At 38.9% G+C, this 72089-nt stretch overlaps 2 protein-coding genes, 2 long non-coding RNA genes and 1 pseudogene across 4 annotated transcripts; 3 read left to right on the top strand and 2 right to left on the bottom strand.

The window, feature by feature from the left end:
• The first annotated feature begins 26630 nt into the window (after positions 1 to 26630).
• LOC137037486 (perforin-1-like) lies at positions 26631 to 40468 on the top strand (annotated as a pseudogene).
• On the bottom strand, positions 29096 to 32151 carry LOC137037487 (uncharacterized). Its single transcript, XR_010897282.1, has 3 exons — positions 32013 to 32151; positions 31772 to 31919; positions 29096 to 30134 (listed from the first exon to the last, which is right to left on the bottom strand). It is a non-coding gene; the product is annotated as an uncharacterized lncRNA (long non-coding RNA).
• LOC137037488 (uncharacterized) lies at positions 40392 to 42803 on the bottom strand. Its single transcript, XR_010897283.1, has 3 exons — positions 42601 to 42803; positions 40948 to 41066; positions 40392 to 40511 (listed from the first exon to the last, which is right to left on the bottom strand). It is a non-coding gene; the product is annotated as an uncharacterized lncRNA (long non-coding RNA).
• A 288-nt stretch (positions 42804 to 43091) lies between these two features.
• thap7 (THAP domain containing 7) lies at positions 43092 to 50876 on the top strand. The gene is made up of 5 exons (XM_067411882.1): positions 43092 to 43153; positions 43857 to 43936; positions 44464 to 44619; positions 46494 to 46622; positions 49153 to 50876. Exons 1-5 carry the CDS (start codon positions 43100 to 43102, stop codon positions 50699 to 50701), a joined length of 1968 nt encoding a protein of 655 aa, XP_067267983.1. The 5' UTR covers positions 43092 to 43099; the 3' UTR covers positions 50702 to 50876.
• A 3583-nt stretch (positions 50877 to 54459) lies between these two features.
• Positions 54460 to 56520, top strand: zgc:64022 (Ras-related and estrogen-regulated growth inhibitor-like protein). The gene is made up of 4 exons (XM_067412073.1): positions 54460 to 54614; positions 54698 to 54751; positions 54861 to 54937; positions 55267 to 56520. The coding sequence occupies exons 1-4, from the start codon at positions 54500 to 54502 to the stop codon at positions 55681 to 55683; spliced, it is 663 nt and encodes a 220-aa protein (XP_067268174.1). The 5' UTR covers positions 54460 to 54499; the 3' UTR covers positions 55684 to 56520.
• The last annotated feature ends 15569 nt before the right edge of the window (positions 56521 to 72089 follow it).

Raw genomic sequence — 72089 nt, forward strand, 5'->3', positions numbered from 1 at the left:
TTTTCTACTTTCTCGCTGGCGTTTGCTTCAAACGCCGTCTCTCTGAAGGCGTCATTTGCCGGGTCCTCCCCCGCAAACCGCGTTCGTTGGGGATGCGTGCTCTCACTCGGGAGCGCGAGAGCGAGCTCTCACTCTCAGCTGAATTTGACATGATGCTCTCCCCTGACTTAGGCGAGACTCATGATACATTTTCTATCTGGGTGAGTGTATTTCTTATCTCTTATCCCCGACTCGGGCGAGAAACATGTTTTTATACTCTATTAATGGAGCTGATTTTGCTGTTTGTGCTGAGTTTCTCTATGCGTTGCTTGCCGGTTCCGCCCCAAGCCGCATTCATTGAGAAATATAACATGTCGCTCTTCCCCGGTCTCGGGCGAGACATATGTTATATATTTCAGTTGATAGTGTATTTCTGCCGAGTTTGCTGAATTTCTCAGCGCGTTGCTTGCCGGTTCTGCCCTGCAAACCGCGTTCTTTGAGAAATATAACGACACTCTCACCCATCTCAGGTGAGACCTATGTTGTTTATATATTCAGTATATCAGTCTATGTAGCATATTTATTCCAGTCTCTCTGCGTGTCGTTTGCTGGCCCTGCCCCTGCAAGCCACGTTCATGAGGATGTATGCGCTCACTGAAAGCGAGCTCAATGCTCATTTATGCTTGGTGGAACTAACATGCTCATTATGCTGGACCTCTGTTCATGTGACTTGCTGGCTCTGCCCTGCAAGCCATGTTCATTGAGGAAGAGCGGTCTCACTTCCGACACCGCTCGGCTGAATATATCTTGATGCTCTCCCTTGACTGAGGTGGGACACATGATGTATATTTTTTTCCAAGAAGCATATATCTGTTTGGTGAGTTTCTCAGCGTGTTGTTTGCCGGGTTCACCCCGCAAACCACGTTCATGATGTATGCGCTCACTGAAAGCGAGATCAATGCTCATTTGTGCTTGGTGGACCTAACATGCTCATTATGCTGGACCTCTGTTCATGTGACTTGCTGGCTCTGCCCTGCAAGCCATTGTAAGAACTGTGGACGAACCAGACAAATGAATCATTTAGATGATTCTTTCAAAAAATAATTCTAATTCAGAATTGAGGTTCCGGCTCCGGACCGTCTGCAGATAAAGCCAGGCTGATTACTTTTACGACACATGCTTCCTGATAGCAGAAGCGACATACCAAAGGGTCACCCAAGAAGACAGAGAGACAATCCAGACCCTTTTGTTTCCTTACTTCACAGGAGAGCCAAAGAGACTGTTGAACAAATAAATCTGCTTCAAAATTGTTCCAACAATTTTAACGGACTTATCAAACATCTTTTAACTACATACATTTTGCATTATGTGTCCACAAGTACTACCTGTAAACAGTTAGGCTTTAGAAACACTCACAATTCATGTAAATGTGTTCACTCTTGACTGAATGACTGAAAGTATGCCTTATTTGGACTTAATTTGATTCTTTCCCCCTTTCCTATATCCTGACTTGAATGAAATCTGTTTAAAATGTATTGTATCCCATTTAACAGCAATTATGTTAAAATGGCAATCTGCTAAAGCAGAGACAGACCGGGATGTGACACTTATGTTTTATTGGGGGCAGAGGAAGGCCCTCTTGAAACAGGACAATGTCTGATTGGCCAAGACTCCTCAGAGGTGTGACAAACAACTAAGTTTAAATGATCATATTGCAAGATAGTGAATGGAGAGAAGTTGGTTAGTAAACGAACTGGAGTTGGTTAGTTCTGGTAAGAGAAACCATGACCAGAGTACCAAGAACAATGGAGTAACAAGAAGAACAGACCAGCCGCCCATTCAAGCCATCCAACCTTCACTCACTTTTCTTTTCTTTACTTAATTTTCCTTTACCGCTGAAAGTCTCGTGTCCTACGTTTCGCCGCAAAATTTCAACCAACGACTTTTGCCGCTTAAACTCCAGCGACAAAGAGACTTCCTTCATTGTTCCACACGGACCTGATCTGGACCAATCATCGACTTGGGAAACCCCTCTCTGCACGACGAGGGAAATTCACCTTTAAGTCAACGCAAGCAAGTACCTCCAGACCAAAACTGAACTGGTGCATAAATGAATGATTCATGGTTCGTTCTGGTCCTTATGCATTGATAGGAATTCGGTTAATCAGATCACTCTCTCTCTCTCTGTCTCTCTCTCTCTCTTTCAAAACTCTTTCTCTCTCATTTCCTTCTTACTGCAACGCGTATGAATGTGTGTGTGTGTGTATGTGCGTGCCTTTGTGTTAGATTAGTTTGTGTTAGAATAAATAAAATCTCTTGTAGATTTTAAAAGGAAAGTGTCTTGTATTATGTGCTTTATGATTTAATGTCTTAAACTGTGATCAAGTTACCGTGCTCTAATCAGTGTTTTCACGATTGTTGGATATTTATATCCGTTACAAGAGCTTATTACGGCTCGAGCAAATGAACGCTGGACGAATCAGTTGCTCGGTCGTAATCTAAACAACTCTTTATAATTCCCTAAATATTTCATTTGAGCTAATTTTACTTCCTAGGGTGTTTTCCCTACACCATGTTCATTGAGGAAGAGCATCTCACTTCCGACACCGCTTGGCTGAATATATCTTGATGCTCTCCCTTGACTCAGTTGGGACACATGATGCATATTTTTCCAAGGAGCATATATCTGTTTGCTGAGTTTCTCAGCGTGTCGTTTGCCGGTTTCACCCTGCAAACCACGTTCATGAGGATGTGTCAGCATTTCTAAAAACTAGCCGGTGTGCAGGCCCCATCCCAGCGGCCCGCCACCCGGCGCCATTCAACCCCTTGTCACGCGGAGTATCAAGTGGGTTCTGGGGATAATATCTCAGGCTACTCGCTCCAGTTTGCTCGCAGACCCCCGCGTTTTGGCGGGGTGCTTCCCACTTCAGTAAACACGGACGACGCTCATGTCCTCCAAGCCGAAGTGATGTCTCTGTTAGAGAAGGGGCCTATAGAAATGGTCTCTCCCTCAAAGAGCGATTACAGCAATAACTTCCTCATTCCCTAGAGTGATGGCGGTCTCAGACCCATCTTAGACCTCAGACTCCTGAACCTTTCCCTCATGCGACGGAAGTTCAAGATGTTAACGCTGAAGCAGATCCTCGTGCAGGTTTGCCCCGGGGACTGGTTCTGCTTGCTGGACCTGAAAGATGCATACTTTCACATCCAGATAGCCCTCCATCACAGGTGATTCTTGATATACGGTCCTTCCATTCGGGCTGTCCCTAGCTCCTCGCACTTTTATCAAGTGCATGAACGCGCCGCTTTCCCCACTGAGACAGTTGGGAATCCGGGTTCTCAATTATCTCGACGACTGGCTCATCCTAGCCCAGTCACGAGCCGAGCTGGAGCATCACAGATCCGTGCTACTCGGCCACATGGAGTGCCTGGGTCTCAGGGTCAACTTTGCCAAGAGCTCACTGCTCCCCAGCCAACATGTAATGTTCCTGGGTGCAGTCTTTGACTCAGCCCGTATGACGGCTGTAGTATCGTCAGAGCGCGCTCTGGCCATTCAGCAGCTCGTGGCATTGGTCAGGAACAGAGCCTATCTTCCTCTGAAGTACTTCCAGAGGATGCTAGGGCTGATGGCTTCCGCCTTCCCGGTTCTGCAGCTCGGCCTTCTTCGGATGCGGCCTCTGCAATACTGGTTGAAGTTCCGGGTCCCTCCTCATGCCTGGCGGCACGGCCGCCTGGGTCTCGGGGTCAATCAGACCTGTTTGACAGCTCTGAAACCCTGGATGAACCCTGTATGGTTCAGTCAAGGTGTACCCCTACAGGCGGTGTCCAGAAGGACAGTGCTCTCATCAGATGCATCCAACACAGGTTGGGGTGCTCTTTGAAAGGGCAGACCGGCCTTCGGCTCGTGGTCTCACGAAGAAAGCCATCTGCACATCAACTGCCTCGATGTTGGCAGTGATTCGAGCCCTTCACGCGTTTAGGCACACCTGACGGGATGCCACATCTTAAGTCCAGTCAGACAGCATGACAGTGGTGTCATACATAAATCACCGGGGCGGTCTTTCGTCCAGCCGCTTATGCGCTCTGGCGAAGCGTCTTCTGGAATGGGCATTACCGAGGTTTCAGTCACTCAGAGTGACTCGCATACCCGGGAGAACAAACTTGGGAGCGGATATGCTATCTCGGAGCAATGTCCCCTCAGACGAGTGGATGCTCCACCCCCAGACGGTTCTCACAATCTGGGAGTCCTTCGGGAAGGCAGAGGTAGACCTCTTCGCCTCAGAAGACAACTCTCACTGCCCAATTTATTTCTCAAAGGAGGACGATGCGCTGGCTCACGTCTGGCCCAGCACCCTCCTTTACGCTTTTCCCCCGATTGCTCTGATCTCGCAGATCATCAGACGAATCAGGGAAGACAAGCACAGAGTCCTCCTGGTGGTCTTGCTCTAGAGGAGCCAAGTTGGTCCTCAGAGCTGTTCAGGGTTTCCACGAAAGCTCCGTGGTCGATCCCCCTGAGACGGGACCTCCTCTCTCAGGCGAACAGGTCAATTTGACATCCCCAGCCAGAACTCTGGGCTCTGCACTTCTGGTCCCTCGATGGGAGCCTGCTAACCTCCCCGGGGACGTGCTAAATACCATCTCTCAGGCGAGAGCTCCGTCCATGAGACGCCTCTACGCCCAGAAATGGTTGGTCTTTGTTAGTTGGTGTTCTACATGCAACATAGACCCAGTGGAGTGTGATGTATCCGATACTGTTTTTCCTCCAGGAGCGTCTAGAACTGGGTCACACCCCTTCAATGCTCAAAGTGTACGTAGCAGCCATCGCAGCGTTTCACGCTCCTATCGCTGGCCAGTCAGTGGGACGAAACAACCTTGTGGTGCGTTTCTTGAGAGGTTCTAGGCGATTGAATCCACCTCATCCTCTCACCGTTCCCACCTGGGATCTCTCTTTGTTCCTCAGAGCTCTCAAAGGGCCTCCTTTTGAGCCACTGTGTTCAGCTGACCTCAGACCCCTGATGCTCAAAACCACTCTGCTACTTGCACTAGCATCGGTTAAGCATGTTGGTGACTTGCAGGCCCTCTCCGTGAGCCCTGCATGCCTTGAGTTCGGGCCCAATGACTCCAAGGTCGTTTTGAAACCTAGGCATGGCTACATCCCTAAGGTGGTCTCGACTCCATTCAGAGCACAGGTCATTTCCCTCTCAGTGCTTCCTCCCTCGTCGGACGAGCGAGAGCTGGAATTGCTCTGCCCGTCAGGACATTAAGGACCTACTGTTGAGCGATCACAGCCTTACCGGCAATCCGATCAGCTCTTTATCTGCTTTAGAGACCGCACCAAAGGGTCTTCGGTCTCAAAGCAACGTCTTGCGTGTCAGATAGTCAATGCTATTACTCTTGTTACTCCTTCGTGGGCCTCAACTGCCCCATAGGAGTTAGGTCTAGTGGAGTTTCGATTAAAGACATCTGTGAGGCGGCCGGCTGGTCCTCGCCGCCCACTTTTGTCAGATTTTATCATTTGGACATCCCGACCTTACAAGCTCGGGCCCTCTCGGTATGGTCTAGCGGCCTCTATCGAGCTCCGCTTCATGCCACTCTGGGAGTTACTCCCCTTTTGGTAGTGTAATGAGGGTTCGACGGCTCCAGCCTTCTCACTTGTCCTCTGGTTCCCTTGCGGTGTCCAAGACAAGTCCAGTCGTTCCCTGCCGTGGCACGGCGCAGTTGAATTCGTTCCCCATATGCAGTACGAGTGAAGTATCGAAAGGGAACGTACTCGGTTATTAACGTAACCTCGGTTCCCTGAGATACGGAACGAGTACTGCGTTACATGCCGTGCCACGAGGCTGCGGCTTCAGTGTCGTCGCTTCAGTCGAATGACCTGAAATCCTATGGCGAAGCGCCTGCTTACATAGCTACCCCGCCCATTTCGGCGGGAATATTCGCGGGCTTTGTCGCCATAGGTCGCGCAACTATGCCGCGCCGTCATTGGTTCAACAACTTGTCTATGAGTGAACCAATGATGATGCAGTTACACTGCGTTATTGAAAAAGGCTTCAGTAACAGGGAAAAAGGAGACCTTTCCCATACGCAGTACTCGTTCCGTATCTCAGGGAACCGAGGTTACGTTAGTAACCGAGTACGTTAACACTAAACTGCTGTAAGAGTTAAAAGTTTAGCACATTGTTAAAAGATGAAAGCTGATGTTATATTTAAAATATTTGAATGTTAATTCAGCAGTATCTATTGTGTGTTAAAGTGGATGTTTTTTTTTATTATGACTTTTATTATGACGGGTGATATAGAAAGAGGAGAGCAGAAGGAAAGGAGAGAAAAAAGTTGTTAGTACATAGAAAGACAAACTTGAATTCTAACACTGAAATTAATAATTTGATACAATGCACTTATTGTGCACATACAAGTTTTTACATTGTACTTATATTTTAAAAAAATCCTGCATGTAATTATAGGTGTAATTAATTTATGTTAATTATGTTAATTAAGTGGTTTGCAATACAATATGAAGACATTTTTGATGTTAGTACATAAAGACACCTAATATAAAGTGTGAATGTTGATAATAAATATAGGTAGCCTATAATAAGACTTGCTCACAGCTCACATTTAGTCATTTTAAAGCTTTATTTGTGAATTCCAAATTATATGTATATTACATATTACATTTAAACTAAATGCTTAATATAACTGTTAAAGTAAAATTGCTCAGGTGTAGTGGTTAAATGGATCGTTGTTGATCCGATCCGTGATCCATACGGACCAAGCCCTACGGTTCGGCACGCATGTGATTCGCGGATCAATTTCAAGTTTAACCGCAATAGAGTGAAAGGTTATCATTTGCACGTGTTTTGTCTTGCTAGTTTACACATTAAATAAATATAAATCCATTCCAGCGCTAGAAGAGGCAAAAGAGGATTTAATTCGGTATCGCACGCAGAGCTGTTATTGGTGCGCACAGACGCACATACATACAAGTCTTGCATGCACAGATAGAGGCGCGTTTCTACGGAGCCATTAAAGGGACATGGTGGTAGAAAAAAAATTGGGAAAGAAGGAAATTTGACGTACTGGTGGAAAAAAAAATTGGGATGGGAAGATTTTTTTTTTTTTTCCAAATCTTTTGCATTCCCTCGTAAAAAGACAAGTCTGAAGGGACCATCTGAAAAGTGCAAAACCCAAAACACTTGCTCATTTTATATTATGAAAAATACTCAACTTCACTGTAACACATTGTACTGACACCAAATTCAGTTCATACAATCAATGCTTGATTTTCCTGCTAGACAAAAACAGAGATCAAGCATCCTGCAATACAATAATAACTGGAAAAAAGATCTCAAAGAAGTAGCAAAGGACAACACCTTGCCCTAACCTCAAAATGACAACGCCTCCCTCACCACACACACACACACACACACACACACACACACACACACACACACACACACACACACACACACACACACAAACACACCTTCCCTTCCCCCTGACTCAAGTCACTGAAAACTCATTAAGACATATAATGTAACTTGTGTATCTATTGTTTTTCCCTTTTTATGTTTGGTATCATTTTAAATGTCTCAGTGCGATTGATAAAATGGTCTCAATTTCACAGCAGTCACTGGTATTATGAAGAAGATTGAAAACTAAGGAAAATTCTGTCCTCTTTTTGGGTGGTGCCTTTTGTGAAAACCCACTCCTCTCCCCCCAAAACAGTTGCTGTTGGTGTAGTAAATATTTATAACCCTTTCTGTTCTGGTCTGTATATAAGGTAAATTGCAAAGCAGTCATGGGTTATTTTCTGTAGCCAGAGACCCCCACACAGTGATGGACAAGTGTCTTCGAACACTAGTCCACCACTGTGTGTATGTGCATTTCAACTGATGTTATGCATTTATTATTTCTGAATTGGCTTCTAATTGTCTAACTGTAATGTAATTGGCATGATATTTTACTTGACAAATAAAATGTTATATTTGGTTCATTCTGCTTTTTTCTTAATTCATTATTTCTAGTAGATTAAAGCGAAGGTATTACCGCAAATCTGTGTTCAGGATTGATCATACAGAAGGTTTAATAGATTAAGTCCATTTCGATTTTTGACTATCGCTGCCTTAAATAAGTTGCAGTTTTCATAAATATATAAAATCTATGCTTTTTGTTACGAGTAAGCAGAGCACGACCGACTTAAAGTCCCTGTAAAGTCAATTCTGAGAATTCTTTATAAACGCTTTATAAATGTTACAAATGTATTGCTGAAACACATTACAAAGTCTGTGAACTGTGTAATGCTTAATTGTGAAGTTAGAGAGTTTTTCACCAAGTCTCAGCTCAGGATTTTTTGGGCGGAGCTAAAACGGGGGTCTAATGACGCACATCGTCCCCCGAGCTTAGCCCCTCCCCTAACACTATATATACATGTTGATGACGCACTGAGCGGAGTATCGCCTCTAACTCTACAGCGGTTCAGTCGCTCAATCTCGAGTGTAGTTACAGTCCACATTTAGCTAGTAATGCCTTCGTCACGCAAATGCATATTACATGGTTGTTATAATATATGCTTGGTCTCCTTATTTAAATTTCCTAAAACGATGATATGAAGGATTCTAATGTGATCGTTCTACACCGGATAATTTTACAAACTTTCATCAGACAGCTGGAATTCACAGATAATCCGCTGTTTTTGGTGAATGTGACTGAACAGACCTCGTCCCCCCCTCCCACCTCGGCCTTCTTACCGTCCCGACGATAACCGATGATATATGGGGCCGGACAGAGTCTCTCCCATCCCGGCCTTCATCCTCCCGTCTCGCGGCACCGTCATTTGTCGACTCGACAACAGTCCGGCAGTACGTGCCCAAGTTGTTGTGTGTGCTTATGTTATAATTAGTAGGTAGTCCGTAACTAAAATGTGCAACCCTCTAACGTGATTCTTTTGTTTATATGCATCATTATGTTTGACTCATTAGACTCAAGTCAGTTGAGACGGCAGCTCTCATGAGTTGGTGTGGTTTCAGCGCCGACAGCGGACATGCCTCCAGCGTTTGAGAGCAGAGAGCGCTGCCTATTTTTTCGAGATTTTAATAACTTATTTCATTTACTTTATTTTTTAATCATTCAAATTTGGCTTGGTGGTTAATAACACATTTTATGTGGTGTGACAAACTCCGAACACATACTTTAAAATGACTTTACAGGGACTTTAAAGGTAGATATTTACCCTGCATCCAATGTTTAAGGTCAGAATTGACGAGTTTGTGTCTGGGAAGAGCATTCAGTTGGCCAAAGGGACTCTTCTAAAGTGATACCAGGACTGCAGTGAACGAAATAATTGAAAATATAAGGTAATCAGAATAATCTAAATTAAGGCATAACTAATGATTAACTTCTAATTGGAAACACAACCTAAGAATAAGAATCATTTGAAATTGGAGTCAGATTAAACGAGTGAAATTAAGTGAACTTAACAGAGGCCCTAAAAAGACATACACGCGTTAACCTTCACCCAGGCCGTCGGATTCCGTTTTTGGGCCGATGGGGGGTTCCTTACAGTAATTATCATGCAAAAGCTGTTGTATGCAAGTTGTGTACCAACATCATTTGTGTAAAGAAGGCCTTTATGTGCTACTTGCCAAACTAAGTGTTGTAGTACCTATAACCAACAGTAGAGCAATGATGTATGAACTGAATTTGGTGACAGTGAAGTGGGTTACAGTGAAGTTACTGAGTATTTTACATAATATAAAAAGCAAAAGGGTTTTGGGTTTTGCACTTTTCAGACGGTCCCTTCCACCACCTGCTCATAGAGACCAATTTATATATTATAAAGCACATTTGAGGAAAATTGTGTCATTGTAGCTCGTTGTCTAGGTTACTATGATTGGAAGAAGCTGCATTTGTGTTTTAACAACTTTTAGCTTACGAGTTATTGATCCGGGAAGCTCGAATCTGTGAATATATATTGCCAACTTTACTGAACTTCTTGACATAAGCACTGACTGCATTTCTTTATATTTGTTTCCAACAAGTTCAAACTCTTAAGAGCTGCGCTTTATTTGTGTGCATTAACGTATGAAACTAACTGAAACACTACTGCCAGCCATAGGGACATTAAAGTGGAAGTGTTTGTCCGAACTCACAGTAAGGGAATGCAAATATCTTTGGAGGGAAGGCAAAGTTTCTCGGGGGAACGCAAAAGTTTTGCGAGGGAACACAAAAGAACCATCGCAAGGGCTGTGCCAAGTGTGCGAGCGCATAGGGGCTTGCGCCAAAGTAAAGTGACAGCTGACTTGAAGTAAAGCCAATAAAGTTCATGTTTTTGTCCTTCAAAATACTTTAATACTATAAAACGTAGCCAAAACAATATTGCTCTGAGCGTGTGTGTGTGTGACCGTGATTGTGCATATGTCAGTCAGTGTGGAATCGCACGCCAAGTTCATAAGTTCAATTATAAATTCTGATTTTGGCCACCTCTGGAATGGATCAAACCATAGATATTAGCCTACCTGATAAGTTCAAGTAAAACGCTGGAAATCCGTGCTCTTTCAAGGATGCGCATTCATTTCATGTAGCCACAACACAAACAACAAATTGCCTCGTCGTCATCACTGCAGCAACAGTAGACTCTCCGAGTTGGCGTGAGTGAGTGGAGGTGGGGCTAATTTGCATATAATTTGTATATTCATTGATCCATGTATTAAATAAGGTAAGGTTGTAGAGTTACATTCAAGCTATTTTAAGGCCTGAATATTTTTTTTCTCACTTTAATTTTTGTTAAAATATGTCATTTTGTCATCAAAGATGAGTTTTAAGGGAAAAAATTGACTACAGGGGGACTTTAACTGAACAAGGTGAGAATGTGTGCATGGGGTCTTACTCTTAAAGTGACAGCAACCTATAAATACCTGCTGTTGTCTGTCATGTAAATCAAACATTATAACACTACTTTAATAAAGATTCATCGGTAACACTTTATTTTTCAGTGTCATTGTTACGCATGATACATGTAGTTAATATAGTAATAACTACAAATTATGCATAATTACATGCAACTAACCCTAAACCAAATCTAACTCTAATCCTAAACCTATAGTAAGTACATGTAGTTACTTAATATTACTCAGTATTTAAATATATAATTAACAAAGACACCTAAAAAAGAAAGTGTAACCGATTAATCTATATTAAATTTATACAGTGAACAATCTCATTTTACATTTAATTATTACAGTTCTGTAAACAAAAATGAATACTACAGTTAGACCTTGTATAGACCAGTAGACCAGTTAGACCAGTATTCTTTTTACAGTCTGTTCACTTGTCTTTAATAATGTATTAGTTAGGCTAGTAGTTTCTGCTGGTATCGGAGTAGTTAAAGTGGGCTAAGTAATATTTTTTTTGTGTGCTGAGCTGAAAAATTATCCAATCCGTGACTTAATAACTGTCACAGACACGTCAGGTTCCAAAATCCACCAATCACAGCGCACGCCATCCTCAGAGTACTGATCACCGCCATCTGCACCTCATCACCACACTCATCAACAGCACTATAAAGAGCACACTCACACAGCACTCCATGTCCGGTCTCGTTCGCATATACTTCTGTTAATGCTTACCTCAAGGACTCCTTGTTCCATACCTACCTGTCTCCAGCGTGACTCCTTCCCTCTGTGTGCCTCGTCTTCTGTGTGGGTGTGCTCCAGTCAGCTCCAGTTACCTCCAGCGATCTCCAAGCTCCAGCGTGTTCATATCTGAAAGGAAAAGGACAGTAACTATCTCCATTATTATCATCTAATCATCCATTGACTCTACTCTGCTTACCTGTTTCATGCTCTATGCTCTACTGGTGTCAATAAACGCAAGTTACCAGTTACATCTGTGTCTGCCTCCTGTGTACCGTAACAGAAGACCGGACCAACACCGCAGACCCAGTATGAGCCAACCGGATCCATTTCAGGCCCTGGTGGATGCGCTTTGGCGAACCCTCATCGCCAATCCACCGCCACCATCTCCAGTCACTTCTCCCTCACCATCACCAGCACCACAGGATCTTCTTCACCGCCGCCGTACGCCAGTCCCATGGTCAAACCGGCGCCCTACTCAGGATCGGCAGAGGATTGCAGCGGATTCCTGCTGCAATGCAAACTGGTCCTGGAGATGCAGCCGCACCTGTACCCGAGCGAAACATCCAAGATCGCCTTTATCATCTCTCAGTTAAGCGGCAAAGCATTGAAGTGGGCCAATTCCATCTGGTCACAACGTGGTGCAGTGACACAGTCCTATCCGGCGTTTATTTCCCACTTTCAGGGAGGTGTTCGGAAAACCGATTACGGATTCATCTGCTGGTGAGAAACTCTATAATGTAAAACAAGGATCAATGTCTATTTACGACTATGCTTTGCAATTTAGAATGCTTGCGGCAGTTAGCGGATGGAACGAACAAGCTCTGAATACCACATATCGCCAAGGACTGGAACCTCGGGTACGGCTGCATCTCGCTGCATGCGAGGACTCCATCGCCTCGAGAAGTTCATCCAGCTCTCCATCCGCTGTGCCACTCGCATGCAGGCGTGCCTCCCAGGGCACCAGGACCAGTCACTTTCCAACACGCTCCTCTGCCGGTCCGAAGCAGTCAGCTCCCCAGAACCAGCCAACGAATCCATGGATGTTGAGAATTCCCGTCTATCACCTGCTGAGCGCCGCCGTCGGCTGACCCTGAACTTATGTTTATATGGTGGCGCTCCTGGGCATGCTATTGCAGCGTGCCCCACACGACCTCCTCGACCCATGGTGAGTGCCATCATTCCTTCTACTCAAAAGATGAAACCACTCACCACTGTCATCAATCTTACTGCCGCTGATATCTCCCTTACAGTGGTCGCACTCCTCGACTCAGGGTCAGCCGGCAACTTCGTCTCCGGCACCCTCTGCCGGCAGCTACGTCTCAAGACTTCTCCGTCTCCAACGGTCTACCAGATCAACTCCATAACTGGCAAGCCTCTCAGCCGTAAGCATGTACGCACAGTGGCAGGACCCCTCAAGCTTCAAGTCGGTCTTCTCCATCAAGAGGAATTACATCTGCTGGTTCTGGAGGATTCCACCGCTGACGTGGTTCTAGGGCGCCCCTGGTTGGAGCAGCAGAAACCCGACCATCTCCTGGAAGACGGGTGAAATCCTGAAGTGGGGCGACACCTGTTTCTCTCGCTGTCTAACTGAACTTCCTGTGCCACCTTCTCCATCCTCTGATCTCTCCCTCTGTGCTACATCCGTCGAGAGTCCAGTTGAACAATGTTCATTGAGCAGCAAATCAGCATATTAGAATGATTTCTGAAGGATCATGTGACACTGAAGACTGGAGTAACGATGCTGAAAATTCAGCTTTGCATCACAGGAATAAATTTCTTTGTCAAATATATTTAAATAGTACAGTTATTTTAAAATGTAATAATATTTCACAATATTACTGTTTTTTTACTGTATTTTTAATTAAATAAATGGTGCCTTGGTGAGAAAACAAAACTTCTTTTAAAAACATTAAAAATCTTAGTGGTTCCAAACTTTTGGTCTGTACTGTATGACTAAAACTAAATGGCATTTTACTCAAAAGACTATGACTAAAACTAATTTAAAATTTGCTGTCAAAATTAACACTGGTCACTAGGCCCTTTTTATGGGGGCTCCAGCACAAATTTGTGATCACCTCAGTCCCCCAGACAGCGGCAGGCTTTGGCTCCTCCCTGTCTTTTCTGCCTTATTTAGTAGTCCGTAGCAGTGCAGCATCAGAAGCAGAGATATGTACATTATGTGATGCAGGACCAATACAACATGGTTTCCTATCCACTGTAAAGTGCTGCATTCTCCCCTCCATACTACTATGGAAAACTTCTGCCCTTGGGAAAAAAAAAAAAATTATAATTGCAATTTTTACCTCACAATTCTGACCTTTTCTCAGAAATAAGTGATATAAACATGTAATTGCAAGAAAAACGTCAGAATTGCAACTTTATATCACTCAATTTTGAGAAAAAAGGCAGAATTGTGAGATGTAAAGTCATAATTATGAGGAAAAGTCAGAATTGTTAGATAAAAAGCTGCAATTACCTTTTCTATTTTTATTTTTATTTATTACGGAAACAAGCATACAGAACAGTGGTTTTTCTCCAGTCATTTGAAAATTTTAATTTTTAATTAACTTATTATTGTGAGTGTGGCTTTAGATTGACATGAATATGACAATGACATAGATTGAAAGATAGAAATTAACACAAATCACAAAAACACAATCACACTGTAAACATCATTTGTTGGCTGAACTTAAAAATTTTTAATTAAGTAAAGAAACACCATGTGGAGTATAAGTAATGACCAGGCAGCTGATTGTGACATTTATAGCCCTAGAGTAAAAAGTATTTTTTGTTTTTTGATGTCACTTTGATTTATAGACATGGCAAATTGATAGATTCATGTGTTGTTATTTTTTAATAAAAAACAAAAAAGGAATGGTTTAATATAGGACAGATTAAACATACTCCCAATCTAGACAATTACTATAAGGTTTGTCTATATTTGTAATGCCATGCCAGCAGAGGGAGTCCTCACCTGAATTCTGACAGTGTGCTGCTCCCTCTACATTTTAAGCATGGCATGACCATACAGGCCTTGCGAAGTATTGCCAGCTCCACTGCCTTACCAAATGTTCTGTATCTTTTGTCTGTTTACCTTGTATATGACCATTTGCCTGATTATTTTAATTAGTGTTTGACTTGATTGCCTGTTTGGATTGTTTATTGTGTTTGATCATCTTGCCTACTTGACTTCAGCCCTTGGATTATCCCTTTGCCTGTTTGCCTATTGGACTGTGGTTTTTATTGAGGTTTTGACCTTTTGCCTGGCTTCACAATCCTATTTTGGACTGTTCTAGTTAAACTTTGGCACATGGATTCTTCTAACACGGCTTCAGCATCCTTATTACAATATTCTAAATGAATATTAATGAATATGGTTAGCTAAATTATTTGAAATAAAACAAATATTCAGGGGGTTGACTTGATCCTACTGAATGTATTGTTCCTGCATATCCTAGTATACAAACAATATATTAAAGTGCCCCTATTATGAATTTTTGAAAACTACCTTTCATGTACTGTTGTGTGTAACATAGCTCTAAGTGAATTAAAACATACTGTAAAGTTTTAAATCTGAAAGTGCACCTTATATAAAGTTATTGTGTCTCAAAATTAAGAGTCGACTCTGAGTCAATAAAACAAGTTATTTGTAAAACGAATTCCAAGCCATTTCGTTGTGAAGTCAAGATGAAACATTAGCATATTGCCCGCCCACTTATTGTGCATGCAGACACCAGGGAAAATTAATTTTTTCAACAATACCACAGCAGTACAATCTTTTGTTTTACTCCAGTCATTTTATTGACAACTGTATATCAAACCTTGGGGAGTTTAAGGCAGGATTGACAAAACGCTTGGCTTAAAATATGGATCAATACCCAGTTTATTTGGACCAGCTTGCTCCTTTGAATCTCAACCTGTAAGTATGATTAATAACTGATGTTTATATTTTCTAGTAATCGTTCAAAATTCATAGTTTTGTATGTTTTGTTGTGTAACGTACACCCTAGTCCGTATGTCTCCTGCTAACCAGCTAACTCACGTTTCTGTAGTTCTACTATTCAAATATGGGTCCAATATTGTCTAAAAATGTGTCGATTAATGCAGCTTGTCTGTCTTATTACTTGGAGTAATGATCAAGGATGGAGCATGACTTTTATATACAAAGTCTAATGCATTATCAGCTATTCACGTTTGTGCTTGGTTAACGTGGGAGATTACAACATAGCTGTGTGTCCGGTTCGCTTACATTGGCGTGCGATATTTGCATAACGCACCCCTCCCCTAACCGGGGCATATAAAAGGAGGAGGAGATGCAATCGCACTCTGTCTTTCGCTTCGGAGGCAAGCTTTGGTGTCCTACAAGCTGGAGAAGATCTTCAAACAAGCAGAAATCTCTTTCTGCACTGCACGACACTGCAGCGAGTCCGAGAGCTTCCGGGTCCGGGCAGGAACAACGGCTGTGAGACAGCGTTCCGCTGTAATTCCAAGTGGTTTGGTCTGCGATTTGGCCCGGGTCCCTTGTGTGTGTCTTTCACACTCTCGTGACACTCCCTGTGTGTCTCATTCATGAAAGAGCTGTGATTTCCCCTTCTACCAGACTTTACAGACGAACCCTGCATCTGGGCAGATGTCATTTTGTCTGTGCGCTACTGGATGTGGTCGTTCCCTGGTCCCTGCTGATGGGCACAATCGCTGTATCACGTGTTTGTGCATTCAGCACGCTGAGGCAGCGTTTGTAGATGGTTCATGTTCTCATTGTGGGAACATGACTATCGTGGTGCTGAGGTCGAGACTCTTGTTCCTTGGTTCTCAGGGAGCGGGGTCCCCTCCCCTATGCCCTGTGCGGCCGCTTTCTCTGGCTCCGGTCAGAGTGACGGTTCGTCGGCGTGGAACTGGACTCGGTCGCTCAGACTGCGCAACTCACCGAGGAGCGCGTCCAGTCAGTGTTGAACTGCCTAAGTACGCTAGTGCAGGACAGTGGCCCCACTGAAAATGTTTCAGAGGCTCCTTGGGCATATGGCATCCACAGCCGCAGTCACACCGCTCGGATTGCTTCATACGAGGCCGCTCCAACACTGGCTCCAGGGTCGGGTCCCGAGATGGGCGTGGCAACGCGGCACGTTCCGTGTCCCTGTGACACAGAGCTGCTGCTGTGCCCTCATTCGATGGTCAGACCCCTCATTCCTGCGGGCAGGAGTTCCCCTCGAACAGGTGTCCAGGCATGCTGTGGTCCACACAGACACCTCGACCTCAGGGTGGGGTGCCACGTACAACAGGCATGCAGCTTCGGGTCTTTGGACGGGGCATCAGCTGCATTGGCATATCAATTGCCTCTAGTTGCTGGCAGTTCGTCTTGCGCTGGGCCACTTCAAGGAGATGCTGACAGGCAAGCACGTTCTAGTCCGTTCAGACAACATCGCGACCGTGGCGTACATCAACCATCAGGGTGGTCTACGCTCCCGCCACATGTCGCAACTCGCCCGCCATATCTTGTTATGGAGTCAGAAGCATCTGAGGTTGCTTCATGCCATTCATGTCCCAGGTGTGCTCAACCGTGCAGCCGACGAGCTCTCACGGCAGCCTCCACTTGCGGGCGAATGGAGACTCCATCACCAGGTGGTCCAACTGATTTGGCAGTACTTCGGCGAGGCTCAGATAGATCTGTTTGCCTCCCAGGAGAATGCTCAGTGCCAGTGGTTTTATTCTCTGACCGCAGGTACTCTCGGCACGGATGCTCTGGCACACAGTTGGCCCCGGGGTTTTCGCAAGTATGCGTTTCCCCCAGTGAGCCTTCTTGCACAACTCTTGTGCAAAGTCAGGGAGGACGGGGAGCAGGTCTTGTTGGTGGCCCCTTATTAGCCCACCCGGACATGGTTTTCGGACCTAATGCTCCTCACGACAGCCCCTCCTTGGCCAATTCCTCTGAGGAAGGACCTTCTGACTCAGAGAGGGGGCACCCTGTGGCACCCGCGTCCCGACCTGTGGAACCTCCACGTGTGGTCCCTGGACGGGATGCGGAGGTTCTAAGTGGTCTCCCGCAAGCGGTTGTAGACACTATCACTTCCGCTAGAGCTCATTCCACTAGGAGCCTCTATGCGTTGAAGTGGAACCTGTTCGTTGAATGGTGGGATCCGTGCTTTCCTTCCTGCAAGAGTTGTCTGTTGGTTGGGTTCCATATGTTGCAATCCCTCTAAGTGTGTGATTCCATATGTGTGTTGTCCACGGTTACTCCCTACGATGAGCCCGTGTCTTTCCATTAGTAGAGTTTTCTGCTATCACCTGTCAGATGAGTCTCCCCCTACTCAGGTGGAGCCATCCCAGGGACTCGTATGCATTTAGGCCATATGTTCCACGTAAATTCCTTCCCCACTGGGTAGGTAGTGGTTCCGCAGCGTCCCCTACGGGTTCGCTTCCTCAGTGTAGTCTAGTTTACTTAGTGGGTATATCGGAACAGCAGTAGACTTCCCGGCGTAAGCTCGCCCCCTTCTCCGTCCCTTTGTGTGCGACAGGCGGCTAGAGCCTGCGCTGGGCACTGGAAGGGTTTTTTTAACTGTGGCGTTTTATTTGTGATCCCAATTCGTCGGTCACTACCGACGTACGTCGAACGTGACCGACTGAAAGGGAACGTCTCGGTTACGTATGTAACCCTTGTTCCCTGAAGGAGGGAACGGAGACATATGTCCCGTCGCCACAGTTTCTGTACCCTTGCTGCAGTGCGGACACCTGTTGTCTCCTCAGCAAAAACCAGAGTGCGATTGCATCTCCTCCCCCTTTTAAATGCCCCGGTTAGGGGAAGGGTGCGTTATGCAAATATTGCACGCCAATGTCCATTGGCTTGTTTTAGTTTTCTCAAAGCTGATAGGGGCTCTCTAGCAATATCCCAATTCGGTGGTCACTACTGACGTACGTCTCTGTTCCCTCCTTCAGGGCACGAGGGTTACATACATAACTAAGACTTTTTTTTTTTGATACAAGCTTGACTGACGTGACCTGCCAGAACTGACGCTAACGCTAATATCCCCCAACACAAACTGAGTGTGAAAACCTGAATGCCATTTTTCCACAAAATGCAGTTACCTGAATGACCTGATTTTTTTTATTTTTTTATAAATAAATGGGGGAAGCTTACACCCGTAGCAGCAGCAAATCTGATACAACAAGCATGTTATAGCGCATTTAGTTAGTGATTAGCAGCAATCTAGTCGGGGAAGCATACACCCATTGCCTAATATAAAATTATTATTATTTTATTTTAATTTTTTATCTCTTCTCTCTTCTATTGGGGGAAGCTTACACCCCTAGTGGCATCAATATGTTACAACAAGCATGTTGTAAATCACAGACTAGTATTAAAGTAGTGGTAGTCAGGTTGGGGAAGCATACACCCGCAGCAATAACTCTGAGTTAGATGCAGCGTGCAGCTAAGAAATGAAATGCAGTGCTTCCTCATCATGAGCACGATTTCTGCTCCAGTCGAGCCGATTGCTTTGGCTACGAAAGAGAAGATGGTGACTCCCATGATATCACACTCCTTACAGGACCATCAAGTTCGACATTGTTAGGGTTGAATAAGAAACCTTAGGACTGGTTGTGAGTTTGCTACTTGCCTTCTCTCTTTCCTTCTCTACTTCCACTCTTGTACATACGTGTGTATATTCTTGTATATATATTTAGACGTTTAACCTCTGTATTCGTAGTTTGCATATATTAAAACGTTATTCACGCTCGATTGTTCTGTTTGTTCTTTCAACTGAAGACCAAGTCACTTTAACGTTTTTTCGATCGCTTTATGCTTTGATGCTATAATAGCAAGTTATTTTCATGGCCAGAGAATAACTCCGTTCATAATATTCTATGAGAAGCAACGGTTTGCTGGACAAACTGGTAGTTTCTCTAAATAATTATTGAACCTGAACTAATCATATATGTAATTAATTATAATTTGTTGTAATTGATTCACAATATACGTTTAATTCCCCCTTGGGTCAATATGTGCATAATAATTCATAAGTATTTATGAATTATTATATTCATATTTCATCCATAAATTGATTAATAACTGTAGTAAATCGTTACACTAAACTTTCCTGTATCCCACCTCAATATCAGCAAAAGTGTTCTGCAATTCAATATGAACCCAATAAGTACATTGTACTTATTTTTTGATGTAATTACATAGTAGTTAAGGCCACTTAATATAAAGTGGGACCGCCATTTTTTACTTTGTTAATAGTTATGGCGAAAAAGTCTGTACACATCTGGCCTAAATGTTTATCGTTTTAGAGGTTTTCAGCTTAGCTTGGCATGCTGTGCCCCTACATAAAGTATAACAATAACGCTTCTATCAAGTCTTATAAATAACGCAAACAAAGGTGACACTTACCATAGAGAAACGTCCTGCTCCAGTTTCTGGTTGATCGATTACTTCAGACATTTCATTGTCGAACTCGGGCTCAAATTGATGCAGTAAAATTGATGCCATCTTTTCTGTTCATACACCGTATACAATGTCTTGCAAATTGATAGCTGTCATTCAGTTATTGCAATGGGCATTTCTTTTCTGGCAAGCGGTTGGCGCGGTAGACTAATCACAAAGGATTGGGCCATCTGACCAATCAGAGAAGTGTAGACTCACAGAAAGGAGGGGTTTAGAGAGACTGATACTTCAAACTACTTCTAACGAATCATTTGAGAATCATACATAATATTGTAAAAAAAATTCAGGGTCGGTAATGGTCAGGGATGGCCAGTATTTAAGATACATGTATTTCAAATACAAAATAGTATTTTGTAATTTGTATTTGATAGGGTTGATGAAAATGACTTCGTATTTTGTATCAAAATACTTTAGTTTTTTGTATTTTTGTAGTTTTAAAACACTGTAAAATACTTTGTAAGAAGTCTACTGCCACAGTCACCATCTGTCTCACCTTCCCCGGTCTCCACTTCCCAGCATCCCTTCGGATCCACACCTGCACCCAGTCATCTCATCTCTTCTCATCACATGGGCCGTTTCTCAAAACCAAGTTCGCAAACTTCGGACTCACGTCCTTGGTAGTTAGGACTTGGCAAGTTTGACTCAGGAGAACGAACTCCCGTGGACCGGAGAACACAAGTCCGGTGATTCCGCAAATGGAACAGCAGCGTTCTTGATAACGTCACTCAGCTCGCTCTGGCTTCTCCAGTTAACTCTTTATGTATATTTTAGCCAACAATACAACTAAATTTCTTATAAAACACCACTCTGCCTCTTTTCGTTTTATTTAAAAAAAAAAAAAAAAAACATATTAATAGTCTCAGGCAAAAAGTGATTGATTATCTGCAATGTGCATATATTTACAACAAAACGAAATATTAAACAACCCTGCCTCTTTTCGTATATATATTTCAAAAATATTAAATGTACTATTTGTGCATACTCTGATTAAAGGGATAGTTCACCCAAAAATGAAAATTTGATGTTTATCAGCTTACCCCCAGTGCATCCAAGATGTAGGTGACATTTTTTCTTCAGGCGATCACAAATGATGATTTTTAACTGCAACCGCTGCCCTTTGTCATTCAAATAATTGCAGTAGATGGGAACTTCATCTATAAGAGTGCATAAACCTTGCTTAGACAAATCCAAATGAAACCCTGCGGCTCGTGACGACACATTAATGTCCTAAGACACGAAACGATCGGTTTGTGAGAGAAACCGAAAAGTATTTATATCATTTTTTACCTCTAATACACCACTATGTCCAACTCCATTCAGCTTCCTGCTAGTGAGGTCAAAAAACGCGTTGTGATGACGGAAGTGATGTCTCGCCCATATACTTCAATGAGCGCGAGACATCACTTCCATTGTCAGAGCACGATCAGACCTCACTCACCGGAAGCTGAACGGAGTTGGACATAGTGGTGTATTAGAGGTAAAAAATGATATAAATACTGTTCGGTTTCTCACACAAACCGATCGTTTCGTGTCTTAGGACATCAATGTGTCGTCACGAGCCGCAGGGTTTCATTTGGATTTGTCTAAGCAAGGTTTATGCACTCTTATAGATGAAGTTCCCATCTACTGCAATTATTTGAATGACAAAGGGCAACGGTTGCAGTTAAAAATCATCATTTGTGATCACCTGAAGAAAAAATGTCACCTACATCTTGGATGCACTGGGGGTAAGCAGATAAACATCAAATTTTCATTTTTGGGTGAACTATCCCTTTAACTTCACTGTAATAAAATGAAATAGGCTATAACATAAAACAAAACCATGTCTCTATTTGTTTTATGTCAGTTTTAATGATCAAAAATAGCCATTATAAAAAGGTAAGAATATACAATAAGAAATAAAGCAAACAATTCAGTCAAGCGTACAAAATCAGCGCTTTAGTAGGATACAAAAGTTAAATAGCCATATATAAAGTTATGAAACGTCACGTTGCCCTCAGCCAAAACGGAGCCAGGGGCAAACATCAGAAGGACTAGCCGAGGTAGGTAACACTTTACAATAACAGTACATGAATAACCATGAACTAATACCTGACTTAATAGTTACTTCAACATGAAATCAAGATTAGTTAAGATATGAACTAATGAAGAGTGATCCTTAACTACGACAGGAGTCATAGGGATTCATGCATGAAAACAGAAGCCTTAACTATGCGTTAATACATGTTTGATAATTAATGCATTAATTAACATTTAGGGTAAACTAAATCAAACAGTCTCTATAAGAAGGAATAATACATATTTGGACTTTGAAATAAATTTAAACAATTTATTATTGTCAGAATTTAAACTACTGACATCCGCAGCTTCATTATAAACATCACTGAAAGGCACAGGATTAGTTTGCAATTATTTTCACTTATCCTCCTTATCAAACATATAAAATACTAAATACACTATTTATCTTAAAAGGTCTTAATCTGTTTTGTGATATTCTTTCCTATCAAACTAAACTACTGTTACTTATATCAGTTCCTGAGGAATCGGTTCCCAAAAAAAATAACCAAACAGGAAACATGAACTAAGGTCAGGGAGCATTTGCTGGGATCAGATTCAGAAGTTCACTCTCCATCCATACGCAGGCCGTGATCATATACTGTACCTCCATTCTCTGACTTTTTGAAAAGTCACACAACATCACTTAACTGGGCTGAATACTTATATAGTTGTGTTAGTACAAGTGTATTTGATAGTAAGTTAATGATAATCATGAGCTGAATTTGGTAAGTAGTTAACAGTGAATTAATTATGATTGTAATTAAACCAGCACATTCTCACCTGAAAAACTCTTAAAACTACATATTATGACATATAAACAGTAATATGTTTAAATTATGTGGGGTTTCTCCTTTACTATTGACGCTTGCTGGTAAGTGCGAGATGCATTCTGGGATACCTGGCTGTCTCAAGTCTGCACAAGTCACCTCTTGATACATCCTCGATAAAAGGGGCGGATCAAGAACAGATCTGGGAATTTGAACTGAACTTGGCTAGATGCGAACTTTGAATTGGAACAGTACTTGGACAGCGACTGATGACGTTTCACAAGTCCACAAGAACACAAGTACAGACAAGTACACATATTGAGAAACGGCCATAGATTCCCTACACCTGCACATCCTCATCAGCACTTCCTTTAAAGACTCACTCCTCCTGCACTCCTTTATCTGTCCTCGTCTTTGGTTATGTTGGTTGTTTCTGTTCCAGTTTGAGTGTGTTGTATTATAGTTATTGGTGAATAAACCTTTGCTGCTACAACTTGATCCTGCTTCCTCTCTACGTTTACAACCAGCCCTGACAGAAGGACAGACCTCAAAGATATGGATCATACCGCAGCAAACGACTCTCTCATGGCTGAGGACCGCTTGTGCGGACTACAGCAGAAGGGCTGGTCGTTGGAGAGGTATGTGGAGGAGTTTCTGGAGGTCTCTTATCAGGTGGGTTGGCCTGATGTTTCTCTCAATGCTTGTTTTCTGATGGGTCTGGATGAAGATACTATTCGCTATCGTGAACCTGCTTGTGAATTCTCACTAGTCGAATCGATAAATCTTGTTCTTTATTTAAACAGTTCTAATGTTGAAGTTGAAGAAGTTAAAGTATAAACGTATCCTCCTCGTCCAGTCCCATCAGAAACAAACAAGCCCTCAGACAAGATGGCCGCCGCCACGCCTGAGCCCTCAGCCAAGATGACCGCCGCCACGCCTGAGCCCTCAGACAAGATGGCCGCTGCCAAAAAAGACAGAACCAGACTCCGATCCAGTTCCTGAGTCAGCTCCAGACTCCGCTCCAGTTCCCACTCCAGTTCCCGAGTCCGCTCCAGCCCACAAGCCCGCTCCACCCCACGAGCCCGCTCCACTCCACGAGCCCACTCCAGCCCATGAGCCTGCTCCAGGCTCCGTGCCAGCCCATAGGCCCTTTCAAGAGTCTATGCTAGCCAAAACACCCAGAGTATTTTTTTAGCGGGGGGGGGGGGCTATCTGTCCCCGAACTTGGTGGCCGAGCCTGGGGTTAGGGCCAAGGCCATGGCCATAGGAACCTACCCTGCCATGGCATCCCAGGTGGCTAGCACCGCCAGAGTGTCTCAAGGGGTCTGCACCTCCGTGGCCTCCTGAGTGGCCAACTTTCGTTTCCTATTTGGCAATTTGTTACATGTTACTAACTCTGTGCCACATTAGTATTATAAGAATGTAGAAGGTTCTTTTCTCATTCATCCAATCCAGTGTCTTATGCTAATATCTTGCTACAGAACAAAGACTCGTAAAACTTCCCTCTGAGGGGGCAACTCCTTATTGGCTCAGACACCTTAAGAGGGTGTGACATCTTCACCCCCTATATTCACTGATCACAAGATCAAGTTTTTTTTTTTTTTTTTCCTCTCTTCTTCTCTTTTACTGACAAACGGTGACGTCAAGATGACGCTTTAAGAAGCTAGAAGCTTCTAAGGAACCCCAAGCTTGTGCCAGGCCTCAGCCTAGGCCTTCCATTCACCAAAGATCCTCTGAATCCAACTGGTTCTCTTTCATCAAGACAATATCAGCAATGATTCAATGGAAGCCTCCACAAATTGCATCAGGACAATTTTAATTCAACTTAGAGAGACATGCAAGTATCAAACTTAGTCTCATTATCGGATACATTGAGTATCCCTTACAGAAAAAACACATGAACTTCACATGTGCAAAAACACATGTGGTCACATGTGACCACATGCACATGTGATTTTTGCACATGTGAAATTTAACATGTGAAAACATGTGAAGTTCATGTGTTTTTTCTGTAAGGGATCCTTACCCCTTTTAAAGAAGGGCCTGTTAAAACTAAACTGATGGTTTGCTCAAGGCTGTTGATTTGCTGAATGTCAAACAGTGCTGTAACTTCTTGCTTTCCTGTACTCTGCTTTAGCTCTCTCTCTCTCTCGGTAAACTGTATCAAAGACTATAGAATAACACAAGACGAGTCACTCGTATAGTTTTGAATGGGAGAAAGTGTAACGCGCAATATGGCGGAATAAGTCCCGCCTTCTAAATAAGAGCCAATCGCCGACTGGTAAAGTCATTGCATCACTTCAGCGACCGTTAGAATTGCTGGTTTCTATAGAAACAATCAGACGCATTTAGGTCTGCGCATGCGCATTAGCTTGATCCAGCCTGAAAAATACAGTTTTTTGTCATGATTCGAGCATTTAGAAACTAAATTTATGAGCCAGTTGTTGTTAAATTTCATTAGTGATTTAAAATATGAAATTTAATCGTAAGGTTGGCGAACAGTTTTGGAGAATTTGATGTTTCCCCATTCAAAGAGATAGGGCATGATTCTCAGGATGCCCGAGAGGCATTTCAAAGATGGCCGCCAAGTGAAATGACTTGTCTTAAAGGGACTTTGACTGTATGCATGTATGTGCGTGAATGTTAGAGTAGTTTAAGTGTTTAGTCTAGTTAATAAAGTGTCGTTCATGTCACATGTAAAGTTGTCTGTGTTTTGAGCTCATATACTGGATTCCCTATTCATGTCGAACCTAACTTACAGGCTCTTAGTAGTACTGTACAATAAGATTGTTATTTCACATAATTCTAAGAAATGGTCATTTCCAGGTTAATAAACAATTAACACTGTGTGTTCATTGGACAACGGGTTAATTGATTGTAATATTAATTTTATTACATTAAGTTAATTTTATCAATTGATCAAAATATTAATCATTAATTATAACTAGTTATGATTAATTATTCATATTTATTTTGAGCTAATTTGATACAGTTTATTTTGTCCAGAAACAGTATAAATGATGTCTAAATGAGACCTTATAAGATGTTGAAAATATGTCCACAAAGACCACATTTAAACTAGGTTTTAACGTAATACAGAGGTTCCATGAATGTCTATCGGACGTTCAGCAGACGTCATAAAAAGATGTCATAACTTTCATTCTGGCTTCTCAGTGGGCGTCTTTTGGATGTTCAATATGTATGTCAATGCTGAACGGTGAAAAGACGTCTAGAAAGGACGACGCGAAAACTTTCATTCTGGCTCCTCAGTGGATGTCTTTTGGATGTTCAATATGTATGTCACTTGGATGTCAAAACAGAACGGTGAAAAGATGTCTAGAAAGGATGACACAAAAACTTTCATTCTTGTTCCTCAGTGGACGTCCTTTGAATGTTCAATATGTATGTCACTTGGATGTCAATACTGAACGGTGAAAAGACGTCTAAGACCTGTTTGTTCATGAATTAGCATTAAATTAATAAATAAAATTACAATATACAAGAATAATAGATATACAGATAATTTGTATCTTCTCTTATTCACTGGGACTTCTCAGAATGAAACCAGAGCATCTTTTAAATTTCAACTCTTAAGCATGGATGTTTGTCTTCTTTGTAATACTGCCATCCATTTGCAGAGGTTATTGACATATCTGATAACTTAAAATGTTAAAATGTTCTTCTATGTTCACCAGAACATATTTATAGCATTTCTCATCTTAGGCCCATGCAATGTGTTAAACTAATATTAGAAGATTTGTCATAGCCACGTGATTGCATATCATTTGCACTAAAAACCTTTCACACCCACAGCGACACAGACAGCGTATAAAATACAGGTTAGAGAGACAACTTTTTCCATGACTCATTTGTGACGAGCTCAGCTGTACATTTAATAGTAGGTAACTGAAAAAAATCATTCAATTAATCATATAATGATTGTAAAGAGAAAATTTAATTTTAATATGCTTTTTAATTTTTTTTTTTTTTTTTTTTTTAATGTTATTTGTTTATATTTTGTTTGGCTATCATTCTTGTTCATTGATGTTAATTTTCACACCAATAATGATTTGACAGATCTATGGATAATTTCTTATCTCCTTACAGATGATGGGACAGTTCCAGATTTATCTTGTTTTCTGGGCATTGCTTCTTATGACTATTTCTGCAGAGGATGACACAGGGGCACCAAAAGAGTGTGAGGATGCTCCATTTGTTCCAGGGTACAATCTTGCTGGAGAGGGATTTGATGTTGTGACCATGGAGCGAAAAGGATCTTACGTGATTAACATGGAGAAATGGGATTTAGGAAACAGCACTTGTAAATTGCGCAAAAACAATTACATGAATGGAATAAAACAAAAGCTACCAGCTGCAGTTGTGTTCTGGAGGACTTTGCCAAAGTGTTCAATGAAAGTCTCCAGTCAGATCTTTGAATCAAGTGAAGCACTGGTCAATGATTCCTCATCAGCACTCTCGGTCAGCTGGAAAGTAGGTTTAGATGTGAAGGCTGCTGGAGCTGCAGTCGGAAGCACTCATTCCAGGGAATCAAAATTTGCAATGACAAAATCAAAACAAGACAAATACAGTTTCACCAAACATGAAGTTGCATGCAGCTTTTACAGGTGAGAAAGCTGGGTAGTTTTTCCTCATATAATGACAATGAAAAGAAATTTGACCTCTTTGACCTCACTGAATTCAAAGGTATTAACTGTTTCTTTACAGATATTGTGTAGCTGAAAAGCCTCCCCTTCATGCAGAGTTTCTTGAAGCAATTAAATCACTCCCTGCATCCTATGATCCAGACGCCTACCGCAACCTGATCACCACATATGGCACTCACTATATCAAAGATGTCAAGTTAGGGGGGCAAATGAAAGCCATAACAGCCATCAAAACCTGTCAGGCAACGGTGAGTGGACTTACAGACACTGCAGTAAAAGACTGTTTGGATGTAGAAGCCTCTGGTTCATACAACATAGCAACTGTGAAGGTAGAGTCACATTTTTGTAAAGAAAAAAAGAAGAAAATGGGCACAAATCAAAAGTTCAGCACCATGTTCAATGAGCGCCAGACAGATATTATCGGAGGAAAAATAAATGGTGAAGATCTTCTTTTTTCTGGTTCATCACACCCAAATTCCCTTAAGAACTGGCTTGAGTCTTTGAAGAGCCTCCCTGACATTGTGCACTACTCTCTGAAACCCCTCCATTTCTTACTGAGTACTAAACATCCTGCCAGGAAAGGACTGAAAAGAGCTGTTGAAAAATACATAATTGAAAATGCTCTCATGAAAGTTTGCTCTGAGTCTTGCAATATTGGCAGGAAGTGCAGTGCAAGAGACAGATGTGCTTGTGTTTGTGAAAGCAGTCAAATTATAAAGTCTAACTGTTGTCCAGTTGAAAAAGGACTTGCCACCCTGAAAGTTTACAGTCTCAGAGCTAAAGGTCTGTATGGAGATGTACGTACTGAAACAGATGGTTTTGTATTAGTTGAATATGGCACACAAAAGAAGCGCACTAAAACTATTAATGATAATGACAATCCACGTTGGCCAGAAACATTTGATTTTGGTCCTATTAAGATCAGCATGGCCAATAAACTAACTTTTAAAGTTTATGATGCAGACAGCTACTGGAACAACGATCTCCTTGGTTCATGCTCTTTTGATCTTAGAAGTGGAGTTGTGCATGACACTTGTGTTTTTAAATATGGTACCTTCTTTTTTACCTATGAAGTGAAATGTGCTCCTAGTCTAAATGGCCCACAGTGTAATGAACACAAAGCTTCTCCAATGGCTGCCCCTCTGGCTGACATTTTCAGCTCAAGAAATGGGGTTCTTGTTAAAGACATGCCCAGACTTGAATCAGCTCACAATTTCTCAAATAAATTCAAAAGCGCTTCTGGAAAACAGATAAAGCTGTAGGATTTTAGTAGGATCTCAAATCAGGCGTTATGCATTAAAGCCATAATCTTGCAAAGCTTGCTAATAATCACATGCTTAAAATGCTTAAGTATAAACATTGCTCAATAATTTTCATTCCAATTACTTGTCTTTGTATTTTGTTTTATTAAAGCATTCACAAAACCTGATCTGTGTGATTTATTTACTTTTTAGAAAGAAAAAATCCTAAAACTGCTAAAACTGACAGCTGCTCTGCAAAAGATATGTAACTAAAACCTTCTTCTGGGGAGGCACATTATATCATTGTTTATAAATTGTTGATACATTTGATTATAAATTCATATAAACTAAATGAGAAAACTTTTGCAAAATAGTAATTGAAGCAAATTCAGTCACATGCTTTGTGTCAAGTTAAATCAGAACTATCAGGGGGCTGTACAATGATGGTAGTTGAACAAACTCAGGGTTACGTGTTAAGAATTTTGAGTTGACAATTCAAATCAATCCAATCGAGTTTTGTTGGTACCATGACACTGATCATCAACTTAAGTGTGACATCAGTAGCTCTGAAGAAAAGCTCTCGGACTAAATCTAAAATATCTTAAACTGTGTTCCGAAGATGAACGGAGGTCTTACGGGTGTGGAACGACATGAGGGTGAGTCATTAATGACATAATTTTCATTTTTGGGTGAACTAACCCTTTAACACTGCAAAAACTTTAAGATCTGCCGCACGTGACGTGGATCTGCATCCTATTTTCTCACAATGCTTTATATTCATTTAAGAATTTATTTAACTCATTTAATACTGTGCTTATGAGGATACTTGACAAAATGGGTATTTTGGCATAATTTTGTGTGTTTTCGTCCATTCAAGCTTAAAAGAGAACTCAATACGGTTAGTATGTTAGTAGGTAGCACAGCGGTAAATGCAACCAGCATGTGGTTTGAGACTTATAAATGTCCTTACCTATACCCTACCCTAAACCTACCCTTAAAACAATTCAAATATAGGATTGGTAGAACAATGTAACTGTAACACAGTTCGTAAATACGGGAAGAAGGAGGCGGGAACCGGCGAACGTTCAACAAAACTTTAATTCCAAAATAAACAAAGAACAAAATGAAAGTAATGCCGGCAGACCCTCGCAGACATCTTCCAGCCACACAAACATAATAAAACATAAAATAATATCCAGGTCCTCTCTAGTCCTTCACTGTTGATGCTCCTCCTTTTATGCTTCCGGAGCTTCTCCGTGAGAGACTCAAGGCCAGTGCGCCTCGCAGGTGGAGCTCATTATCTCTTACGTCACCGGCTTCACGCCGTTCCCTCATGGCTCTCGCCCGCCCTGCTCGGCACAGTAAAGGCTGATTTATACTTCAGCGTCGGACCTACGCCGGAGCCTCTGTGCGGTAGGCTATGCGTCTGTTTTCATTTATACTTCTGCGTTGTTGTCCGCGTCGATGTGCATGCAGACCACTAGGAGGCAGTGCACTGTTTAATAAACAGTACCCATGAATTTCCAATCCGTACACTCAGATTTGTAAACTGTACCTTCAGTTTTAAAATCCGTGCTCACAAATCCATGCCCACGTTTTCACAATCCGTTCCCACAGTTTTGCAAACTGTACTCACAGATTTGTGGCCCATCCCTCCTTTTAGAAATATGTCCCGACCGATCAACTATGGCTCACCTGTCAGTTAAATTGACAGCTTTTGCAGTATATTTACATAGTAAAATAACAAAAATAGGCTAGGGCCTAATAATAATGATCATATAGGTGCCAAATTATGTTTCTGCTGGTGGGTGCCCACGTTCCATACAATTAATTATACTTGGTGCTCATTTTTCAAGAGTATTGTCTTTTTCTTCATGCGATGATGCGCTTATGAATTCATTACACATTTATTCATGTCTCGTAAAGAGAAATACACGGACAGCAAATACAACAAAAGCACATATTATTTGCTGTAGCAAGTCGCACTCTTGCTGATATACCATATGATTTTGCAGTTAATTTCTTAAAATGCAATTTGTCATCATGCAAAATACAGAAAGCAAACTTTTGTATCAGGTTATGTTGTAATGTAAATATAATGGTAAAATTGTGTGTATTATAAATCTACCAATCAGAGAGGTTCCTGAATCTCAATCATTTTTTGAGATAGGCACCCACGGGATTGGCACTAATAATAATAATTTATTAATAATAAATCATGTGGTGTTGACAACTGTTTTTGTAATTGTGTTTTCTGAAGAAATTAGTTATTCTACACATTCTGTAAAAATATAAACAGTTATTAATGATATATTATATTGTTGTTGTTATTGATATTATCATTTATTGATTTGTATATATTTTCTATCTTGTTTTATTTAGTTTTTTTGTAAAATGTAAAATTTGAATAAAAATAAGAGTGTAATCATATAGGCTACCAGCTAATGTAATGCTAGCTAAAGGATGGTGAAAAAACGGATGCTGCATTAATTGCATGTTAAACTGAAAAAAATAATCGCATGTGTTAATGTGTTAATTTTGACAGCACTAAAATAAAGGTGACATCATAAGGAGTGTAGCAAAGGGAATCAAGAGGCAGGAGCACATATGGCCAACACAGAAATCTGACACTCATATCACTGCATATTATTTGAACTACAAAACTTTGACACCCACGACTACACAAGCATCATATAAAATGAGCAGTTAGAGAGACAACATATTTCAGATTCAATTGATCAGCTCACCTGTGAATTTAATGGTAAAGAAAACTGAAAAATCATCACATAAATCATATTATGATTTTGAAGAAATTATTACTGTTTTACATACACATTTGTAATTTGTTTATAATGTTAAAATATAGCAATATTGTTGATATGATCAATTTTATGAGAACATTATTTTCATGTAAAATTTGAAACCAATAATGATTTGACAGAAACATTTTCTCATCTCATTACAGATGGGGCAGTTCCAAGTTTACCTTGTTGTTTTCTGCGCATTGCTTCTCATGATCATTTCTGGAGAGGATGACACAGGTGCATCAAACAAGTGTGAAGATGCTCCCTTTGTTCCAGGATACAATCTTGCTGGAGAGGGATTTGATGTTGTGACCATGGAGCGAAAAGGATCTTACGTGATCAACATGGAGAAATGGGATTTAGGAAACGGCACTTGTAAATTGTGCAAGAACAGTTACATGAATGGAATAAAACAGAAGCTACCAGCAGCAGTTAAAGACTGGAGGACTTTGCCAAAGTGTTCAATGAAAGTCGCCAGTCAGATCTTTGAATCAAGTGAAGCACTGGTCAATGATTCCTCATCAGCACTCTCAGTCGACTGGAAAGTTGGTTTAGATGTGAAGGCTCCTGGAGCTTCGTTCGGAAGCACTCATTCCAGGGAAGCGAAATTTGCAATGACAAAATCAAAACAAGACAAATACAGTTTCACCAAACATAAAGTTGCATGCAGCTTTTACAGGTGAGAAAGTTGGGTTGTTGTCCTCATAAAATGACAATGCAAAGAAATGAAAACTTTAAATTGCTCCCTCTATGGTCCCACTGAATTCAAGCATGTTTATTGTTTCTTTACAGATATCGTGTAGCTGAAAAGCCTCCTCTTAATGAAGAGTTTATTGAAGCAATCACGTCACTCCCTGCATCCTACGATCCAGACGCCTACCGCAACCTGATCACCACATATGGCACTCACTACATCAAAGATGTCAAGTTAGGGGGGAAAATGAAAGCCATAACAGCCTTCAAAACCTGTCAGGCAACAGCGAGCGGGCTTACAGATACTGCGGTAAAAGACTGTTTGGATGTAGAAGCCTCTGGTTCATACAATGCAGCAACTGTGAAGACAGAAAGCCATTTTTGTAAAGAACAGAAAAGGAAAATGGGCACAAATCAAAAGTTCAGCACCATGTTCAATGAGCGCCAGACAGAGATTATCGGAGGAAACATAAATGGAGAAGATCTGCTTTTTTCTGGTTCATCACACCCAAATTCCCTTAAGAACTGGCTTGAGTCTTTGAAGAGCCTCCCTGACATTGTGCACTACTCTCTGAAACCCCTCCATTTCTTACTGAGTACTAAACATCCTCCCAGGAAAGGACTAAAGAGAGCTGTTGAAAAATACATAATTGAAAATGCTCTCATGAACGTTTGCTCTGAGTCTTGCAAGATTGGCAGGAAGTGCAGTACAAGAGACAGATGTGCTTGTGTTTGTGAAGGTAGTCAGATTATAAAGTCTAACCGTTGTCCAGCTGAAAAAGGACTTGCCACCTTGAAAGTTTAAAACCTTAGAGCCAATGGTCTGTATGGAGATACATTTACACAAACAGATGGCTCTGTATTAGTTAAATATGGCACACAAAGCAAGCGCACTGAGATTAATAATAATAATGACAATCCACGTTGGCCAGAAACATTTGAGTTTGGTCCTATTAAGATCAGCATGGCCAATTCCAAATTAACTTTTAAAGTATATGACGAAGACATTTACTGGAACAGCGATTTCCTTGGTTCATGCTCTTTTGATCTTAGAAGTGGAGTTGTGAATGACACTTGTATTTTTAAATATGGCACCTTCTATTTTACCTATGAAGTGAAGTGCGCTCCCAGTCTACAAGGCCCACAGTGTAATGAACACAAAGCTTCTCCAATGGCTGCTCCTCTGGCTGACATTTTCAGCTCAAGAAATGGTGTTCTGGTTAAAGACATGCCCAGGCTTGAATCAGCTTACAATAACTCAAATAAGTTCAACTTCAAGAGTACTTATGAAAAACTAGTTATGCTGTGAACTGCATTTTGAATCCATCCTTTATGCATGAACAATAGACCTAATATAGCCTAACAGCTCTTTCATCTGCTATAGAAAATAAGTGTATAAGTATCCTTAGCTTAGTTCTTCCATTGCTTTTCTGATTTATTTTCTGTTTTTGCATTAAAAAGCATTCTTAAAGACAGATCTGTGTGTTTTTGTTCTTTTTGGGTTTTTATTATTTTGGACTTGCAAAAAGTAATAGTATACACACTGTACATTGTCACTTATACAGTGCACTAACTACAGGCAGTGCTGGTACTTCCCCATTTTATTTTATTTTTTATTTTTTTTATATTTTACTACACAGTCATATTTAATTTTCTCGGTTCACATTTGAAGGCATAGAGAAAATAAGTTGAATTTGGAATTGCAAACTTCTATTTAATTCCTATTTGTGTCATATAAAAAGATGGCAACTTCTAGCTTGTGTATTGCAAACTATTCTTGATATATGTAGCGAATTAACTCAAAGGGGAAATATTAATAATTATTCATAACTCATTATGATTATTAATTATGATTAATTATGAATATGCAAATCCGTTAATCAGATTAACTGGACATAGCTACATTAAAATTAATATTACAATCAGTTAACCTGTTCGTCCAGTGAACGCTCAGTGTTGATTGTTTATTAATTCTAAGAAATGTTAATTTCCAAGTTATGGAAAAATAATATTTCTTATTGTACTGTACTACTCAGAGCACGTAGTCCGGATCTATCACTTAAGCGGCAATTCATTAGCAAACGGAGTCAGAACCAAACATGTCCTGTGCACAATCTTTATTAACTAACTCACAAACACATAACTAAACTAACAAACACGTAACATAACATACACAAAGGGTCTCACACACACATACACAAGTCAGAATGAGTAATGATAGAGTTGAACCGGAAGAGATGCTGTTACTAGAGCTACATGAAATGTCAAAGGCACTCTGGAAAGGACTCATCAGTTTCTTTTAGCAATAGCAAAGGTAAAGTCTTTACAAATCAATACTAAATCGCTGTTTAGCATTAAAATGTACGATACTTGCAAGATGCCTTTAGGCTGAAGAGCGTCGGATCTGCAGGTTGAGGATAACTCTTGAAGTTATCATCTGAAGTTGTTGCCAGTCTGTTGGGTGATGAGCACATGGCTGGGTGTTGTAGGCCAGGGGCCTACCAGCCTTGCGGCCGGGCCTAGAGAGGCCGGCCGCAAGGAGATTTGTTCGGTCGTCTAGAAGCAAGGAAGAAGAGAGGGAGTGGCACTGTTCGCTGGTTTTTAACCTCTGGTCAGAGTCACACCTCTCAGTTGTTGACCGGACCAATGAAGATGTTGTAATTCTGGGTGGCAACACCCCTCCTGTCAGGGCTTTTACGACCCAGAAAGATTAACAAGCTGAGTTCTTGAATCAGAACTATTAAATATTCTTTTAATACTGATGTGTTGCACAGGTATGGATGTACCGCATACACAAGCATTTAAATCTTCCCGCTACGAATGTATAGACACTAAACATGGCATGATTGAGGTTACTGTGCAGGTCGTAACATTTAACAATCATCAAACATGTAAATACAATGAGTACAATACAACATCAGTAATAATGGATACCATTTCCTGAGAAGGGTTCATTTATAGCACAGTCTGTCTATACATTAATGCCATAGGGTCTGCGTTCTGTGTGGAAAATGCAGGGAAGATGCAGATTTTCTGTGTCTCTACTCTGTTCTCCATGCGGCAACCACATTCCTCAGCGCAATAAACTTGTAACTGAAAACTTCCCGGGGGATGGGGACAGACTCCAGAGTGAGCTTAAACTATTGGTTAACTAACCAATGATTGTGTCTGATTTGCCTCAGTCATTACATATGAAATTGGAATTCTAACAGATAGCTCTCTCCATATATGTTATGTAGGCAGCTGAACTAAACTACAAAATCATAACTTTATTTATAATTTTTAATTATTTGAAGAATATTATATTTAAATCAATCAAGGACAGTTATGTGGAAGGGCTTTTTATACATGCCTTACCTTCAAGCACATAATCTTTTGGATGCATGTGCTTTATAATATTCATTTTGGTTAACAGTAATCATAGAAATCATTAAATTAATATAAGTGTAATTAATAAATGATGCTAGGTAATGAAGCTTAGGTCTCATTAGTTAGTGTATGTAGGCTAAGTACTCTATGCTCCATAGAGGCTATGTAGTTGTGCTCCATTAATCACTAAACTTACTTTATTACTTTAGCGTCATCCATCACATCTCTTATTTATCAATATTGAACAACCATGTAATTCATATTATTGCTTATATGCTCATGTATTAACACTACAGGATTTCCTGAACATTTCGAAGTAGGCCTGTTAATGTGATATATTCAAGTGTCTGTGGTTTGTAAGTATGTTTCTAAGCTTTAGCGTTTCACACATCAGCTGAGCTGAGCTAAAATGCATTTAGCAACCTTTGCATGCCACTTTGAGACATTGGCTAAGTTAGAACATGTTTTTTTGTTGTTTGTTTGTTTTTGTTTTTGTTTTGGGGGGTTGGAAGGGTTCTACTACTTGCATTCTACTAGAAATGCAAAAAAGCAAATATATGTGAGAATCAATAGCCACACACATATTTATTAGACTGTTAGCATATGAAAATAACAATAAGAACAAAAGATTCACCATGACTGAGTTTGATGGCAAAAGTTACAATGCCACCAACAAATGACTGGACAGGGATCAAACATGTTAAAGATTATGGTGGGGTAAGGCTACAAAAGTCTGGCCTGTTCATGATCGTGGCCTTACAGTCCCTACTATCAGTGTCAATCAAGTAATTTGAGATAATGTTTCTTAGAGGTTTTGTCTAACAAATCCAAAAAGAATTCTAACAGAATTTTTGTTAGAAACTGGGACCAATCAGTTGGATCAAACAAAAGTTGACTTATTATTATTATTATGGATGTAAATATAGCCACAAGGGGCAATCATTGGGTTCCAAGAATAAATGGACCATGTGGATGATATTTTAGGTTTGATGAAGCAAGTTAGCAATACATGCTGGTGTCAAAAGGAACAAAGTAAATCACTTATTTCAGCCTACAAAAAATATTTTAATAATTTAATATATTTCTGTCTGTGGCCCGAGATGTTGGGATGGACTTGATACTACAGAGGATAAATCGTTTGAAGAATAGATTAATGGATCAATGGATATAACAAATAAAATGGATATACAGCAATAAAATTAATAATGTCTGTTTACATGACATATTTTCAATGTTATTAGGATATATAAATGTCACGGGTCAGTGACAGAAGAGAGGAAAACATGATGCTTGGATAACAATGCAGCAGTCCTTATTTTACTCAAAAAAAAGGCACAGGAAGGCCCAGGAAAAACCACAGGAGCACTACACACCAACCATTCAATAGGCAACACCAAAGAACTGAAATAAACTGGGTATAAATACAAAATAAGGCACTAAACTAGACACAGGTGAAACTAATCAAAAACCATGTGGACAAACAATGGCATACTCAGAAACTATGAGAATCAAGTAAACATGAACTTCACACAGGGTAAAGTAGGAACAAAAACAAAGATGAATCTTGACAATAAAAGTTATTTTAACACTGAATGATCTATAAGCATTACACAGTTGTTTGCAAGCTGGTTATATAAGTCAATCTATCGAACCATTTACACAGATTGCCGCGACAAACCATTTTTTCGGTGTATTAACTTGCACGGATTAATTGTTCACCACAAGACTAGTAATATGCACTAACAAAGTAAATAGGGTCAATTTTGATTTCATGCAGACTTTAAACTATAAGATCTAAAAGGATTTGTTATCCTGTGGCTCCCTCTGGTGGACAATATTACTGTTATGGCCTTCATCTCTGAATCTCATTGATATAAATGGCTAATATTTAATATTGCTGTTAGCGCCCCGAGCATCAGAAGTTCATGAAACTCATCAAATTGCATGTTTACTCAGAATGTCTTGTCGTCCATGTGTATGAAGTTCTGTGAGACTTGGATTCATACATTCAAATTGATGAAAAAATAGATGTCTTATCCTGTGGTTTCCTCTAGTAGACAACATTATTACAACATGTTGTAGTCTGTCGGCCATTTTGAATTGGCAAAAATTTATTTTTCAAACTCCTCCTAAACCACTTGACTGATTAACATGAAATTTGGCATGTATCATCTATAGACACTTATGATAAAAAGATATCAAAAGAATTGTAATTATTCAAACCGCTTAGAAGATACAAGCCCATTCATTTTGTAGCCATGGCTCCATACACTTATTAAACTATATCTTCTAAACCATTTGATGAATCCAAATTCTTTTGACAACTTTTTGTCACCAGGGTTGGTGTTAATTTGGCAAATGGCCTAGGAGGAGTTTGAAAAAAATATGTTTATCAAAAAGCTCAAAATGTCAGAATATATCATTTACGGAGATATATGTTTTGAGATGTACGAAAAACGGAGATATATATTTTGTTCAGCTTGACTCAGAGAATCAGAGAATTTTGATTATAACCTGTAAGGTTGTGGATATATGAGAAAAACCTAAAAGTACTTATTATAGCGCCACCTATGGCCCATTCGGAATGGGTGCGTGCAGTAATGGGAGTCATTTGGGACCATCCTGCCAAATTTGGTGTTTATGGTTTGTACTTATGGTTTTGGCTGGCCAGACACTTTTAGGGCAGAAAAAGGGGCCGTTCACATTTCCGTAACAAAACATCAAAAGCTCTGATCATAACTGTACAGGTATATCTAGTAGTAAAGCTAATGCAAGGGCTAGAAATTTATCTTTGCTGAAACTTCCTACTCCTTGTGGAGAGTGCAGTTCATGGTTGCATATAGCAATGACAGACGCCACAGGAGCGCTAGTGCTTTGTAAAGAAGGAGAAAGCGGCGCGGCCACGATTTCCACGCGTTTTTAGACGCGATATGTGAACATCCCCAAAAAATAATAAAAATACGTAGCTGCGAGCAGCAATTATCAGGGTACAAGCACTTTTTCCGTGTTTAAGTGCTATTATTGGGTCCCTAGTGTATCTAACAAACCAGAAAACATGCTAAAGGACAACCCAGTAACTGTTTTGGTAAGCCTTTCCCTACAAGCATGTGAAAAAATGAGCCGCTCAGATTTCACTCCCCTCCTGTCGTAGGGAGGGGATCTTATTATAATATTACCGCCCCTTAATCTGTAAGTTCCTACCCACAGCGCAGCCATTTTGTTTTCGCAAACATTAACAGTGTACCAGTAACACTGGTCCTGGAATGCAGCTGTCCTGTACAGTTTAGCTGTACAACCCTGATCAAACACACTTCTTCAGGATTGCTAAGGCTACATGAAGGAAGGTGAGCGGGGTCGGAACAAAACTCTGCATGACAGCAGCACTCAAGAACGTCTGTCCCTGAGCTTGTGATATGTCACAGCTATGTGAACATTATCACGATCTATTAATGGTTATAATAGTAAACATAAGAGATATCTCCATAAACTCCTTGCATTTGAGCCACTAAGGACACAGTGGTGTAATTTTATTTATGAAGGGAATGTGTCCAAATAACTTCATATACCAGTGCAAGTCAAGACTGCTTTGCACACAAGGGTCACACAGGATGGACCAATACCACATCTGCATTAAATTATACAAGCTGTACACTCACTACTTTACATTGTAGCAAAGTGTCATGTTGTCACATGAAAAGATATAATAAAATATTTACAAAAATGTGAGGGGGTGTACTCACTTATGTGAGATACAGTATATTAATATGAAAACAACTCTAATATCGTCTTGACTATCGACAAACATATCAGCTATTGGCAATATTTCCAACTATCGTAAATACACAATACTATTGTGAAATGTGTTACATCCAATGTCTGTAGGAGTATATGTTGTTTTGAGTGTATCTGTGCAGGAGAGGGTGTGGCCTGCGCAGAGATCCTGATTGTTCTGGCCCCAATTGGCTGATTCCTGCTGCGATGATAAGGACCACCCCAAAAACCCTATGGAGGCCGACTTTGTGCCATTTTGTTTGTTGCTCTGTCTTGATTTCTCCTGTGTTTGTGTGTGCTTTGTAAAATTTGCTTTTGTTCAGTTCGAGTTATAATTTTCAGTATTGCTTTTGCCTTCAGTTTTGCCTAGACGGTCGTAACAATTGACACAACCCTATTTTGGTGTTTGAATTCTAAACATTTAACATTGCTTTGCTTAGGGTTTAAGTTTAAGAAAGAAAGGTGGTAAATTGATCAGGAAGATCACATTAGTGTATTACTATTACAGACATACAGGTAATCATTATACACTAGTTTTACTATACAGTGTATTGTTGCGCGACTGTATTACTGATCACTGTATTAGTGAGTTAAAACCAATGTCATCCTCTGTCTGGTAAGTCACAGAGGCTCTGGCTCTCTACTTAACACAACGTTATCTGAACGTTCAGGTTAAATCTTATGTTTTCTTATCAGTTCTATCAAATACTTTTACCTTTAAACAACTAAGGTGTTATATAAAAACAACTTTATTAGAGTTAGAGTTAAAGTTATGAGAGAGTTGTTCCTATTATTGGTTCAAAATACCACTGTAATCATGCAGAAATAGCAATAGGCCTTAAATGTCATGCAAAGTCTGCCTTAAGTCTACAGCTGTGATGATGCAGACAACTTATAGTGAGTGCTATTTATATGGTCTCACACTGGGGTAAGACAGGCCTCTACTTCATAATAGTTCATTTTGATTCCTGAAATCAAACTTGCCTTTTCTTTTTGAGGCACTTTCAAGTCTTCCCATCTTGAGCATGGCCAGGTCTATGGTTCTGGTGGCATACACCTTCCGGCTCAATGTTTTCCAAAATTCCAAATCTAAAATGCAACGATGTTCAAAACTCAGTTGCATTATTCAAAACTCTACACAATTCACAAAACTATACACACAATATGCAAGGAACACCTTATCTCTTGCACTCTGTTCTTTGTTGGGCTTTTTCAGTTACAGTGCACTTCATAGAGTCCTGATACTTAATAGCCTAACACTATGAATACAAAATTCCAGTACTTTAACCAATTTTAGTCATTTTTCAATCTAGTTTTCTTGTGTACCACAATAGAATAGTTTGCTTAAAAAGGTAATGAAAACAAACTGAAACATATTTAACCAACACATTGTGTAAGCAGTTAAAAAAAACTCGGGTACAACTAGGGTGACCACCACTATCATCCTCAAAGAGACTCTTTGGGTAATTGATAAACATATATGGTAGTTCAGGGGATAAACATGTGGACATTTGCAGTGAAATACCTTTGGTCTCTGATGTATCTGCAATTGCCAGCACTTTGACGTTGCAGATATAGTAGATGTCACTGTTTGTCCCACAGCCTGCACACCCTGGTCTTCAGATATTGTGACATGCACTGTAGCTGTGATAATAAAAAAAAAAATCATAATCCAGTTAATCCGGTTCCCAACCCTAGTCCTGGAGTACCCCCAATACTGCACATGTTTTATGTCTTTCTGACAAACCCATCTGAGGTCTGAGGAGTTTTTACACTGCAGTCGAGTGTTCATCTAAGGATGTTTGTTCTAGTAGACTAATTTACAGACACATACACAAACTCCTGAGTCAAACAGCAAGTGTATCTGAGCTGTGGCCAATCACGAAAAGAGTCATTGTTTTGTATTGTTCTTTTGGATTATTTCAATAAACCTGTTTTTGAAGCATATTGCTTATGTGGCTACTGATTTGCTTCTTTTGTCTAATTGTTACAACTTACCCCAGCATGTGTTACAACCTATCCCGGCAGTGGGGTAAATTCTAACCATGACACACCATAGAATTGACATCAACTCATAAATGCTGTGATATTCTTACAGAGGTTTGAATTGGTGACTTCTGTAGTAAAAAATATGGGTACTTTGAAGAAACATTTGAGCACTCTAGCTCAAACATTTACTGAGTTACAGATGCTGAAGCAAAAACTGTTACAACCATACCCGGTCTCCCCCTGTTCTCATATGCTAGTTTAATAAACATGTGCACAAGTGTGTGGCTAATGATTCACCCATATTTGTTTCTTTGTATTTCTTAGTACTTAAAATGGTTTTCCAAAAAATATATAAAAGTCTCAAAGTGCTGTGCATGAGATTGCTACATGCATTTCAGCTCAGCTGATGTGTGAAATGCTAAAGTTCAGAAGCATGTCCTTGTTACAAACCACAAACACTTCACGTCAATAGACATACTTGGAAATGCTCAGGAAATACTGTAGTTTTAACACATGAGCATATAAGCAATAATATTAATTACATAATGATTTGTTCTTTCTTGTATTGTTGATGAATAAGAAATGTGATAAATGAAGCTACAGTAGATTTAGTAATTCATGGAGCACAACGTAGGTCAGAGTACATATGAAGTATATACCTGTGTAAAGAACATGTATATCTAACAAACAGAAACATAGTGCAAATTAGTGTGTTAATGTCTGAATATTATCAATCAGTATTTTCAAAATTCAGTATTTTTAACCCTGAAGTGCAGGCTTGGTTGGCAAACTACATATAGGGCACATTTTACCCACACTTCCTTTGGCTTTGAGTTGCCAAATGGCTCCATACAGACAACATGGCTTATCTTATCTGTCTTTCTTTTCCACTGTCTAGGCATTCTGTAAGATTATTAAAAAGAAACTGTTCATAGTTGTATTTAAGGAGATGGTTGTAACACTTTTTAAAGATGTTTTAGCCCAACTTAACCCTTTCAGCCAGTGTTTAGCTAGCTGTATTAGCATAATGGTTTGAAATTAGCAGGTTAAAATTGCATCACGTTTTGCCAGAGAAACTACAATTTAATCTAATATAAGTTAACGTTATATGATTTTATCTGCAAAAGTTTAATTACTAAACAAAATATAGTTTTAGTAAAAAAAAAAAAAAAAAAAAAAAAAATCTTACCTAAATATCTGTTTTTTCTTTATAAAATCTGCGTGTACCTATTTACAGCCTTGACAACTATTCAAACGCTCCTCTGTTTATGGCCTCGCATCATAGGACTCCTAGTTTAACCCTGATTGGTCGAATCGTTGGCGTTACAACTCTCTCCATGTAATTTTTATCTAAAATGTAATAAATCAGTATAAACTCAAATGTCTTTTGTTTCAAAATTATGACAGAAGTTCCACAGGGAATTATTTTTCATGGCAGGTGGTTTCTTGTGGTAATGCAAGCACATTAGCTTTTGTCTGAAGTTCCTAAAGAACATTTAAAAACAATTCCAAATTAACATGACATTAAGCATATCACATACATGGGTTTGTTTGGTGACTGCGATGTTATAATAACATCATCAGTGCGCTGTTCATAGGCGCTGTCCCTTCAAATGGCAAAGTTGCGTCCATTCGCAACGTCACAGTAATGCATAGCTGCGATTGGCTGCTGCAGAAAGGCGGGTCTAATGTCTATGAGGAAAAAGAAGACGGCCATTTTCGTGAGGTCGCAGGCCTTTGTGGTGAGTTTAAAGGATGATCTTAAAAACAGAAATTGATGAGAATATTCTTTACCAGAAAAGCAGCCAGCATATATATTCAGTAGTCTGGGTTTATATTGTTTCCAGATGAGCAACATGTTAGCTTCCGCCTTAAGTATCGTCTGTTTTAGCAGCCTGCTATGTAGTTGCTTAAAGACGAAACTGCAGCCTCAAACACATCACATACATGAGCTGACAGCAAGTCGCATCGATACGGGCGATCGATCGCCGATAGTCGGCTGCTTGAAAAACTGCTAAAACAGAAAAATTTACGATATAGGGCCTTTTACCACCATATGAACTGCCAGCAAAGAACTGGCATGCAGTTTGAAGGAAATTAAAACAGGAAAATGTGTTAATTTTGAAAATCTAAAATAAATAAATAATACAATTAAATTACTTATTTATTTATTATTATTATTGATGTTCTATTTATTATAATTGTTCATTTATTATTTATATTATTTTTTAACTTATTATGTTCTTATTTTTTGTGTTATTTTTATTTTTACAATTTCCATTTAACTGCATCTTATTGGCAGTTGATAGTAGCTAACATGAAAACTTAGAGCTGATCTCATTTAATTAGATCATTAAAAGCCATTAGTTTTTCAATTATTATTATTATTATTATTGTATTTACAAATCTGATTTAACATTTGTTTTTTGTTTATTTTTTTCCTAGATGCCCAGACACTGCTCTGCTGTAGGTTGCAAGTCACGAGACACAAAAGACGTTAGGAAATCTGGAATCACTTTTCACAGGTGCACATAAATGTTTCCAAATCAGTAGTGGCCATGTTGAAACTGACTTAATATTTTATTATTTGCATTCAGCCTTTTTCTTCCTTCTGTCCATGACCCTATCAGAGAACAGACCTATTGCCAACAATTGGAGAACCACTGCTCTCTAACATGTTTATTTTCCACAGACACAGGTGGTTTCATTTTGATTAATCATTAAAAAGCTTGATTTAAAAATAATGCAATGAACAATTACAATAGAAAGGATTTGTGATTTACAGTCTAATAGTTTGAAGACTGCCATGTCCTATGAATCAAAATATGGCCAAACTTTTGGTCAGCTCAAGACAAACTATAATGATTCATATCTGCCTCCTAGTGATCAATTCACTGAACTACATGAGATTACTAATAATTGTCAACTTATAGTCAATATTCTTGTTTTGTGTTTTGAAAAAGAGTGTTAATGAATATAATATGTCTCAGCAGTAGTTGCTCAAGGGTAATTAAATGATCTTAACTTGTTAATATTGTTTATCATGTTACAGGTTGCCAAAAAAGGGAAACCCTCGTCGCACCACTTGGATTATCAACTCTCATCGCAAAGGCCCTGAGGGAAAAGGCCAGTGGGACCCCCAAAGTGGTTTCATCTATTTCTGTTCTAAACACTTCACCCTTGATAGCTTTGAACTCTCTGGAGTCAGGTTTGCTCCTTATTAGACTCTTAAGTTTTCATAGAAACAATTACCAAAAAAAAAGTTTACAATTAATTCTGCTGTTAAAATACAATATATATTAGCACCTGGTGTCACAGACATGGCTTAAGCCTAGTCCCAGACTAAAATGCATGTATGATCTTTTTTTTAACTGAAAGCAACCTGCACTGACATTTTTTTGTCTTAAATACGTAAAGGTGCCCTAGAATCAGAATTTGAATTTACCTCGGCATTGTTAAATAACAAGAGTTCAGTACATGGAAAAGACATACAGTGAGTTTCAAACTCCATTGTTTCCTCCTTCTAATGTAAATCTCATTTGTTTAAAAGACTTCCGGAAAACACTCGGATCTCAACATAACACTGACTGTTACGTAACAGCCGGGATCATTAATATGTATGACCCCAATATTTGCATAATGCCAGCCCATTCGACGCATTAGACAAGGAAAGGCAGTATTAACGGCTGGATCTGTGCACAGACAAGGTAAGCAAGCAAGAACAACTGCGAAAAATGGCAGATGGAGCAATAATAACTGACATGATCCATGATATCATGATATTTTTAGTGATATTTGTAAATTGTCTTTCTAAATGTTTCGTTAGCATGTTGCTAATACTGTTAAATGAGGTTAAAGTGACCATCGTTTCTTACTGTATTCACGGAGACGAGAGTCTTTGCTATTTTCATTTTTAAACACGTGCAGTCTGTATAATTCATAAACAACTTCATTCTTTATAAATCTCTCCAACAGCGTAGAATTAGACGTTAGCCACAGAGCATAGCCTCAAACTCACACAGAATCAAACGTAACCATCTAAATAAATACTTTACTCACATAATTCGAAGCATGCATACAGCGTGCATGACGAACATCTTGTAAAGATCCATTTGAGGGTTATATTAGCTGTGTAAACTTTGTTTATGCACTGTATTATAGTCGAGAGCTCGTGGGGCAGAGGGAACTTATCTCTTAAAGGGGCCGTGCTGAAAAAAATCAGTGCATAGTTAATGATGCCCCAAAATAGGCAGTTAAAAAGATTAATTTAAAAAAATCGATGGGGTATTTTGAGCTGAAACTTTACAGACACATTCAGTGGGACACCTAGGACTTTATTACATCTTGTAAAAAAACAATCTAGGGCACCTTTAAATGTCCTAATTGAACTAAAGCCTAATCCTGGTAGCCTGGGTGCCAGCCCGAACCCCGCCCACAACATTTTTTGGACGGGAAGTTTGGTCTGGACTCGATCCATTGTGGAGTAATTATGCTCAGCTCCCAGACCGCCGAGCCAATCATATTGCCAGGGCGGGCTTTAATCGATGATGGACAGGCTATCTGCGGTTACGTAACCACCCACGTCATCAAAGAGCGCTTGGGTTGAATTGGTTTTCACCAACGATGACTGCAGCTTGAGAAGTAAGTTGTTTAGATTCCGCTATCACGTCTGTAATAAAAGGAATCGACAGCGCATTAATTTTAAAAGGCGAACAAAGAACCGCAATCAAGACATTTGTCGATGGGAAAGATGTGTTTGCCGTCCTTCCAACGGGATTCGGCAAAAGTTTAAGTACAAGTTCAACATACGTCACTTACTGCGTTGCTCTGATTGGTTGTAGGTCTATCCAATTGAGTGCAGAGTTGTTGTTTTTTTACTGGTTCGGTTAAGACACGCCCCATAATTCAAGTGCAATGGAGCAGTATCAGACTCACATTCTGTCTAGAATATGAGTATGACGAAGTCAGGCTATAATCCTGGCTTAATCTAAGCCCTTTCTGTGAAACCAGGCCTAGAAGGTACAAATAAATAAATAAATAATGTTGATACCTCCTTTTTTTTTTTTTTTTTTTTTTTTTTAGTGGCTATCGCAGACTAAAGGAGGATGCAATTCCCACTATATTCGAAATTCAGCCTCATGAAAGAAGCACTGCTGGGAAATGTGCAACAAAACAGAGAGGCAGACCTCGAAATGTGGAAAAACCTATCAGGTATCTGAAAAAATTCACTTATATCTATTGTGCTTTCTCATGTGAAAAAAAAAAAGAATTGCACTTAATTGTATTGAACGTCTACTTTAAATCTTCTAACTGTACTTGCAGGTTATGTAATATTAATGAAATAAAGGGCCACTTTATTGTATATAAGAAGAGATTACAGTGTCATGACTGTTTCTTAACACACTTAAGTACACTTTTAAAACGTACACTTTGTGATATTGTCAAATTAACAGTTTTACTTTAATGTACATTTTGAATTATTGTTTTAAAAAACTTTGTCATGCTTTAAAGAAATACACATTTTAATTTGTTGACTAACGTACTAAAATACAGGTTCTTGATTTTTAACTAATGTGTTATTCGATATTACATGTAAAGTTAATATATTTAAAATGTACTAAATTGCAACTTCATCATTACAAATGTGTAATTAAGTATATATGTTTGTGTGGGTGTGTGTGTATATATATATCTCAATCAGTTGCGTGCAGTGGTGTTCTGAAATGTGGCAGCAAACAATGACCTCAGTTTTTATTTATTTTATTTTATTTTTATAAATCAAATGTAAATTAATGTCTGTTACATTTAACATTGTCACATTTTCTTTGTTAAATGAAAACTACGTTGTATTACATCATAAAAGAAACCAAATGCAGTTCTATTTTGTATTTTTACATTAACAGTGTAATTAATGTTCTATTTATTAAAACCAAGTCAATCTCATCAAGACAGTGTTTTAAGCATTTTTACATTTATTCCAAAATAATGACTAATTTAAACAATATATTTTATTTGTGTATTGATTTTCAGCTGTTCTTTTTAATAGTCAACACTCTGTCACAGACACAAAGATGTATCTTTAATTTCACCAAGCTGATTGCTCACTAAAACCTTATGATGTCATGACATTTTTAGGACTTTATAAGTTTATGACGTGACATAATGTGGTGATATCTAAAGTGGGTGAGCTGTTTACTTCCTTTTTAATTAGTCTTCCTCCCTCTATCATTTTGTTCATGCAGAGTCAGACTGACACGTGGAACGCTCACGTAAATGAGTTGGGATTTATCATATCATATCCAATCATAACCGACCATATCCAATCATAGCGCGGTGGAGGCATTGCCTCCTCTCACTTGACTTGAGCAGAGCTCAAGTAGTTTCATTCGAGGGCCGGATTATCAAATAAAAAAAAAATCAAAAAGTTGAGGTGGGGGGTGGGTCTTATTGGTAAAAATTATTTTATTAATTATTAGGCTTAAATGAAAATATTCTCACAGTGAGACTATGGTAACCACAGGTAAAACCATGCATGGCTACTCACTACCCGTGTCAAATGATATTATATTATGATATGTTATATAGGCCTATAAAAATGCCTAAACACAGGTAAAAACTACACCTCAACAAAGACATGAATTATATATTCCCCTACCTACATAATAAATGTATTGCAATATAAATGGCTATAACATAGTTTTCAAAATAAACATTCCACATTTCCACAAACCATAGTTAACTACAGTTCATTCATGGAAAATGTCTGTAAGGATGGTGATTTTGGGACTTAAAAGTCTTCATTCATGACATGTTTCTCCGGTTTTCCTCATCAGTCTTGTTGGGAATGTTGAGGCTGTTTCATCCGATTTAAAACTAGTTTAATCATCGAGTGATTTGTAGTTTGTAAACGAGAGGTGTGTGTGTCGAATTGAAACGCTTCTCACAAGATGCCGCAACACTGTTTAATGATGGTGACTGTGAATAAAAGCAGCTCCTTTAAGCTTTCGTTCCATTATCCACTGGGCCGTGCTGCGTAGTTCAAAGTAAACTAGTGAAACACCTGAAATCAGCACTGTTTGTTCTGTATTTGTTGTTACTGACGAGAAACAACTTCAGATGATTCAGTGACAGAGCAGTCCGAATGAATCCAAATCTTTTCAGATCGTTATGCAAGTGCGTTTGGCCAATTCACAGAAAGAAAGAATCGAGACAAAAGAATGATTAATTCAGGAACGATAGGTATCGCTGGTTGTTGACAGAAATACGGAACACACAAAATAACTGCTGAAATATTCGCACAGAAAACGTTTCTCAGGTCAGTCGGAGGAGCGTGCATGGTACAGTGCGTGTATATAACCGTACAGCTGCAGGCGCCACTGCTGCCACATATCTAAACAAATTTAGCCACACCACCAAGAATTTGGCCCGCAGGCCGCCAGTTGACAAGCCCTGCTTTAGGGGCTCCATTCATTCTCTATGAGCTCAAGGGATGCATGAAAGACTCAGACTCCCGCTGTTTCTTCACCTGCGGTTGTCACTGTTGGACAGTGTTCCTTTAGAAAAACGAGTGCTTTGTACTCTATTTATTGTCGCATTCTTTAATATTTGCATTGTTCATGTGTACCATAAATGCTAATCAATACAGTCGGCAGTACACTATTGGACAGTAACCATATTTCAAAGACAATACAGTAGAAGTAATTATCAAATTACATATAAAGCTGTACTTATTTTTTTCCAGTGTCAAGAACTCCAGTAATAACGAAGAGTCAGAAAGCCAAGAGATCTTCGATAATGAGTCTGTGGTGCAAAAAGTAGCAGATAATGAGTGTGAAAAAGACAAAGGGGAGGATAAGCATGATCAGCCTCAGCCTTCTTCTCAGGCTCCTCAAACTTCTGAAGAGACATTATTAAATGACCGACCGCCTGACCCCTCTTCTCCTCAACCTTCTCCACGTCCACCCTCTCCATCCTGCTATATGAAACGCCTTCCCCCACCTCCTGGCTTTTACTTGCCGAAAGAACACAACTACGCTCAGCTGTGCCCTCTAGTGTGGCGAAAGCGCTACGACAAAGCCATCGACAGCTTGGAGAAAGCGCTGCGTCTTCTGAGTGCCGCTCGACGGCGGGAGAACCGGCTACGCCATGCACTGCTGCGCCTCAGAGAGAGCCGACTTAGAAGTACCCTATCTCGCACGCGAGACGGGGTGAAAGGAAAGGAGGCCCGGATAGGTAGGTTTTCAAGCTGGGCTGCTCAAAAGGGACAGGGAATGAAAGGGGAGAGAGGTTGCAATCTTGAGGGATTGGAGGAGAGTGCAAATGAAGGCACAACTGATGAAATAGATCTTCTCGCTGAGGGATGGAACGGACAGGGACAAAAAAGGGGAAAAGTCACAGCGGAAGAAGAAGAAGGATGCTGTTTTTATTGTGGAAGGGACAATGAAGGAAACAAAATAAGTGTGTACAAAGAGCCAACTGTAGGACCTGATGAGATTCAAGGATCCCAAGCAAGACATAAACCTAAGAGAATCCAGGAAGTCAAAAGGAAAGCCAAGGTGCTCAAAGAACAAAAGCCAGAGAACTCAAGGACTGACGTGGCACATGTCGAGCAACAAAGCTACTACTTGTATTACTGTGAGAGCACAGAGAATGAGGACACAATGCAGGTGGTCACCATGGAATTGCAACCGCAACAATTGAACACAGAGGAGGATGGATCTCTTGAGCTTCACAATAATACAGAAGCAATCCAGCAACTCGCTCTACTCCATCCACAGGCTGACATGCACACTGCGTCTGGATCTATTCAATACTCAGCAACATTACAGGAAACATCTACGCCATTCCATCTGCAGCAAATCCAGGTGCTTCAGCCGCATCAACAACTTCTTCTCCCCGACCTCGCCACAAAGGAAAAGAGTGAAACGGAAATCGAGCAGGGAGAGGGACAGCAGTTCTACTGGATACAGGAAAAAGCTAATGATCATGTCTTACTGATGCCAGTTGCTACCGAAACGGGGGAAAGGAACAGAGTCGATGTTGAGACTGTGATTGAGACAGTGCAGCCTCAGGCAATATTGGACAGATTTCAGTCAAAGGCCACTGAAGAAAGGGATGGACTGACTGTGAAGTGTGATTCCATGACACTGGCGTCTACGGGGTGGGAAAACGGTCAGCTCACACACCAGACGGACCTGAGGCCCACAGCAGTGGGGGGAGATGTCAGAGAGAGACTGAAGGAACATTTAGAGGGGTTTCAGCTTCAGCTTAGCAGCGAGTTTATTGACTGAACTGCTCAACGTGATACGTCTCTGTTGTTATATTATTATCTGATGGTTTTATTCTCTTATTTATTCTATATGGAAGACATCAGCATCATTTTCATCATTTTCACAGAATACTGTTTAATAGAAATTTAATACGTTGGTATTTAAATTGGAAAACCGTAATTCAATAAAACTCTTTGGTTACTAAAATGTGTGTGCTGGGCAATGTTTAGTAAATGGATGCATTAATACAGATCAAATAATTTCTTCCTGACATACTGTTCAAAAAGGCCCAAATTACAGAGTTAAAAGCTAAAAGAACTGACGTGAACTTGGGAAGTAGGACTGATTTGAATTCACTTTTAAATCCAACTTCATTATTCTTCCCTGTCTATACTGTATACTTTCATACCCATGAACATGTATAGGTTTTGAACAATTGTTTGTTCCTTCAACCATGATGATCAAATTTTTCTTTCATAAAGAATGGGCTAAAATTAAGTATACATGAGTATACATAAGCATACATCCCTTCTGTTGTTGGCTTCCAAAGATTGTAATCATACTTTTTATTTATCTTAATAGAAGAAAAACAATAACACACATTAAATAAAAATTAACTAGTATTACAGAGATTATAACTAGTTAATATTTTACATATGGGCATTGATTTAATTTAAATATGTCCCAGACCAGAGACTGATGGGCTCTGAGCTCCTCTTTATCCCATCTACTTACATTCATTGTCAGTAGTTTGGGGTCAGTACTTATTTTTTCTTTTTTTCATTAAATGGTGATCAAAAGTAAAAGCACTTTTACATTGTTGCAAAAGTTTTTTAATATAAATTCTTTTATTTATTTTTTCTATTTATTTACTTTGTTTATCTACAAAAGTATTAAGCAGCACAACTATTTTCATATGATAATATTCAATTATCATGTTGTTGATAATACAACTATTTTTATTGATAATAGTTAAGAAATGTTTCTTGAGCACCAAATCAGAATGATATTTCACAATATTAATGTTTTTACTGTTTTGATCAAATAAATGCTGTATTGGTGAGCAAGAGACTTATTTCAAAAACATTCATCTTAGCAACCCCAAACTTTGAATGGTAATGTGAACATCTTATAGGAAATATTTTTCATTGCCACTGTCATCTTTGGCCTATAAATCCGACTTAACTTTCAGGTGAGGGCTTAAAGGGATAGTTCACCCAAATATGAAAATTTGATGTTTATCTGCTTACCCCCAGCGCATCCAAGATGTAGGTGACTTTGTTTCTTCAGTAGAACACAAATGATGACTTTTAACTGCAACCGTTGCGGTCTGTCAGTCAAATAATGCAAGTGATTGGGAACTCTATCAATAAGAGTCGAAAAAACTTGCACAGACCAATCCAAATTAAACCCTGCAGCTCGTGACGACACATTAATGTCCTAAGACATGAAACGATCGGTTTGTGTGAGAAACCGAACAGTATTTATATCATTTTTTACCTCTAAAACACCACTATGTCCAACTGCGTTCAGCACTCGGTTAGTGAGGTCTGATCACGCTCTGACAACGGCAGTGTTGTCTCGCGCTCATACTTCAATGAGTGCATTTTTTACCTCTAATTTTTTAGAGGTAAAAAATTATATAAATACTGTTCGGTTTCTCGCACAAACCGATCGTTTCGTGTCTTACGACATCAATGTGTCGTCACGAGCCGCAGGGTTTAATTTGGATTTGTCTATGCAAGTTTTTTCAACTCTTATTGATAGAGTTCCCATTCACTCGCATTATTTGACTGACAGACGGCAGCGGTTGCAGTTAAAAATCATCATTTGTGTTCTACTGAAGGAACGAAGTCACCTACATCTTGGATGCGCTGGGGGTAAGCAGATAAACATCAATTTTTCATTTTTGGGTGAACTATCCCTTTAAGTGATATAGCCTACCTAATTGTGTTCTTCAATTCACAAAGCAATTGACTGATGAAGTTTTCAAAAAAAAAAAAATTAGGTCCTAAAAAAAGCTTTGCTTCTGGTAGTTTTGTAACAACAGAAGTTCCATTTGCAACATGTTTACACTCAGATATTGAGCATTTCCAAATGACCTCAGGCTCAAATTATAATAAAAATATCCACTAGGGATCTTCTCTTTCTGCCTAGGCCAACATCTTCATTTCAGTAAAGCTGCTTTAAAATTTAAACACTTTATTATTGTATAACACAGGCAAAATGCATGGCCTATTACCGTGGTCCAACAATCTGATACCCGATAGTCTTTTTTTTTTTTTTTTTTTTTTTAGTTTATTTCTGTTTTCTGCAGAATTTTGTGAATCGTATTCTTCCACAGTTGTTGAATAAAGGAGATAAAACATGTTCATATCACTGGCAGCGCATAATGCACGTAGGACCTACAAGTGACCTACAAGGTCTATTTGAAGGTAACAATGGACAATATTACCATAACGGCGCCATTACCATAATGTGAATTTCCTCTCATTAAATCTCAAAAACTCCCTTGCAGTGTTTATTTACCATGTATTTTAGCCTAATTTAGATTTAGTATGCTTTTTAATTTATCCATTTGTTCTGTTGCAGCTAGTTATAAAATGTGCTTAATTCCCCGTCATTTCTTAATGTGACCACCAGGTGGAGCAGCGCGAGTGTTGAGAAAGAGATTTAATTCTACAGAGTGTATAAGTGTATAGTGTATATATCGTTTGGGACGCAACTTTTAGTCTTAAAATATGGATAAATTGGTTAATTTAAAACTTTGAAAATAAATATATCACAAAGAAATCCATGAAAAAATTGTAAATACTGACGATTAATGGCTGATATGTTTTATTTTCCAAATTTGTCTGAGCACAATAGGTAAATTAGTCTATGTTGATCTATAGGCCTACCTTGTAATTTAGAGGAGAAATGTTGTTTTGGATCATTCATTCATTCTCTGTTGTCTCAAACCTCTCCTAGCCTTGGCTGCTTCAAATTGTCGCATATGCCACTTGGTGTCGCTCTTTAACAATTAGCAGAGTATGTTGATGTCAACAAAATGGACTCAGAGATTGCAGATAAACGATAAGAGCAATCATATGCTCACAGCAATGAGACTTAGAGCAGAATCTGAACAATGTAATTTAAAGAAAATTGTCATTTAACGGTTAATGAAGACCGCGGCAGCTGTAAGGACCCCCTCCTCAATGCAAGCTGGAGAATTGCATATTGTCATGAAAAAGCGTTTGCCATGGCAGATCAAGAAGGGCTATATGTCTGTGTTGTTTTGCTAATTTAATGTAGTCGTAATTAGTTGCTAAAGACAACATCTCATTTAGAGGCATTTGCAATTCATAGCCCATCGCTGGATGGGTTTCATGCCTTGACAAGGGCCGTTACTGAAATGTGATAAACCCTGAGTTATACTAATAATAATAATAATAATAAAGTTATGTTATCCACGAATCAATGTGCATTATATTGTTGACGGTTAAAAACAAACAAACAAAACTAGCTTTCTGCTTCATCCAAATTTCATAGACCTACTTCACAATGACACATTCGCTAATAATAAAACATGTCTATTTTACTGTTTATTTATCTTATATACTGAATTTCTAAAAATAATATTTTCCTGTGCGTAGAGAAAAATATTCTAATAAATTATACCTCAAAAACAAGACGCTCTTCGTTCTGATTGGTCAGTCTGGAGGAAGCCCCGCCCAGGCATATTGAGACTATTTAAACACGCATTCTAGTGCGCTTCGCTATGTTCAACACCTGCACACTGTGGGACTCTACCAACACCCTGTTCCAGCATTCCCACCAATGGTTGTTCAGGTGAAACCACGCATTCGCTACAGCAGCAAAACCATGGAAGGCAACCAGCAGAAAGTGGAGGCCAACATTTTGTTACTTGGAGCTGAGAACGTTGGAAAGTCTGGTAAGTTCTGCAGCAACCTTGCCTGTATCTTATTTTACAGTCTGAATTACAGCTCTAACGACCTCTATTTGTATTCTTCACAGCCCTCACCGTGCGCTTTCTAACGAGGCGATTCATTGGAGAATATGGAGATATAGGTAAACAGATTAGCCTACTGATTATCACTTGTTTGTTTTGATGCCCATTGTGATTTGCAGTAAAATAACCTTCGTTTTGCTTAATGTTTGTTTTGTTTTTAATTCACAGAATCAATATACAGTCACACAGACAAGATCGACGGGCGTGATATTTGCTTCAACATCTGGGATTCGCTTTGCCCTCAGGTAAGCATCTTTTTGCAAATTCCACGATAAAAGAATGCTTGGAAGTGTTTTGCATGGCAATAGTATGGCAAGCCGTTTTAACATTTAACAAATTGTTCTTAAAACGATCTACTAGTTGTACATTTTATTAAATAAATCAGTTACAGCAGTTGGGATATGTAAACTAACATCTAAAAAAAAATTACAAATAAATGACTAATTAATACTAACTTTTGGGATGGTTGTGAGCGACTAATAAACTAGTAGTACCTATTGAATAGTTTCTGGTAATATTAAGTACAAGCAAGAAAGTACCACCATAGAAGTAATGGATAAATATCTTGTTTCAGAATGGAGAGGAGTCAGGATACATCAGCGACAGACAGCTGCAGTGGGCGGATGGCTATATTCTTGTTTACAGCATCTGTGACCGCGCCAGCTTCAATGTGGTGCGGCAACAAGTGCAGTGCATACGACAAGCCAAGCAAAAACTGGCCAGCACAGCTCAGATCATAATCGTGGGGAATAAGAGAGACCTCCAGCACCGACGTACAGTGTCAAGCGAGGAGGGCCGGCTGCTGGCGCTCTCGGCGGACTGTGGGTTTTTTGAGGTCTCCGCTGCTGAGACGTACCACGGAGTGCTGATGGTGTTTCATGAACTGTTTGAGCTCATCCGAGAGGCGAGGGCACTCAAGAAGGGCACCGCAGGCTTCAAAGGTATCGTGAGGAGCATGTCGGCCGTGTTTGGAAGAAAGCGGACTGAATAGTTTTACATTTCCCCATTAAAGCGGTGGAAGAATCAGGGATAAGCCCTTTATGAAATCCATATTGGAAAAAAGACTGATTATTGATCTCAACTGGATTTTTGCAAGTTGACAATCTTAGGGGCCGTTCACACTGTGTTCCATCTGTGCTATTTTTAGTTGGTCTATGTATGGACAGACATCTTTGGCCATTATGTCACTGTTTTTTGCCACCTTACACCCTGAGCATCACTTAAGGTGCCTGTCAAGTTAAAAATGTCTCTAGACCCCCTTCTGTTTTATTGCTTTGTTCTGTTTTTGAATGAAGAAACGTGTCCTGTGTGAAAGGCCCCATATTCCTGAATGTTCTAAGAATGTTCAATTTAGATTTAAGTTTAAGAATAGTACTGTCTCCATTGCTCACTCTTGTTTTTTTAATATACTGTATGTTGTAAACTGTCAGTTCTCTCTTTGTACTTCTATCAGTTTTACTGTAGCTAATAAGTGCAATTGTCGGCTCAATGCTTCTTAGCCCCTATGCAATTAAATGACACCGGTTCTAAAATGTGGCCTCCAACACATAATACATGAATATTGTGACAATGTAGCAGTTTTTAATGAAAATGTTCAGATTATTTGTTTTGCTCCTAAGAAGTCCATGCATAATGATCATATAAAGTGCTAAAAGTGGAAGACTTTCTTTTTACAGTCATGTAAATTGACATTATTTCAAAATTATGCCCATTTTTACCATGGTCGATCCTTAACTTTGTTCAGTATAATGTATTTTTAAAGTCCTAACTGTTTCATTCAATGCATTAGTGTTGCTAACTGTTAAACACAGATGATTGTATATATTGCAAGTGCAAAACAATATGCTAATATTGTTTTATAATAAAACATGTTAAAGATTTACATTTCTCTGTTGCTTTTTTTAGGTATAGTTACAGCACAATGTGCTGTTCCATTAAATAATCATGTGACCATATCTAGCCAAATGCATAAATGTAATACTAATAGCAGTAATGCATCCTTTATAATCTGCAGCTTGTCTTAAAATGGTGATTGGCCTCCTTGCTTCCTAATAGCTCTGACTCTAGTCACTATTCAGACTGCTGACAATGACCTCCTTAATTGATGAATTCAAGATTGTGGTGCTGGGCAATGTCTGTACTCCAGATCAGCAACAGCGTGCACATTTCAGACGCTACTGGATTCACTGGTATCAAAGTTGGTAAGGAAAAATCCTGGAAAACTGTCCTTCTGATTGAAATGTGTTTAGAATTGAATTGTTAACAAAGAGCAAACTTGTAGACTAAATTAAGGACTGGCACTCAATCTACTTGCAAAGACCACACCCTGTTTTATTCATATTAATATTTACACTTACTACTGACCTGTGTGTGTACTGTATTTTTTTTGTGTGTACTGTACGCTTAAATGATTGAGTTTTTTTTTGTTTGTTTTTAACACATTTTGAAAGACCAGACCACTATTTCAGCATTAAGCAGAAAAATGACCTTTTGTCCCTGTAAGATCAAGATAATCACACATTATGTGTATGACATTAGGGTTTAACGGATTAAAGAAATGAAACTACAAAAATTCAATTACACTGAAAGCCTAAATTGAATGTATTTTATTACCTTTGTTTTCATGCACCCCTTCAGTCTTAATCCCTAAATAACAGTAAAATACAAAGCTCAGTCAATCTTAAAGGGTTAGATTACCCAAAAATGAAATTTCTGTCATTAAAGGGATAGTTCACCCAAAAATGAAAATTTGATGTTTATCTGCTTACCCCCAGTGCATCCAAGATGTAGGTGACTTTTTTTCTTCAGTCGAACGCAAATTATGATTTTTAACTGCAACCGCTGCCGTCTGTCAGTCAAATAATAGCAGTGATTGGGAACTTGAACAATAAGAGTCGAAAAAACTTCCATAAACAAATCCAAATTAAACCCTGCGGCTCTTGACGGCACATTGATGTCCTAAGACACGAAACGATCGGTTTGTGCGAGAAACCGAACAGTATTTTATAATTTTTTACCTCTAATACACAACTATGTCCAACTTCGTTCAGCTTCCGGTGAGTGAGGTCTGATTGCGCTCTGACAACGGAAGTGATGTCTCGCGCTCATTGAAGTATATGGGCGAGACACTTCCGTCATCACAACACGTTTTTTGACCTCACTAACAGGAAGCTGAACGAAGTTGGACGTAGTGGTGTATTAGAGGTAAAAATTATATAAATAATGTTCGGTTTCTCGCACAAACCGATCGTTTCGTGTCTTAGGACATTAATGTGTCGTCACGAGCCGCAGGTTTTAATTTTGATTTGTCTAAGCAAGTTTTATTTACTGTTATAGTTGAAGTTCCCATCTACTGCTATTATTTGACTGACAGACGGCAGCGGTTGCAGTTAAAAATCATAATTTGCGTTCGACTGAAGAAAAAAAGTCACCTACATCTTGGATGCACTGGGGGTAAGCAGATAAACATCAAATTTTCATTTTTGGGTGAACTATCCCTTTAAGTACTCACCCTCATGTCGTCCCAAACCTTCAGAACACAAATTAAGATATTTTTGATGAAATCCGAGGGTATCTGATCCACACAGAGGTCCAGAAAGGTACAAAAGACATTGTCATTGCGACGTGACTACAGTGGTTCAACATTAATATTATGAAGCGACGAGAATACTTTTTTTGTGCAAAAACAAACCAAAAATAACGACTATATTGAACTAATTCATCTGTCCCCTGTCATAACGGTAGGCTATTTTCGTTGCAGAGCTTCAGTGTTTATGTCTGAACGCGGGCTCAATATTGGCCGGCTGCTGTGTCAGCATCACACACATGCATCGGCCAATAATGAGCCGCCACTCAGACGTAAACACTGAAGCTCTGCAACGAAAATAGTTTAGCAGTAAGACGGGACAGACGAATTCGTTGAATAAAGTAATTATTTTTGTTTTATTTTTGTGCACAAATGTATTCTCGTCGCTTCATAATATTAAAGGGTTGGTTCACCCAAAAAATTCTGTCATTTATTACTCACCCTCATGTCGTTCCACACCTGTAAGACCTTCGTTAATCTTCGGAACACAAATTAAGATATTTTTGTTGAAATCCAATGGCTCCGTGAGGCCTCCATAGCCAGCAATGACATTTCCTCTCTCAAGATTCATAAAGGTACTAAAAACATATTTAAATCAGTTCATGTGAGTACAGTGGCTCAATATTAATATTATAAAGCGACGAGAATATTTTTGGTGCGCCAAAAAAACAAAATACCGACTTATTTAGTGATGGCAGATTTCAAAACACTGCTTCAGGAAGCATCGGAGCATTATGAATCAGTGTATCGAATCATGATTCGGATCGCATGTCAAACTGCCAACAGCTGAAATCACGTGATCTTTGGTGCTCCGAACAGCAGATTCAATACACTGATTCATTATGCTCTGATGCTTCCTGAAGCAGTGTTTTGAAATCGGCCATCACTAAATAAGTTGTTATTTTGTTTTTTTTTGGCGCACCAAAAATATTCTTGTCGCTTTATATTAATATTGAGCCACTGTACTCACATGAACTGATTTAAATATGTTTTTAGTACCTTTATGGATCTTGAGAGAGGAAATGTCATTGCTCCTATGAAGGCCTCACAGAGCCATCGGATTTTAACTAAAATATCTTAATTTGTGTTCCAAAGATTAACGAAGATCTTACAGGTGTGGAATGGCATGAGGGTGAGTAATAAATTACAGAGTTTTCATTTTTGGGTGAACTAACCCTTTAAGGTTGAACTGTAGTCACGTTGACAGTTTTTAGTGTCTTTAGTACCTTTCTGGACCTCAAAAAGTGCAATACTGCCTATGTGTGGATCACATACCTAACATTTCACTGAAAATATCTTAATCTGTGTTCCGAAGAAAAACTGAAGGTTTTACGGGTTTGGGACAACATGAGGGTGAGTACTTGATGATAGAAATTTCATTTTTGTGTGAACTAACCCTTTAGTCTTAGTTCTGTGAAGTCACTGCCACTTGTCAACTGAGCACTTTTGTAAAGCAACCCATTTTTCCCATTTGTAAATAAAGTGGTAATCTTCCTGGTCTTATAATGGAAGTAAAGCTGTTGTGTCCCAAGTCCAGACATCTGAGCATCACATGTTCATTCATTCACATATAAGCAAGCTCAGAGCGGATCAGATCACATGTAGGTCCCATTTCTGGCAGTTAAGTGGGATCTATGTGGGATTTCTGTACATGACTTTACTGTTCCTACAAAAAAAGACTAATCATCACATATATTGTGATACACATTGATGACACCAAAAATTAGTGCAATGAAAATGTGTATCATATATACCAGACTGTGGCCAACATATTGACATATATGAAATCTAAAGCATACAGTACTTATGCAGGTTTTCCACATTTCAAAATTTCAAGGAGGTAAAAAAGAACCAATTTGCTTGTCCACTCTTTAGAAAAACAATTCTTAGAAGTGAATGAGAGTATAACAATTGTCTTATTCTTCAGTACAGAAAAGAAAGAAAAGGGAAAATAAAAAGATTGAGAAAGAGTAAGGGGCAGCTGGGTCTTTCTGACAGTGCCCCCCTCCAGCTAAGTGGGCGCTTTGCGGGGGAGCTGACAGAGACTGTAAAAGCTGTTGCTATGCGCACCACAATAACCCTCGTCAGTGTGTAATGACATCATTGACGCAGACGTGTCTCCATCCAGAGAACGCCTCAGTGACACACCAGCCTGAATTCCTCCTACAACCATGTGTACGCTAACGTTTACACACAAGCATACGTATGAATATTCACAGTGTGCCATGGGGTATCATTTTCTTGCATATTTATCACGCTTTCACAGCAGAGGCAATAATAAGGGGGTCTTTCTCAGGAAATGGTGCCATTTTTGATATTTCATCATTTCATTTGAAAAGGTTACCTCTGAGCTTTCAGGAAATCATATTTTCCCATCTCAAGCATAAAGCGCCAGGGCTATAAGCATCATAAACACTGGGAGTCTACATCTGGGGGATCTTTTCCCATCAGTATTCTTATATCTGATCCAAAATATGTGGCAAGAAATTAAAATTCACAGTATCTTTAAATGCATGTTATAGGTGTTATTGTTAATAATTCATCCATGCATATATTTCCTTTAAAAACAAATAACCTTTGATTATTTTTTGATTAATGTTTAATCAAAATGATATTACTCAATCTTCTGGCGAAACGATGGACTTCTCTCTGGTGACATATGTGGTTATTTAGTCCACTTAATCCCTCCACAAATAATTTTAATCATCAACATTATTTTCAATAATCTGTTGTACTCAGTTGTACATCACAATACAAAAGAAAAGAAGAATACACATGAAAACACCCATTTCATTGCAATTTTAAAACCTTTACTTAACCTTAAAGAACACCATTATTTGAGCCCCATCCCAGTATGGAATTCGCATGCTTAGAATTAGAATATATAACTGATAGTATGAGCCTTATACTAAATCACACATTGTAACTGACAAAAATGTTTGTAACCCATGACATTTCTTATTCAAAACAATTTTTTTTCATCGATCATCTTACATTTAAAATGTTTTGGAGTTGAAAGTAATGAGGTTGAAGATCTAAAAACAGACTTATAAGTCATATACAAGTCACAAAATCATATATTGACAGTCACTATTGCTGTGCTTTATTCCAAGAACAATATTTATCTGAAAATACAAAGCTCACTATATATATATATATATATATATATATATATATATATATATATATATATATATATATATATATATATATATATATATATATAGTCTTTTCATAAGTTATTGTTGAGCTTGATAAGACAAATTTAAAAGGTTAGTTCACCCAAAAATGAAAATTCTGTAATTTATTACTCACCCTTATGTCATTCTACACCCGTAAGACCTTCATTCATCTTCGGAACACAAATTAAGATATTTTTGATGAAATCTGATAGCTCAGTGAAGCCTGCATTGCCAGCAAGACAATTAACATTTTCAATGCCCAGAAAGCTAAATGTATTGAAAACAGTTCATGTGACTACAGTGGTTCAACCTTAAAGTTATAAAGTGAAGAGAATACTTTTTGTGTGCCAAAAAAACAAATAATGACTTTATTCAACAATATCTAGTGATGGGTGGTTTCAAAACACTGCTTCATGAAGCTTCAAAGCTTTATGAATCTTTTGTTTCAAATCAGTGTTTCGGAGCGTGTAAAGTCAAAGTCACGTGATTTCAGTAAACGAGGCTTCGTTACATCATAAGTGTTTCGAAATTTCAATGGTTCACCACTGGGGGTGTGACTTTGGCAGTCTGATTCATGCTCCAAACCACTGATTCAAAACAAAAGATTCGTAAAGCTTCGAAGCAGTGTTTTGAAATCACCCATCACTAGATATTGTTGAATAAAGTCGTTATTTGTTATAAGTATTCCTGTCGCTTCATAACATTAACGTTGAACCACTGTATAGTCACATGAACTGTTTTAAATACGTCTTTAGTAGCTTTCTGGGCCCTGAAAGTGTTAATCGTCATTGCTGGCAAAGCAGGCCTCACTGAGCCATCAGATTTCATCAAAAATATCTTAATTTGTGTTCCAAAGATGAACGAAGGTCTTACAGGTTTGGAACAACATGAGGGTGAGTAATTAATAACAGAATTTTCATTTTTAGGTGAACTATTTAGTAAAAAACTAATAAAGACTGTAAGAGAAATAAAGAAAAAAAGAAAAAGAAAATTTTTAATCAATAACCCATTTAAATGGAACTATACAAATTGACTGATAATCTAATGAAAAACAAATTATTATTGCAGTTTACTAAGAATGACCAACAATACAAAATGGAATTGCTCAAATGGTTTTAAAGTTAATTTACTCTTTTGTGTTTTTTTGTCAGTGCACTTTCAGCCTGTGGTCATGTTTTGTCCTTTAAACTGATAAAAGAAAATCTCTCTCTAACGTAGAAAAGCCCAGATATCAAGGCCATGTCTGCATCCTTATTTGAACTTATGTAAGATAACATCTCAAGGTTCCCGACCATGGAGGCAGTGGAACAATGAAGACGTCTCTTCAACTCTATCTGTCTGTCTCTCGATCTCTTTGTCTTTTGCTGCTCTTCCTAATTTCATTTTGAGAGATAAAGAGTGCCTTCTGGCTTTTGGTTTAGTACCTCAGCATACGGTGAAGTGTGTGAGGTGAGTCAGGGATAAGAGGGATTGTGAGAACAGACAGGCTCTGAACACTGTGTACATATGGGATCCTGCACGTACGGATCTAAAACACTGAGTCAAGTGCTCTTCAGGAAGGAAGAGTGCTTCAGTCAAGCACAACTGCGTATGTAGAGTACTAGAGTTTTTCACCATTTATTTGGGAAAGATTCAGAGTGTGTTCACATTTGTAGTTTGGTTCTCTTAGTTCTTTTGGTCAGGACCAAAAAAGTGTTGTATGTAATGCTGGTATGCGTCTCAAGTCCGACTCTCTAACCATTAGGCCAAACTGCCCCTTGCAACTGCATTTCATGTGATTTTTTTTGCCATTCACACTTGCTAAATCTGATCAGATTTGAATCAGATATGCACAAATGTTTTAATCAAACCAAACCTGTCAAGTGCGCACACACCCTCACTCTGATCTTCATCATGGTACAATCTGAATAAACATCATTGCATGAACATCTAAAATGCTAAATTAACAAAAAACAAATACTCAGTGCACAATGTAGAATAATTTGTATAAATTGCATCAAACTTGTCCTAGAATATCACTGACACAATGAGCAGAGATTATATTAAGATTATAATTTTTTGTGATTTCAGGGAAGATGGGCTGAAGAAATAGTCATGCTCATATAGCTACAACAGAAGGATGCAGAAAGATGTGTGCAGTGCATATATTTGATTTGAAAGGTTTGATTAAATAAGAGGGATGAGATGGGAGAGTAATTTGGGCGATGGCTCTTGACCAGCCACTGCATTAGAATGAGGCCTGATTACCGGATATTGTGCTTCACTATAAAATGTCTTAACTAACGCTGATGTCAGAGCTCCATCAGGCTCTCCATCTTATTCCACTCTTCACTCCTGCTCTTCTTCCATCTAATCAGACACACCTGCAACCCATTTCAGCTCATTATGGACTAGTAGATTTTGGCTTCTTCCGAAAGCTTAAAGGGTTAGTTCACCCAAAATTGATATTTCTGTCATTAATTATTCACCATCATTTCGTCCCAAAACCGAAAGATCTTCGTTCATCTTCGGAACACAAATTAAGATATTTTTTGATGAAATCTGAAAGTTATCTGAACCTCACAAAGGCAGAAACATCATTGAACCTTCTGAGGTCCAGAAAGGTATTAAAGACATTGTTAAAATAGTCTACGTGACTACACTGGCTCAAAAGAGACGAGAATACTTTTTCTCCTCCCTGTCAGTCTCCTACACTGATCATGTAGTGAACACAGTACAGCGCTTCTGTGTTTACGATCCTCAACTCGATGGAACTGAAATAAATACTTTGAATGTTGCGATCCCATCGGACTTATGATAGCAACCTGAATCATAACAAAGCACTGTTCGCCAGAGGAGAACTGGCCCCCGACTATAAGCCTATAAGCCTGGTTTCTCCCAAGGTTTTTTTCTCCTGTCGCCTTTGGCTTGCTTAGTTGGGGACACTTGACATTTGATATTCATCAGTGCTTTGATCTGCCTGCATTAACACCATTTTCTTTAAAGGTGCCCTAGAACTTTTTAAAAAAAGATGTAATATAAGTCTAAGGTGTCCCCTGAATGTGTCTAAAGTTTCAGCTCAAAATACCCAATAGATTTCTTTTTTTAATTCATTTTTTTAACTGCCTATTTTGGGGCATCATTATAAATGAGCCGATTCAGGCTGCTGCCCCTTTAATTCTCGTGCTCCACACCCACAGAGCTCACGCTTGCCTTGAACAGTGCATAAACAAAGTTTACACAGCTAATATAACCCTCAAATGGATCTTTACAAAGTGTTCGTCATGCATGCGTCGGATTATGTGAGTATTGTATACTGTTATATTGTTTAAATTTGATTCTGAATGAGTTTGAGGCTATGCTCCGTGGCTAACGGCTAATGCTACACTGTTTGAGAGATTTATAAAGAATGAAGTTGTGTTTATGAATTATACAGACTGCAAGTGTTTGCCCTTGTCTAATGCCTTTCATAATGTTGGGAACCTGGGCTGGCATATGCAAATATTGGGGGTATACACCCCGACTGTTACGTAACTGTTACTTTTAAACAAATGAGATTTATATAAGAAGGAGGAAACAATGGAGTTTGAGACTCACTGTATGTAATTTCCATGTACTGAACTCTTGTTATTTGACTATGCCAAGATAAATTCAATTTTTCATTCGAGGGCACCTTTAAGAGCTGCTGTGCAGCCAAAATTATATACCAGTTATCACTGTAAAGCTGCTTTGACACAATCTGCATTGTAAAACATATTATATAAATAAAAAAGGTGACATCAAAGTCCCTTTAAGACAAGTCATTTCACCATCAAAGATGGCCATCTTTGGCCATCTTTGAAACGCTCCTATGTCTTTGAATGGGGAAACATCAAATTCTCCAAAGCTGTTTGCCAAGCTTTCAATTAAATTTCATATTTGAAATCACCAATGAAATCTGACAACTGTCTCATAAATTTTGTTTCTAAACGCTCAAATCATGACAAAAAAAAAATTTTTTTAGGCTGGATCAAGCTAATGAGCATGTGCAGTCCTAACGTCCACTGCAGTGACGCGATGTCGATTTACCAGTCAGCGACTGGCTTTTATTTTGAAGGCGGGACTTATTTCGTCATATTGTGCGTTGCACTTTCTCCCATTCAAGGCAATATGAGTGACACGTCTTGTGTTATTCCATAGTCTTTGGTTTACATCCAAACGCCTGCTTTTGAAGGCAGCATGTATCTGTCACTGCTCTTGATATCTCACAATCCTGTGTGTTCCATTCCATTCTGTGACAGTTAAGCTAAAAAGAAAGATGAAGTCTGAATGTTGCGGTTGGTCAACATTTTGAGTGTAAATGTATGCTTCTAACCAAAGTTTTGCACTTTTGATGTTATTTCTAGCGAATTAGCGAATCAAATATTTGCTTAAAGGTGTGTAAATTTTAGCGGCGTCTAGCGGTAAGGTTGCAAATTGCAATATAGAGAAGCTATGGTGGCCAACACAGAACAAAGATGTCACAGGCATGTGTCATGCTGCTCACATGAAGGAGGCGTTGCCCAATACTGAGTCGGCATTCTGACGTAGAGCCTGTAGTCACACTGCCTATTTTAACAATGTTTTTATTACTTTTCTGGACCTTGAATGTTGTAATTTCATTGCTTTCTATTAAGGATAAAAAAACCTCTTGGGTTTCATCAAAAATATCTTACCTTTTTTCCAAAGATGAACGAAAGTCTTATGGGCAAGTACTTAATGACAGACATAGACATAATAAATGAAAGGGCAAGTACTTAATGACAGAAATTTCATTTTTGGGTGAACTAACCTGAAAAAAATGGCCTGCGAGCTTGTACGACAGCAAAAATCGCTCTATTTTGTTGTAGATCATTAAACCGTTACACCTCCTTAGAAGTCTGTCTGAAATCAGTTAAGTAAGGTTTCTTTATGCTCATACGCTGCCTGCGAAGACTAAGCTTTTGAACGCAGCTATAAACTGATGTGCATCACAAGACCAGTGCCTAGTGTAACTACACTACATCTACACACTCCCTTATATTGTTTACCTTCATCCTGTTGGAAGTATATCCTACTTTGTGTGCTGTATAACCTGTGGATAACCTACCTTGGATCTCACCTGTGTGCTCCTCTGTATCTTCCGTTGTGTCTTTGCATCCATTTAAGTATTGGTTTTCCCTTATCTTAAACTGTTCTGCTGTGTTTGTTCCTCGGCCTGTGAATGTCTGCAATAAAGCCTCCCACAGTTGGGCCCCAACATTATCCTTCATTGAGGTTCGTGTCCATAAGAGCTGAAGAGAGAAAGTCTAGTCCACATTTAGAAATTATGTGTGCATAATTTCCTAAAGGCTAATGAATAAGCAAATTAGGATGTGTTTTAAATGTCAACTTGCCTGGAGGTGCCTGAGGGGGTGACATTCATTTTGCTTTTTGGGCGCTTCTAAGAAAAAACGTTTTACAGATTTATATATATATATATATATATATATATATATATATATATATATATATATATATATATATATATATATTCAAATCGGATATGGCTGTTGAGCAAATCCACCATATTTTTTACAAATACTACTTTTGTTGTGTCACGGAATGTAGTTTTAAGAGTTTTTTTTTTATGCTAGAATATAGTTATTTAGACCTGAAATATGTGACTCATATATAAACATAGCACCTATTTAGCAATTTTAGACGCTTTTGCTGATGTGAGTTCCAGGTCACCAGCAGCCATTCAGTGCTCATGTACCCGCAGAGAACAGCTTCATCTCAGCCAGTCCTTTTGGAATTTGCCACTGGCTCTTATGTAGATAGTGGCACCCTTGCATTAAAAAAAAGTTTTACATGTAATTGAAATTAAGCATATCTTTTGGTATACATCATTTTTGTGAAAAAATGTTCTTAATAGTTTTTAATGTGCACTTGTAGAGTACTTAAAAAATCTTAATACATACATACATATATATATATATATATATATATATATATATATATATATATATATATGGACGCTATATATTATACTCTATATATTTCAGCTCTAGTGTGTAATTTAATATTACATTTAAAGTTAATGTATTTTAAATGTGTTAAATTGCAACTTTAATAATGTGTAATTAAAAATATATTTAAATATGTGACAAACAAGACATAAAAATATCCATAAATGCTTGTCAGTACATACGGCAGTACCCTTTAACCATATTTCAAATTTCAAGCAATTCTGATAAAAATGTACTTAAGTAGTCCTTAAGTGCAATTTAAAGTTTAAAAAATTTAAATTGCAACTGACATAAAATTAAGTGTCTGAAAAACAGTCCGCAATACTTACATAAGGTATGCTATACCTTTTTTCACAAGAATAAGCTTTAATTAGGGGGTAAAACACATAACCCATAACTCCATAGTGCCTCTGGTATTCAATGGGAATTAGACCGATACTCATTGCTGGCCACAGTCAAGTGTTTGTTTTCTACCATTCCTGAGTGTTTTTTGAAGTATTTAGGGTCATTGCCCTGATGTAGACCTATAACCTTTGACAAACACATAGCTTTATGATGCTGGGTTTAACTTTGTGCTTTAATAAGCTTTAGTAGTGATTTCAAGATTCTATTCCCATATTCAAGGCAATCATATTTACTCACAAAAAATGGAGACTGCAGATCGCATTTAAAATATTAGCACCTTTTCTAAATTAGTGATATTTAGAACTCATGTATGTTATCAAAATAATGTTTGTGGAGTGGAAACCTGATCCTTGTTCTGTAAGATGCTATGAGAATTTAGCCCTGACCCTTGACCCCAAGTGGGAGGCATACATGTAAACCTTTTTCACCTTAGCCTGATGGCCATATCCCCTACATACATTGACTCACAGGAATGTGATAGGAATTTTGACAAAAGCTGACCAAATCAAAGGTTGCTCCTGTAATGAGTCACGTCATTGGAGTGCCATTAGCAGGAAGTACTTGGGCTTGGGTCTTTGCTTTGTAGTGGAAAATTACTCAAAACACTTCTGTGTAACTCATTAACATCCACCAGGGTAGTGTGCAATGGACTGGTATTGCTCAGGAACCATTGGAATCAATTTTGCAGGAGAAGAAAAACTTGGTAAAGCAAGCTAAAAATAAATAAGTACATTGATTCTTGAATACAGAGCTTTATGAGTTGTATAGCAATATTTACAGTTATCGAGGCTGCATTAACTTGTTTAAGTTTGCTATGCAGATCACTGAAGTTCATTCAAAACATGACTGAGGTGATCAGGAAATAGATATATATTTAAGGTCCTATAATAAAGCTTCTGAATGTACAGTAGGAAGTGTTCTACTCAAAGCCATAGTAAATCACTGAAACCCATTGTGTTAATGTTGATTCAGCTATAAATCTTGCCCTCCCAAGAGTGTAATGGACCTCAAGCAGCGTGAACTAATGATTAAACTCCATGCTAAATCCTTAGGAATGTAGCAGTCAATACGCAAATACAGCACAATAACAAGAAACAAATCAGACAAAAAAGGAAAGAAAATATATAGAACAATCTAACATGCTGTTAAATATCACCTACAATTATTTTGACTCAATTATCTTTGGTTTATAAAAAGAAATTAAATTGAATTTACATTAATGCTATTGACAGAGCTTAACATGTATTTTTTAAGGTCTAAATTTATTAGTTGTAAAAAGGAGAAAGGCAATTAAACCTCGCCATCCAAATTTATTTGCAAATTCATATTTGAACAAATCTGGCTGTGCAGATAGAAAATACAGCATTGCTAAAGCTGCAGTGTCCTTGTCACAGGGTCACCCAGGAAATATTTACGGGTGTCCTCATAAGTCTCAAGGTTTCTATTTTACCCATCGTCTGTATCAGTGTGGTGTCCTTTCTTCAGGACTCCACTGAGAAATGAGGTAGGTCTGAATGAAAAGAGGGATTTGGTTTCTTTATCTTTTAATACTAAATATACCCTCACATCTTCTCACCAGCATATGGATCTACTGCTTCTGCCACCGCAATATTCACTGAGAATCATCACATATTCTACATTTTCAATTTGCTATGTGGCATCCAGTTATTATTTCAATAATAAAATAATAATAAAACATTTTTGCATTTTTAATTTAAGTTTGTATTATTTCACATAATCAGTTAAGAATGAGATATTACAAACCATGGCATGGACTTCATCAGAAGACATTGCATCCTGGGATACAGTATTCTGTGCAATGTGCTCTACTGTTCAAAATGACTAAAATTAAGAAGGTCCTCTAGGTTTTCTGTGCATATAGAAAATATGCAACTGTGCACAGCAATATTATAAGTCTGATATATTTCAAATACAGACTTTGTAAATATCACTCATAATGTCAAACTGCTGACTTCATGAAAGAGCTGGTTTACTGAGATCTCTTAAAAGGATAGTTCACCCAAGAAATTCTGTCATCATTTACTCACCCTCAATTTGTTCCATACCTTTATGAATTTCTTTCTTCTGCTGAACACAAAAGAAGATATTTTGAAGAATGTCAGTAACCAAACAGTTGATGGGCCCCATTGACTCCCATAGTATTTTTTTTTTCCATACTATGGAAGTCAGTGGGGCCCATCAACTGTTTGGTTACCCATATTCTTTAAAATCTTATTTTCATTTTTGGGTGAACCATTCCTTTAAACAATTCTCAGCATGTGAAGACTTCTATGAACTTGAGTTGAACTCGTTTTGAGAGGGGGGTTGTGTATTTTCATTTATTATGTCTATGTCTGTCCCGTATTTAGCTTATTCATTGGTGTCCCCTTATAAGTTGAACCAAATAGTGTCATTTTCTTCCCAATAACACCTAAAGATGGCATTTGTTGTCTATGTTGTAGATAAGCTCCAGCTGACTGTTTAGGAGTGACTTTTTTGGCGTCAGTGAGGTCATAATGATGACTTAAAATAGAAAACATTCCATTCATTCCATGCTCTGCTGCAATTCTGACAAAATTCCTTTATCTTTCCTTTAAAGCAGATTCATACTGGCCGGAACTGTTGCACTTTGCCCCCTGTCAAACTACGCAGGGGATCCAAACATTTCATGTTTAGAGTTTGACCAAGAAATTAACCAACTGAAAACAGACTCTCAGTCAAGGTTTAACTCAACAGCCCTCTAACAAAGAATAAAACAGTTAAAACTACAGATACCTCCACATTATTAACTTGAGCCTGCACAATGAAATCAAAGTCCACAAACCAAACCTCATCTACATTTCCTTGCTGAAAAACAAAGAAATCATGACAAACATTAACTGCGACAAATTCAACAGGCTCTGTTGTGAAAAAGAAGTGTGCTGAATTGTACTGAATGTGCACTTGTAGTTTACTTCAGATCTTAAAAAAAATTACTGGAAGAAATTATAATCTTAATGAAATAAAAGGCAACCCAAGTGTACTTGAAGAGAGTACAGTTTCATGACTATTTTTAACACATTAAGTACACTTTTAAAAGTGCAATTTGTAATAGTGTTAACAAGTTTTACTTTAAATTACATATCACAAATACAGTCAGTACATTTAGCAGTGCACTTTAACCATATTTCCTGGATAGAAGTCATTTTGAAATTACATACTGTATAAAGATGTACTTAAAGGATTAGTTCACCCAAAAATGAAAATATCATTTAATGTAGTTCTACACACGTAAGACCTTCACTCATCTTCGGAACACAAATTAAGATATTTTTGATGAAATCCAATGGCTCAGTGAGGCCTCTATTGCCAGCAATGCCACCAAATTTCTCAAGATCCAGAAAGGTACTCAAAACATATTTAAAACAGTTCATGTGACTACAGTGGTTTTGTTTCTTCAAAAAAAGAGAGAAAATAATGACTTTCAACAATATCTAGTGATGGCCGATTTCAAAACACTGCTTCAAATCTTTTGTTTCAAATCAGTGATTCGGAGCGCCAAAGTCATGTGATTTCAGCAGTTTGGTAGTTTGACATGCGATCTGAACCATTGATTTGAAACAAAATATTTGAAGCAGTGTTTTGAAAACGGCCATTACTAGATATTGTTGAAAAGTTTTTTTTTTTTTTTGGAGCATAAAAAGTATTCTTGTCACTTTATAATATTAAGGTAGAAACACTGTACTCACATGAACTGTTTTAAATGTTTTTAGAACCTTTCTGGATCTTGAGAAGTTCAGTGTCATTGCTGGTAATAGAGGCCTCACTGAGCCATCAGATTTCATCAAAAATATCTTAATTTGTGTTCCGAAGATGAATGAAGGACTTACGGGTGTAGAACGACATGAGGGTGAGTAATAAATTACATTATTTTCATTTTTGGGTGAACTAACCCTTTAAAGGTCCCATGGCATGAAAATTTCACTTTATGAGGTTTTTTAACATTAATATGAGTTCCCCTAGCCTGCATATGGTCCCCCAGTGGCTAGAAAAGGCGATGGGTGTAAACCGAGCACTGGGTGTTTTGCTTTGCGTTTGAGAAAATGAAAGCTCAGACGACCCAATCTGGAATCTTCCCCATATGTCGTCATAAGGGGAAAGGTTACCTCCCCTTTCTCTGCTTTGCCCGCCCATGAGAAAATGAGCTACTACAGTGAGATTCGAGCACAATATTTTTTTTTCCTCGAGAGACACATCA

The sequence above is a fragment of the Chanodichthys erythropterus genome, chromosome 15, assembly GCF_024489055.1.
Source record: "Chanodichthys erythropterus isolate Z2021 chromosome 15, ASM2448905v1, whole genome shotgun sequence".
NCBI lineage: Eukaryota > Metazoa > Chordata > Actinopteri > Cypriniformes > Xenocyprididae > Chanodichthys > Chanodichthys erythropterus.

Excerpts from the sequence above, each read along its gene's own strand:
- thap7 (XM_067411882.1), top strand. The coding sequence starts at position 43,100 with ATGTCTATGAGGAAAAAGAAGACGGCCATTTTCGTGAGGTCGCAGGCC. Across the intron at positions 43,937-44,463 it reads TCTGGAATCACTTTTCACAG|GTTGCCAAAAAAGGGAAACC; the intron begins GTGCACATAAAT and ends ATCATGTTACAG. Across the intron at positions 44,620-46,493 it reads TTTGAACTCTCTGGAGTCAG|TGGCTATCGCAGACTAAAGG; the intron begins GTTTGCTCCTTA and ends TTTTTTTTTTAG.
- zgc:64022 (XM_067412073.1), top strand. The coding sequence starts at position 54,500 with ATGGTTGTTCAGGTGAAACCACGCATTCGCTACAGCAGCAAAACCATG. Across the intron at positions 54,752-54,860 it reads TGGAGAATATGGAGATATAG|AATCAATATACAGTCACACA; the intron begins GTAAACAGATTA and ends TTTAATTCACAG. Across the intron at positions 54,938-55,266 it reads GGGATTCGCTTTGCCCTCAG|AATGGAGAGGAGTCAGGATA; the intron begins GTAAGCATCTTT and ends ATCTTGTTTCAG.